The sequence below is a fragment of the Rhinoraja longicauda genome, chromosome 10 (assembly GCF_053455715.1).
Source record: "Rhinoraja longicauda isolate Sanriku21f chromosome 10, sRhiLon1.1, whole genome shotgun sequence".
Taxonomy (NCBI): Eukaryota; Metazoa; Chordata; class Chondrichthyes; order Rajiformes; family Arhynchobatidae; genus Rhinoraja; species Rhinoraja longicauda.
Window position 1 is genome coordinate 11,647,744 of NC_135962.1, and position 60,948 is coordinate 11,708,691.

General features: G+C 45.1%; 1 protein-coding gene across 1 annotated transcript; it reads right to left on the reverse strand.

Annotated features, from left to right (window-relative positions):
- Nucleotides 1–27,190: 27,190 nt before the first annotated feature.
- Nucleotides 27,191–60,720, reverse strand: LOC144597602 (transmembrane protein 151B-like). The gene is made up of 2 exons (XM_078407102.1): nucleotides 60,294–60,720; nucleotides 27,191–32,850 (listed from the first exon to the last, which is right to left on the reverse strand). The coding sequence occupies exons 1-2, from the start codon at nucleotides 60,378–60,380 to the stop codon at nucleotides 31,372–31,374; spliced, it is 1,566 nt and encodes a 521-aa protein (XP_078263228.1). The 5' UTR covers nucleotides 60,381–60,720; the 3' UTR covers nucleotides 27,191–31,371.
- Between the last annotated feature and the right edge of the window lie 228 nt (nucleotides 60,721–60,948).

The following is a 60,948-nucleotide window of genomic DNA, read 5'->3' on the forward strand; positions in this document are numbered from 1 at the left end:
CTAACCTAGACCCCACCTTGCCTAGCAACTACAGACACATTTCCAAACTGTCATTCCTGTCAAAAGTCCTTGAAAAGGCAATTCTAAACCAATTAGTGCCCTACCTGCACCAATACACCATCCTGGAAAGTTTCCAGTCAGGTTTCAGAGCCCACCACAGCACAGAGTCTGCCTTGTTGAAGGTACACAACGACCTGCTTCTCGCCATCGACACCGGCGACTGTGCAATCCTGCTCCTTCTCGACCTCAGCGCAGCGTTCGATACAGTGGACCACACCATCCTTATTGATCGTCTCCGGTACGCGGTTGGCATTGATGGCACTGCCCTGAGCTGGTTCGCTTCCTACCTCAAAGATAGGAGTTTCGCCATCAACATAGGCAGTTATTCCTCTGCTCCAGCTAGCCTCTCCTGCGGAGTTCCACAAGGCTCCATCCTAGGCCCCATTCTCTTCTCTCTATACATGCTCCCCCTTGGCCAAATCACTCAAAGGCACGGCATTTCTTTCCACTGCTATGCCGATGACACTCAGCTTTACCTCCCCCTGAAACCCAACAACCAGTCAAATTTAAACAGCCTCTTACACTGCCTTGAGGACATAAAATGTTGGATGGCACAGAACTTCCTCCAATTAAATGAGAGCAAGTCTGAGGTCATCCTATTCAGCCCCCCCGACTCCATCAAATCGATAACAGGCAGTCTTAGAAGTCTATCCTGCCTAGTCAAACCGCATGTCAAAAACCTCGGCATGATATTTGACTCTGCATTAAAATTTGATAAGCAAGTCAACGCTGTGGTAAAAGCCAGCTTCTTCCAACTTCGAACCATAGCTAAAATCAAACCTTTCCTCCAATTCGACGACACAGAAAAAATCATTCACGCTTTCATTTCCTCCCGCCTAGACTACTGCAACTCCCTATACACTGGGATCAGCCAATCTTCCCTGTCCCGCCTGCAACTGGTCCAAAACGCCACAGCGAGACTCCTGACGGGTACCCGTAAAAGGGACCACATCACCCCGATTCTGGCCTCTCTCCACTGGCTCCCTGTACGGTACAGAATAAACTTCAAGCTCCTCCTATTCACGTATAAAGCCCTAAATGGACATCCCCCCCCCCTACATCAAAAATCTTCTAACCCCCCTCTCTAACTCCAGGTCCCTCAGGTCGGCCGACTTGGGGCTACTCACTATCCCGCGGTCTAGGCTTAAGCTCAGGGGTGACCGCGCTTTTGCGGTTGCAGCTCCTAGACTGTGGAACAGCATCCCTCTCCCCATCAGAACTGCCCCCTCCATCGACTCCTTTAAGTCCAGGCTCAAAACCTATTTCTACTCCCTAGCGTTTGAGGCTCATTGAGGAGGCGCTGTGAACTGTTTGCGTGCTACTGTATGTTTCTTTTTTTTTCCCTTAGTACCTAATCAGATGTACAGCACTTTGGTCAACGTGGGTTGTTTTTAAATGTGCTATACAAATAAAATTGACTTGACTTGACAGCACTTTTCGTCCCTTCCAATGTCAGTAACACTTTTCCAAACTGAGTGCCCAGCGGGACATTGCTCTTTGTTCATGTAATGGCCGACATTGAGTCTGTGTGTGTCCAGCCATCACTGAGTAGTCTGCTGCAGTAGCATCATTCATTATGAGAGGCTTGGATAGAGTCGATGTGGGGAGGATGTTTCCCCCAGTGGGAGAGTCGAGGACAAGAGGTCATAGCCTCAGAATTTAAAGGACGTTCTTTTCCGAACGAAATGAGGAGGAACTTAATTAGTCAGAGGGTGGTGAATTTGTGGAATTCTTTGCCACAGAAGACTGTAGAGGCCAAGTCAGTGAACATTTTTAAGGCAGAGATAGATAGATTCTTGATTAGGACAGGTGTCAGAGGTTATGGCAGGAGAACAGATCAGCCATGATTGAATGGCGGAGTAGACTTGATGGTCCAAATGGTGTAATTCTACTCTTATTACTTATGATCCTATGATTACATAGCTCCAGCCTTTTATCTTGAACGTCGTATTACAATGCAGTCTTCTCTTAAACCAGTATCTGAGTGACAGATACTATTTAATATACATCCTGTGGGTAATCTCTCGTTTGTTCGGTTTGTGAATTTCCCTGTCTCTGTGGAAGATATAAGCTACACCTTTCCTTGTTTGCTCTGCAAGCCTATGCTGGTTGTCCTATACGGTTGCAATTTTAGCAGCAGTCTGGTCTGTGTGGGTGAATGGAGGCTGTGTGTCTTTCATGACATTCACAGCAGGGCCTCTTGCCTTTTGCAGTCTTATGACATGCAGCTTTCCTGCCTCTCAAATTCCTGTGGTTAGCTGGTTTCCCAACAACACCCTCCTCGGGTCGTGATGAAGAAGCCACTGATGCTGCCATTACAGCCCCTCTCACGCACTCTAATTCTTGCCGTATTGCTGAGGGAGTCACTCTATTCCTTCATGACTCACAGACTCACCGATTCCACACGAGCAATTTTGATTCAAGAAGGGTATTTCTTCATGTTGCCACTCAGATGTCATGTAAATTCTTCCACACTGGTCAGGGTTTAATATACGCAGAGACACAACAAACTGTAGATGCAGGAATCTTCAGCAAAAAACAAAGTGTTGGAGTGACTCAAGGGGTCACTAGAGCATCTCCAGAGGGAACAGACAGATGACGTTTTGGGTTGAGACGCTTCTTCAGATGAAGAAGAGTCCCAACCCAAAATGTCATCTATTCACTCCATAGATGCTGCCTGATCCGCTGAGTTCCTTCAGCATATTGTTTTTAACGCATTTACAAATGGCCAACAAGGAAACACAGCTGCTAGACAGAGGCCGTCTAATCGTGCTGGCTCTGTAGCACAATGAGTCCTTCAATAGGTGACAAAGTGACATGTTTTCTCAATCTGTGCCAACCCACCAGCTTTATGGTAATAGATGTGTTTAGCATTTGGTAGACATACACCACAATGCCCTGAGACTAAGTCCATAACCAACCCTTCTATTGTTGGGTGTGATTCATACTAATTAAAAAAATTCTCGGGAATTTATTTCAATTCTACTCCTTCTGTGGCCTTTACGTATTTACTGTCCCAGTTAATCTGAGGACGGTTGAAATTCCCCGCCATTGTTGCTTGCTATTTTTGTACCTCTCAGATACTTGGCTGCACAATTACGCTTTGCCTCGCTCCGATACTCCAGGCCTTATACAACACTCACATCAATGAGATTGCCCATTCGTTGTTCCTCATTTCCACCCATGTGGCCTTACGTGTTGACCTTTGCAGAACATCAGTCTTCCCCATAACTATCATTGTTTCCTGAACCAGTATTGTTGCACCTCCTACTATCAGGTCGGCCGATTTGGGGCTACTCACTATCCCGCGGTCTAGGCTTAAGCGGTTGCAGCTCCTAGGCAGTGGAACAGCATCCCTCTCCCCATCAGAACTGCCCCCTCCATCGACTCCTTTAAGTCCAGGCTCAAAACCTATTTCTACTCCCTAGCGTTTGAGGCCCTCTGAGGGGGCGCTGTGAACTGTTTATGTATGTGCTGTTATGTTTGTGTGCCATTGTATGTTCGTTTCTTAGTACCTGAACTGATGTACAGCACTTTGGTCAACGTGGGTTGTTTTTAAATGTGCTATACAAATAAAATTGACTTGACCTGACTATCTCACCCCTCATCCATGATGTCTAAAAACCTTGTGAACAGTCATGATTCAGAGGCTGCTCCCACCTTTTCTGTCCTTGGCTGTTGTATCATACCCATGCCATTCTCTGGTCATTTTAACCAATCAATTCACCGCAATCTTCATTCATACCATCATTATGGCATAGATACTACTGCTCTTTTGCATCACTAATTTAAACTGATTTTCATGGTATTTTCATAGTACTTCCCTGCATTTTCATAGTACCTCCGCATGCCCGAAAAAGATGTGGGCTGCAATTTTCCATGTCTGATGCTTTTGATCTTTTCATGCAAAACCATGCAAGGCGTCCTATCCTATTTAAATTATATAGGCAGGTTATTATAAATATAGCATGTGCTTTCTCTGACAACAAATGTAAGTCCTTCCTGCTTTACCTTCCTGCCTCTCTGCTGGTGTGTCTCACCCATGTCCTCTCTGCTTGCAAGCTGTTCAGTCACTGGAACATGGTTCCTACATGGATGGCACGGTGGCGAAACCGTAGAGTTGCTGCCTTACAGCGCCAAAGACCCGGCCGGGTTCAATCCTGACTACGGGTGCTTGTCTGTACGGAGGCACAGCCTGTGGGAAGTCCAGGATTCTGCTCACAGCAGAGATAACCACATTTGCAAGAAGCAAAGAGATCTCTAAATCAGAACTTGTGGAACAGCAAGCATTTCCATGGTGCATCCAGGTGGCTGAGGGCTATGATTAGTTTTGTTTAGTTTAGTTTAGACATTCAGCATGGATACAGGCCCTTCGGCGCACTAAGTCCGTTCTGACCAGTGATCCCCGCACACTGACACAATCTCACACACACTAGCGACAATTTACAAATTCACCAAGCTAATTAACCTACAAACCTGTATGCCTTTGGAGTGTGGGAGGAAACCGGAGCACTCTGAGAAAACCCACGCAGGTCACGGGGAGAACGTACAAACTCATAGAAACATAGAAAATAGGTGCAGGAGTAGGCCATTCGCCCATTCGAGCTTGCACCGCCATTCAATATGATCATGGCTGATCATCCAAAATCAGTACCCCGTTCCTGCTTTTTCCCCATATCTCTTGATTCCGTTAGGCCTAAGAGCTAAATCTAACTCTCTTGAAAACATCCAGTGAATTGGCCTCCACTGCCTTCTGTGGCAGAGAATTCCAGATTCACAGCTCTCTGGGTGAAAAAAGTTTTTCCTCATCTCAGTCCTAAATGGCCTACCCCTTTTTCAGAAACTGTGATCCCTAGTTCTGGACTCCCCCAACAGACAACACCCACAGTCAGAATCGAATCCAGGTCTCTGGCGCTGTAACTGAGTAATAGGAGTCTAATGAATGAAACGCCACTTTTGTTACTGGGTTAGGTGCTTTCTCATGAGGTGTCCTAGCGGGAGGGACATCCCCTTTTTGCTGGGAAATCTATGGCACTTGGTATTCCCAATTATGAATGAAATATTCCAGGAAAATTTAGGAGAGATAGGCAAATTGGAAAAGGAGCATGGGTAGGCCTGTTGTTAAAGAAAGGAGTATAATAGTGGAGAGCGAAGAACTTGGATCAGAAAATCAGGAAGTAGAACTAATTTGGTTGGGGTTATAGGGATTTCTCGTGCGTCCAATAGTTCTCAGTGACTCCAAGGATCCAGTGTGGGAAAATATTGTTGACTGCACTCTTAATGCAAACTGAACCTGGGCTTGGTGCAGCTCATTGTAATAATGACGGAATTGAGCAGAAGAGTTTAGTGATGATGGAGTAAGAGGTAGGTGGTAAAACTTGGCACGAAAAGTTACAGAGTTGCAAATCAGTACTTTAATCATGTGAGTGCTGGGATCTTGAGTCCTTTTGATTGGAGGTGGAGCTGGGAATGAAAAAAAAGGGACAAAGAGACAAAGATCTGAACTTTTTTGAATTGCAAACCGATTGAGCAAAGATTTGCCTTTGTCCAGATATTCATTTTACAGCCCACCCATTCAAGTGATGCTGGACTATAACGTTAATTATTGGATCTGAGGCTGCAATTTGTGCAGAACAAGTTGTGTAACTGGGGTACAATGAAGTGGTGAAACTGAAAGCAAGGGGACTAAGTCACCAGACCCATTCCCTAGTTCCGGAATTAATTATTCATTGAAGCATGAGCCAGCCCCGATTAGGAATGCTTATTGATGAGACAGAAAGCAAATCCTGGACAAAACAAAGCAAAATAAATGGAATAGGCTTAAAAACAAATGGCAATATCTCCATAAGAATGACAGCCAGTGTCAGGAACATTCTGAAATGAATCGATGAGAACATGTGAACTGGGCATCAGTCTGTGCTGAGAACTGTGCCAAACTGGAATAAGATTTCTTAATAAAATTAAAAATAAAACAAGGGTTTGAGTGAAAGGATAGGTCAACTTAGAAATGAAATTGAAAATAAGAAGCAAGAAACATTGGAGGTAAGAAGCTGCTACATTATGGGCCCGTAGTCATGAAATTTCCATTCCTGGCTACACAGACTACATCTTAACCCACAGCATTAATACTCTGAATGGCAGTGTGGTCTAGTAGACTGATTATATGACGGGCGTGTAGAAAGGAACTGCAGATGCTGGTATATTCCTAAGATAGACACAAAGCGCTGGAGTAACTCAGAGGGTCAGGCAGCATCTCTGGAGAAAAAGGATGGGTGACGTTTTTGGTCGACACCCTTCTTCAGACCCTGACCAGACCCATTGACCTGCACTTTGTGATAATCTTAATTAGAGGATGAATTTGTTTCAACTACCTGCACGAATCATTGTGGAAACATTGTGCACGAGTCATATATAGTCGCATATTTAAAGAACGTCTACCATCATTAAACAACCAAGGAATAGAAATAACCAGGATTTTTCCAAATATTTTTGTCTCACTTATTCAACACCATATGCTGGATGTACAATAAGCTATCGTGACCTCTGGCAATATCTAATACTCAGCGTCTTGCTTAATAAATCAGGAATTAAATTGTCTGCATCTGGATCTCAATTAACCACTTCCAACCAGTGGATAATGCATCGGCTCAATGCATAGGAAATGATGTTCTGTATCCCGAGGGACCTTCCGCAAGACAAAACAATTATTTAAACCTCAAGTCAATTATCTTGGAAATGTTGCCTTTGGGAGCTATTTGGAGATGTGGAGAAGACTAGTGGCTGAGAACATCTTTTGTACATGAAAAGATAAAACGGCTTAGAACAGGGGCCGGTGCCTGTCATTGCGCATATCAAAATGGAGATCAGTTTCCAGACTACTTGTATAAAGGGGCACTCTTCTTTGTGTCCTGGTGCTGTTGGTGAGAATGTTCAAATACTCACTGCCTGCAAACAGTAACAGATATCATAGTCATAAAGTGATAGTGTGGAAACAGGCCCTTCGGCCCAACTTGCCCACACCGGCCAACATGTCCCAGCTACACGTCCCACCTGCCCGCGTGTGGTCCATATCCCTCCAAACCTGTCCTATCCATGTATCCATCCATTGAGCAGAGACATCCATCTCTGTCACCACTGCCTTTAGAAGGATGCATTTGTCTTCGAACAGACTGGGTGGAGTTCCTGAGAGACTTTTGGATGCAAGGTTCCTGTGCTCACAGTCCTTCTCTTCCTCCTCCCTAGGCTTCATTTTGCATGGAGGCTTTGCTGCTTGTTCCTCTCCACCATCTCCTGCTTGTGTTGGGTGCTAGTGGTCCTTAACCAAAGCATTCTCTTTGTTTTCTTATAGGCAGGCGGTCTATCTGTCAGCTCTTGTTATCCATTGATATGTTCTTTGGAAGGAGCATAGTTCTCACAGGGTTAGTCCAAGGCCTTGTCTTGAATTTGTTTCCAACAAATGTATTTATATACCTTTATTAATTGAGGAACCAATCATTGTGCATATCAAAATGGTGACCCGTTTCCAGACCACTTGTACAAAAAGTGATACCCAACTTTGTGTTGTTCTATTAGAGATCAATCTATTAGACAAGGTTACAGCCACACCTTGTCGTTTGAAAACCAGTTCCTGTTTGTAAGTTTCCATTGCCTTCATGGATCGTTAGCTAGTATCATTTCCTTTTAGATATTTAAATGTTTGAATGCGTTTATTGATATGATGGGACATATTTATGATTATTTGTAGGAGTTATCAGGTACAAAAGGTGAGGCTCTTAATGGTCTCTGTACTTTTTGTTATCTGCAAGAAGCTCCATCCATAACAGACAATGCAACTGATGATCTATTGAAGCAGCTTAGTGTGAGGGTTCTTCCTGCTGGTCCGAATGGATCTCCTGCCTATGGCCCATTCTGGGCATTAATTACATGCATGTGAATAAGATTAACAGCAGAGGCATCTATGGGTGCTGCAGGAAGATTCGCACCATGCTCTGCGTGCATTACGCATGTGCATTACATAAGTAAACTGTGCAACACAAACTTGCACTATTTGTACTGCTGGGTCAATATCTTATTAATTGCTTGGTAGAATTCCATGTCTCGGCTCTTTGAATGAAGTACTTGGCTCTGACGCGAGTTCTTTGCTGAGGCCTTCATCTGCAGGTCCAGGCTGGCAGCAAAGGAACAAGCAATTCTAGTTCTGATGTTGCTATACGGAAAGCATGTACGTGAAAGGTGAACGATGATGTCTGTCCACGGAGCCTGACTGCCCCACTGAGTGCAGTTAGCCTTTCCTGCTTTTGTCACATAAACACCAGACAATCCTTCACTTCTTTCTTTGGCCAGCGTGCAGCTCTAATCTTCACCAATGGTGACCCTGCAGTGGACAGTCCATACCATGAACCTCTGTTGAACAGTCCTTCAGGTGACCTTCTCTTGAACATTCAAGTGGATTGCGTTATGCAGAAAGGATGGACAGACGAGGCTTGAAAGTACTGGGATTTTGGAAGAAATGAGGAAGGATTTGGTTGAAACACAAACGATCCTGAGGGACTGGAGAGGAAAAGACCTTATTTTTGTGCTAACATCTAGAGGTCATTGCTAATGGGTCATCCACTTAAGGGTGGATGAAAAAAAAAACCACCAAGTGTCCTTGCCTTGACTTTTTGGAACGCCCATCTTTAAAGAATGGTGGAAGCAGTGTTAAATATTTTTCAGGCTGAGGTAGATGCGTGATAACTAAGTGAGTGAAAGGTTACTGAGGTTAAGTGGGAATGTATAATTAAGATTGCACATAGATCCACCTGAAGTCAGGATCGAAGCTGGGTTGCCTGAGCTTTGAAGCAGCAGCTCTAACTGCTGCACCAGGTCACTGACATTAAGGAGGTACACATTAAATTTAAAAATCTAAATATGATGCAGATAAATTCAAGGCTGAGAACAATAGATTTTTGCTGGACAAGGCTGTGTGGAGATTGGAACAATAATTGGCTGAGAGAGTTCAGATAAAGATGAGAATAGTTGAGGTATGAGGACCTGATATTCCTGACATCACACCCATGTAAAGCAGCAGTGTACTGATTCACTGCTGATCCTCATTTTGCTTTTTGGATATTTATAGTTTCTATATTAACCACATACAATGTACAGCTCAAAAAAATGTATTTCCTTATCGCGGTGAAAGAGTGTGCATGTTCAAACAGTCAAGAGAAACATCAGTCTTGGGAAGGTTTCAGAAGAGGATTCTAATGCATTCGTGGAAGACGGAGGTTCACAAGACATTCAGATTGAACATTCAAATAGGTTCCCTCAATCATCCACTGTGGGTGAAACTGCCTACACATTACAATGCGCACAGATGTTTTCCTGTCACCGGACAATATAAATGGGAGAATTCCGGTGAAAATTCACATGGAATGAGACCATGAAGTCCAATTTTTGAAGTCCAATAATTGCAAATTTCAAGCAAATGGAATTAAACTTGTTTTTATTGGAAAAACGACTGAGAAGGATTCAAAATTCAATTATTTTGCAATGCTTTGGGCGAGGGTGAATGTAAGAAAGCAGAATGTTTAACTTCATAAGTGCAGAACTACAGCAGAAGCCTAGAGTAAGACTAAAATTTAGAACTCTTTTCCCTCCCCCCAAGAGTAGAGAACACATTTAGAAATACTGCACCAGAGAAGCAGTTATTTTTTTGTAAATTAATCTCTCAAAAATGTTAGGAAAATAGCTACACATGCGAGGAGGAAAGAAACTGGGCTTATGGAATGTGGGAACTGGTACTTATCCTCAAGTTCTCTAAAAAGAACACAGCTCAATTCAACTGATATAGAACTGTGATAATTTATTTCTTGAAAATTAGTGCTGAGAAATGGAATGAACCATGATACCTATCAACATAGGCAGAGGTGATGAAGCTCTTACTACAAGGAAATGATTTGATACTTTGAAACATTAAATTTTACATTGATGTCCTGGAATTTATATTGATATTGTTAGAATACTACACTGACGTTTATACAGATACGCCGATTTATATTGATGTGTCTGAATTGTCTGCCTTACTTTGCTGAAGTTTATATTTAGCCATGTTGTTATATTGATTTATTACACTTTATTTTACCACACCGCAGTTTGTATTGATTCAATGAAATTTATAGTGAGTCACATGTTGATATTGATACGAGGGAGCTTATATCACTGTACAGTTTATTTTGAAATGCTAGATGTATTTAGCATTGTTTTGATACCTTGGGGTTTATATTCAACACTAAAGTTCTTACTGCCATTTTTAGATTAAAGCCATAGAGATACTACACAGGATCAGGCCCTTCAGTCCACCAAGCCCACACTGCCAGTTGCTCATTTATACTAATCCGACAATAACCATTCTCATCTACACCCTCTAGGTTACACAGTGGGGAGAACTAACCTAACAACCCGCAAGTCTTTATAATGTGGGACGATAGAGGAGCACCTGGAGGATACCCAGTCATAGGGAGAGTGTACAGACTACACTAAGAAAGTGGTTCGCATTAAACCTGGGTCTCTGGCAGTGCGAGGCAGTCCTTATGTTGTTTCATTAGTGTATGTATAGATATACTAAACGTGATATGGATAAATGCACCTTATTGAATGCATCAAACAGCACTGAGTCCAATTCTCTCATTCTTTCCACAGAACCCTCAAATGACTTCCTGTGCGCTCAACTCCAAATTATTATATTTCAAAGTGTGCAGTGGTCCCATCACTAACTCCTGCAAGTGATCACTACTGCACATGTTCCTTCAGTCTGAAAAGAAATGTTCCCCACTACCCTCTGCTCCCTATCCCGAGGCCAAAATTGCATTGTTACGGACACTGCCTCTAACCCATCAACTGCAATTGTGCTAATACGTCTATTGTGTGACCTTTCAATAGATATTTTCCAGTGGCCATCCTAGTAATGTTTAAGTCCAGTGAAAAACATTTTCCTCTTTCCCCCTTCAATGTCTCCAGAGACACATTGAACCCTTTGTGAAGCAGTGCCTAGAAGTGGTCATCCTACTCCTATCTGGACTAGACTTATTTGGAATTCCTAACCAGTCGTGGGCATCCATGGTTAAGGAGGTGGGGTGGTTCCATCATTTTCCCAAAGAGAAACTGTTATTGTTCCTTGCGCAAGGATGGAACTGGCTCCAAATAAAATGGCACATTATCTTTGTTGTCAGCTTTTGCCAAGCATAAGCACCCTTTATGGGCGACTCCTTGCATACCTTGGGTATGCAAGCAAAGAATTTAATTGTGCTTGTCACACGTGACAATAATGTATTCAATAACCCTGGAGTGTTGTCATGTAACCTCCTACCTTTGGCAACCAATATATTTCACCAATATATTTCATTGGATTTTTACAGCTAATCCCAAAACAAATAGGCCTTCATCGCTATGCAACACAATCTGATACTATCCCCCATGCAAACATTTTTATAATCAATAAGTGAAGAAAATGCCAAACAGAACCCAATTTGTTTGATTGATTCCTGGGATGGCAGGACTTTCATCTGAAGAAAGACTGGATAGACTCGGCTTGTACTCGCTGGAATTTAGAAACTTATAGAAACTTACAAAATTCTTAAGGGGTTGGACAGGTTAGATGCAGGAAGATTGTTCCCGATGTTGGGGAAGTCCAGAACAAGGGGTCACAGTTTAAGGATAAGGGGGAAGTCTTTTAGGACCGAGATGAGAACGTTTTTTTCACACAGAGAGTGGTGAATCTGTGGAATTCTCTGCCACAGAAGGTAGTTGAGGCCAGTTCATTAGCTATATTTAAGAGGGATTTAGATGTGGCCCTTGTGGCTAAAGGGATCAGAGGGTATGGAGAGAAGGCAGGTACGGGATGATCAGCCATGATCATATTGAATGGCGGTGCTGGCTCAAAGGGCTGAATGGCCTACTCCTGCACCTATTTTCTATGTTTCTATTTTCCTGGGTTTGGTCCCCTGCAGCTTCCCACTAATTAACCACCGAAGACTGCAGAAGGATCCCGACTCAAAATCGCACCTATCCATTTTCTCCATAGATGCTGCCTGCCCCGCGGAGTTACTCCAGCACTTTGTGTCATTTGATGTAAACCAACATCCGTAGTTCCTTCTTAGTATGAAGAAGGGTCCCAACCCGAAACGTCACCTATTTATTTTCTCCAGAGATGCTGCCCAATCCGCGGAGTTACTCCAGCATTTTGCGTCTATTTTCGATATAAACCAGCATCTGCAGTTCCTTCCTATACATTTTGCCTGCAGTTCTTATGTCACCAAAGACAGGACCCCTTAGGGCTAGATATATCTCTCCAGAAATACTCACTCACATACGCAATCAAACCCCCAGGAACACATACACCCACTGAGACACAACCCACCCACCCTCACACACACATTCAGACAGACCCATGCACACATAAGTAGGCCCACTCCTGTCAGACCCACGCGTTCTCTTGCACCCAAATGCACTCTCTCAGCCATCCAGCCCACTCACTCACTCATTCACAGAATTACATACACATGCTCAGAGCCACTCACACGTTGAAACTCACTCATCTACATACCCACTCTCATGCGCAAACTAATCTACACATAATCCCATTCACGCACACACGTCCATTCACATGCACAATTGAACACACTCGTACGCACACATCCATTCCATGCACAATTGTTCACTCATACGCACACACGTCCATTCCATGCACAATTGTTCACTCATATGCACACACGTCCATTCCATGTACAATTGAACACTCGCACGCACACGCCCATTCCATGCACAATTGAACACACTCGTACGCACACATCCATTCCATGCACAATTGTTCACTCATACGCACACACGCCCATTCCATGCACAATTGTTCACTCATACGCACACACGTCCATTCCATGTACAATTGAACACACTCATACGCACACACGTCCATTCACATGCACAATTGAACACACTCATACGCACACACGTCCATTCACATGCACAATTGAACACACTCATATGCACACACGTCCATTCACATGCATAATTGAACACACTCATACGCGCACACGTCCATTCACATGCACAATTGAACACACAGATACGGGCTCCACGTGGGCTGGCGTGATGAAAGGGTTAATCTCTCTCTGCCTCTTTCCCTCCCACCCTCCAGCCACACCACTCGGCCCAGCCCTTGGTGAGATGAGGCCGGGCCAGTCACTGGCCGTGTGCTGACTTGCACGTTGTGAGCCGCGCCCCAGGTCGGGTCGGGTCGGGTATGGTCGGCTCCAGGCAGTCCCGCAGCACACCTGCTGGGCGGGCAATGACACAGTTAAAAACAACAAAGGCACCAAACCCCTGTTTGTCCATTTGCCCCTCTGGAAATAACTCAACACCCACTCGGTCCGGGGGGACGGGGAATGCATGGCTCCTTGTTTGTTCAATTGAACTGCGAGCAAATAAAAGAAACCCCTTGAGACGAGGGGCGTTGACGCGCAGGCAAATCCTGCAGAGTAAACAAAGTTGGAGCGGGGAGGAGGAGGAGGAGGAGGTAAAAGCTGAACCAAGGTGCAAGCACCAGTTTACTCCGCCTCTGGGCTTGGCCGACTCCTCACAGTGCGGGTCGTGGAAATCGTGTCCTACGTGTCTTAGAATGACACAGCACATAAACAGGCCCTTCGGCCCACCCAGTTCATGCCGATCATCAACCACGAATTTGTAGCAATCCCTTTTTATACTCCCCATATTCCAATATTCACTCCAATCTGCACTATTATTGTTTGTTTTGTGTATGTATGTTTGTACACATGGATAAATGTATATATATATATATATATAAATATGAATATATGTTTATTATATTATGTACACAATACTCTGTTTACATATTCTGTTGTGCTGGTGCGATTAAGAATTGTATTGTTCTGTCTGGGGCATATGAGAAAACGCCCTCCCCTTCCTGCAATCTACTACAACACTACCTTCACACTAGAGGCATTGTACAGTGGCCAGTTAACCAGCACGTCTTCCTGCCTCTGATCACTAAACAAGCCAAACAGTGCTCTCCCACCATTTCCCGCATTTTTACATTTAATCAATAAACGTCTTTAAACAAATGAAACGGAATGTGCTTGTAATTCATTCCAACAGTGCTCTCCCTCCACACTCACTCGTGTTGTGTCTTGGAGATTAATCTTCAACTTCTGGACACGTTGGGTCAGTTCCGGGCAGGTTCTGTAAGGGCCCATGCAACTTCCAACCCAGCAAGTAGGTTGATACCAAGTAGGTTGGTATCAAGCCAGCAGAGACATAGTGGACTGAAGAGCCTGCTTCTGTGCACTATGACTGTACGATATCAATAGGTACAGAGAGACACTCTATGGGGTGGGGGGAGAGAAGAGGATGAACAGCCCAAAGTTTGGTCCATGTTGGCATAAACAACATGGGTTGTAGAAAGTCTGAGGTCCAACAGGCAGATTTTAAGGAGTTAGAAAAGCGATTAAGAAGTGGACTTAAGGAGGATTAAGAAGTAAAAAGAATGAAACTGCTTAGTAGGTCAGGCAGAATCAGTGGAAAGAGAACTAGAGTTAATATTTCTTGTCGAAGACCCTTCAGTTGATGTACCTCGATTCTCAAACACAGTAATCACAAATTACTTCCAATGGCCTGCACTAAAGAGAATAGAAATAGAAGGCCTGGTGGACTGAAGGGCCCGATTCTGTGTTGTATCTCTTTGAAGCTATGGCTTTAATATAAAAATGTCAGTAAGAACTTTAGTGTTGAATATAAACTCCAAGGTATCAAAACAATAATAAGCCCGAGTATGGATCCAAAGGGCCAGAAACAGAACCAGGGTGACCAGGAATCAGTGCTGGGACCGTTGTTGTTTATGATATATATCAATGACTTGGAAGATGTATAAATGGGTTGGTTCGTAAGTTTGCAGATGACACAAAAATGAACGGACAATGAAGAAGGCTGTCAAAGGATAAAGTGGTTAATTAAGTAAATTACAGATTTGTGCAGTTGGTGTTTTAATCTGGGGAAGTGTGAGGTGGTGCACTCTGGGAGGCCAAATGCAAGGAGAAAGTGCAGAGTTAATTACAGTATCCTTAATGACAATGATGTGCAGAGGGATCTTGAGGTCCAAGTCCATAGCTCTCTGAAAGCAGCAACACAAGTAGATAGACTGGTAAAGATGGCATATGGTCTGACTGCCTTCAACGGTCGGGACATTGAGTACACGAGTCAAGAAATAATGTTTATAAAACTTTGGTTAGACCATATTTGGAATATTGTGTGCCGTTCTAGTTGCCGCCTTATAGAAAGGATGTAGAGGCTTTGGTGAGGGTGCAGAAGAGGTTTTTCCAGGATTCTGCTCGGATTAGAGGGATTAACTATTAGGAAAGGTTAGACCAGAGGTGTTGGGGGAGATGATAAAGGATGGACTCAATGAGTCAAAGGAATTGTTTCTCTGCTGTATCTCACTACAACTCTATGACTGTATGCTAAGCTGAGAAGTGGCTGGAAAGAATCACCAGTGTAGCTAGAAGTCGTTAGAATCAAAATATCAAGGATGATAAATCCCCTGGGCCTGATGGTCTGCATCCCAGGGTCCTCAGGGAGGTGGCTCTAGAAATAGTGGACGCATTGGTGATCATTTTCCAATGTTCAATAGATTCAGGATCAGTTCCTGTGGATTGGAGGATAGCTAATGTTATCCCACTTTTCAAGAAAGGAGCGAGAGAGAAAACGGGGAATTACAGACCAGTTAGCCTGACTTCGGTGGTGGGAAAGATGCTGGAGTCAATTATTAAAGAGGTAATAACGGTGCATTTGGATAGCAGTAAAAGGATAAGTTCAAGTCAGCATGGATTTATGAAAGGGAAATCATGTTTGACTAATCTTCTGGAATTTTTTGAGGATGTGACAAGTAAAATGGATGAAGGGGAGTCAGTGGATGTAGTGTATCTAGACTTTCAGAAAGCCTTTGATAAGGTCCTGCACGGGAGATTGGTGACTAAAATTAGAGCACATGGTATTGGGGGTAGGGTGTTGATTTGGATAGAACATTGGTTGGCAGACAGGAAGCAAAGAGTAGGAGTAAACGGGTCCTTTTCAGAATGGCAGGCAGTGGCGAGTGGAGTGCCGCAAGGCTCGGTGTTGGGGCCGCAACTGTTTACCATATATATTGATGATTTGGAAGAGGGAATTAAAAGCAACACTAGCAAGTTTGCGGATGACACAAAATGTGTAAACTGTGAAGAGGATGTTAGGAGGTTGCAGGGTGACCTGGACAGGTTGAGTGAGTGGGCAGATGCGTGGCAGATGCAGTATAATATAGATAAAGGCGAGGTTATCCACTTTGGCGGCAAAAACAAGGAGGCAGATTATTATCTCAATGGAATTAGATTAGCTAAGGGGGAGGTGCAGCGAGACCTGGGTGTCCTTGTACACCAGTCACTGAAAGTTGGCGTGCAGGTACAGCAGGCAGTGAAGAAAGCTAATGGAATGTTGGCCTTCATAACAAGAGGATTTCAGTATAGGAGTAAAGAGGTTCTTCTGCAGTTGTATAGGGCCCTGGTAAGACCACATCTGGAATATTGTGTAGTTTTGGTCTCCTAATTTGAGGAAGGACATCCTAGTAATTGAGGCAGTGCAGCGTAGGTTCACGAGATTGATCCCTGGGATGGCGGGACTGTCATATGAGGAAAGATTGAAAAGACTGGGCGTGTATTCACTGGGGTTTAGAAGGATGAGAGGGGATCTTATAGAAACATATAAAATTATAAAAGGACTGGACAAGCTAGATGCAGGAAAAATGTTCCCAATGTTGGGCGAGTCTAGAACCAGGGGCCAGTCTTAGAATAAAGGGGAGGCCATTTAAAACTGAGGTGAGAAAAATCTTTTTCACCCAGAGAGTTGTGACTTTGTGGAATTCTCTGCCAGAGGGCACTGGAGGCCAAATCACTGGATGTATTTAAGAGAGAGTTAGATAGAGCTCTAGGGGCTAGTGGAATCAAGGGATATGGAGAGAAGGAAGGCACGGGTTATTGATTGGGGACGATCAGCCATGATCACAATGAATGGCGGCGCTGGCTCGAAGGGCCGAATGGCCTCCTCCTGCATCTATTTTCTATGTTTCTATGCATCCAGACCACTGAATGAAAGTGGAGAGTTTAAAAGGAACACAGGACACACAAATTAATCAGGAATTGTAAGCTTGGATTTGTTCAGAAAAGGTTATATAAACCATTCACATAAACCATTTAAACCCCTTGTGTCTCTCTCTCCACAAAGTGTGTAGATGGTAAAGCATTGTGTTACATTTCTTAAATAGACTTGGTAAAATATGGGTTCAGTCTTAAATGTTGCTTTCCACTTTGCGACTTTACCTGCCATTTCATGACCAATCCTAAAATCTTTCAGCTATGAACATACCTTGCTTGTGAGCCATTGGTGAGCTGTAAACTTCCTTTCTGTGATCGCTGTCTTGTTCTTAGTGTTAATAATATTAATATCATTGCTAATTTGCTCTCCCAGCCTTGCATTTCAATGAGTGTGTGTCAGGTTTTGATTTTCCCAAGTGTAGATAACACAGCTCCTGTCAATTTAATTCTACCTCCTGTGAAATTGTGAATGTGGAAGATGGGCACAATCCATTCATTTTGATGAGGTTTTCTAATTATTTTAACACATATCATCCTACGGTAGGTGGGTGGTCTCCTATCAGTCAGAACTGCTTCAGACCATGTAAAGAGAGACTGTAAAGAAGCCCAGTTTGCACACCTTTCCCTCAACATTAATTAATCGTTGCTGCAACTTGCAAACCAGCGTGCACCTAATCCTGCAGCAATGACAGACCCCACACGTGATGCGATGATGGTTGGGGTTTTGCTGCAGAAAGTAGAGTAAAACCAGTGGTGAGTAAATCAGAAGACATTTTCCAGTGGCTGTATGCCCACAGTTGTTGCACCAGTCGTGATGTTGCTCTGAGCTGCCCCGCTCCTGTGGGAGCCCTGTCACCGTGGTACCTTGCCATGGATTCAGCACCAACACCGGGGAAAGCTGGTGAAATCGCCATATTTTTCTGTTAATTACCCAGCAGGAAAACCATGTAAATGTTGCCCTGCCCATTGAAATGGAAGTGAGTTTTTTTAAGGCTTAACAACTACAATTATTGCCAAACAACCTCTCCCACCAGGAAATCGGCTTTCACAAACATGGAATCTTAATCCTTCAGATTTCAGTTACTTGTGGATGTTTTTTCACTGATCTTTTTCTGTCTATGGTGTCTGGATCCTTGACTTAAGCCAGTTTTCATTTCCCTCTCTTTGTTCCACTTTCTGTGCTTTCCTGCTTCAGTTCCACACACCTCCCAGCCTTTGGATTGGCGGTACACAGTCGCATGCCCATGTCCACACTTCTCAAAGCAAGAGGCCGGGACTGAGATTGCACAGCAAGATAGTCTGATGAACGGCAGCAACATGCTTCAGTGATACTGTTTGAGGGGAATGTATTGACAACCGTTTGAACAGAACCTTGAATCCTCTCACCTCAAAGCACAAGGGCAGACAGCACCTTGATTTAACAGTCCTACCCAGTGTAGCTGGACCTCCTTAGCTGCTGCAGTGTTGACGCCCTGGGATTTTGTGTTCAGTATTCTGAAGTGATTAGATTACTTCAGATCGGTTTAGTTGATTGTCACACTGTACCGAGTTACAATGAAATTTCTTTTTGTTTGCGTACTATCTAGTCAGCGTAAAGGCTATACGTGATTACAATCAAGCCATCCACAGTGTATAGAGTAGAATTGTGAAAGAGTGGAGCATTTGTAACGAACGATTGCATGTCCACTTCTGGGATGAGCATGTCTTCGCCACCGTCTTGGGTGATGTGCCATGTGAAGCTCCCTAATTTTGTACGTCAGAGGCACGGGCAATGGCAGTTTTCCACAGCAATTATCCATTGCTGCCTGTCTCAATTTCCCATGGCCATTGCACCTCATACCCAAGATAGACACAAAGTGCTGGAGTAACTCGATGGGTCAGGCAGCATCTTCGGAGAGAAGGGATAGGTGACCTTTTGGGTCGAGATCCTTCATCAAATCAGCCTGTCCCACTGAGTTACTCCAGCACTTTGTGTCTATCTTCTGTGCAAGCCAGCATCTGCAGTTCCTTCCTTCACCTCGTATCCAACTGGTTTACGGTCTGCTAGGGTCCAAAGCAAGAGAACCTATTCCACCTGCCCCAGTAGGTGATGTGCCATCTGTGACAGACCCTCGCACTTTTTTATCTGCACTTTCTCTGTTGCGATAACATTATATTCTGCAAACTGTTTACTTTCTCTTTTTACACCTCCTATGTTATAGACAATAGACAATAGGTGCAGGAGGAGGCCATTCGGCCCTTCGAGCCAGCACCGACATTCAATGTGATCATGGCTGATCATCCACAATCAGTACCCCATTCCTGCCCTCTCCCCATACCCCCTGACTGCTATCATTATGAGCTCTATCTAGCTCTCTCTTGAAAGCATCCAGAGAACTGGCCTCCACTGCCTTCTGAGGCTGAGAATTCCAGATTCACAACTCTCTGAGTGAAAACGTTTTTCCTCATCTCCGTTCTAAATGGCCTACCCCTTATTCTTAAACTGTGGCCCCTTGTCCTGGACTCCCCCAACATTGGGAACATGTTTCCTGCCTCTAGCGTGTCCAGCCCCTTAATAATCTTATGTGTTTCAATAAGATCCCCTCTCATCCTTCTAAATTCCAGTCTATCCAAGCCCAGTCGCTCCCAGTCTTTCAACATACGACAGTTCCGCTATTCCGGGAATTAACCTAGTGAACCTACGCTGCACTCCCTCAATAGCAAGAAGTTCTCCGGTAGGGTTTGATTACACTCCTTCATTTACCTGGATATGGCGTAAAACATCCAGGTAATTTTCCACTGTATCTCGGTGCAGGTGACAATAACAAACCAATATGAAACCAATTAAACCTATTGAAGTCCTGATTCCCTGAAAGGTTGGGAATGGGAGCATGAGGAGTATTCCACTCTTGCACTCACAGGGACCCCCCCCCCCCATCTCCCTTTCTTCTGGTTGAGATCAGCGAACTCAGCACAGATGTGAGTGCAAACTCAGGGCCGTTTGATCTCTAGTAAAAGGTGTTGAGTCCATTTTCTGAGTGACTGTTGTGCTGTAGCAGAGCAGCATCTTTCAGATGAGGTGCTAAACTGAGGCCCATCAAGATCTCTGATGGATGCCAAAAAGGCTGTGACCACTCCTGGCTAATATTTACCCTTAGCCATCAGCACTAAAAACAGATGAATTGGTCATCAATTATTTGCGGGTACTATTGCAACCTTTAAGAAACATTTAGACAGGTGCAACGATAGGGTAGGTTTAGAGGGATATTGGCCAAACGTGGGCATGTGGGACGAGTAGACGGGGCATGTTGGTCAGTGTGGGCTGTATGACCCTATAACAGAGAACACTGCAAACACTCAGTGTGTCAGGCAGCATCTCAGGAGAGAAAAACACATTAAACATTTCAAGTCAATAACCATTTATCAGCTTAAAACACATGGTTTATAACTATTCCCAAATCCGAAGTTATTGACCTGAACCATTAACTCTGTTTCTCTTTCCCCAGAAATGCCGCCGGTCCTGCTGAATGTTTCCAGTGTTTGTTTTTGTTTCAGATTTCCAGTGTTTGTTTTTGTTTCAGATTTCCAGTATCTGCCATACTGTTTCTGCTTTGGGATCTGCTCATTAATTCACTACCGTTTGTCGGAGCTGCCTGTGCAGTGATCGACCACATTACAGCTGTGACTACACTTTAAAGGCACTTAATTGCCTGTTATGCATTAGGGAGAAGCTGAGGTTTACTACGGGCCATGTATAAATTGAAATCTGTCAGTGGTTTACTGTCTGCTAATCCACCCCGCAGTGCTGGGGGGAACCGGAGGTCACATTTCCATTGCTCCTTAGGATCCAGGAGATTGTCAGTGGACATGGGGACTTGATGATCTGGAGGCTGGAAATCTGTCACCTCAGTCTCAGCAATTGCTGCCATTTGTGACCTCTTCTGCCACCTGGTGGCACCTAGACTCAAACATATATGTTAATCTGGTGATACAATTCAGTAAAGAGAACACCCTGCATATTTATAACCACGTGAAACCGGAACCTGCCAAAAATTGGGGCTAGGTCTCAGAACGAAGTAATGAAAAGGAACAGCGAAGTCAAATAAAATTGAAAAGGAAAAGAATTTAAAAGGGGGGAGAAGAAGCAGTCTGAAGAAGGGTCTTGACCCGAAACGTCACCTATTCCTTTTCTCCTTTCCTGACCCGCTGAGTTACTCCAGTTTTATGTGTCTACCTGAAGAGGCAGTGGGTTCTAGGAAAGAGGCCGCAAGGTGTAAGAACAAGGGAATGTACAAGAATCAGACTGTGAGTTATCAGAGGATTTTTGGGCTGAGATTTGAGGGCAACATAAAAATACACATCCTATTACCTTTCACATTCTCAGTGCACCCAAACGAACTTTAAAAGTCACCTCATTTTGAGGCACAGTTAGTGTGGTATTGTAGGAAACGTGACCAATCTCATTGCACTCAAGATCCCAGCAACACAGATGAGCAAATCTTTCGCTGAACTCCACCGCTCAGTCCGTCTTAACCTACCTGATCTCCTGGTGCCTCAGCACTTCAACTCCCCCTCCCATTCCCAATCTGACCTTTCTATCCTGGGCCTCCTCCATTGTCAGAGTGAGGCCCAGCACAAATTGGAGGAACAGCACCTCATATTTCGCTTGGGTAGTTTACACCCCAGCGGTATGAACATTGACTTCTCTAACTTCAGATAGCCTTTGCTTTCCCTCTCTATCCCTTCCCCTTCCCAGTTCTCCCACCAGTCTTACTGACTACATTCTATCTTTGTCCCGCCCCTTCCCCTGACATCAGTCTGAAGGGTCTCGACCCGAAACGTCACCCATTCCTTCTCTCCCGAGATGCTGCCTGACCCCTTGAGTTACTCCAGTATTTTGTGTCTACCTTTGAGCAAATCTTTCTTTCAGTTCCCAGTGAGCCATGCATGGCAGAAGGTCCCGCTGAGCTGTGGCCATCCCCGACACTAGATCTGGCTCCCTCGCCCGCCGCGGAGGAGGGGGGTGAATCGGACGGTGGTGTGCATTGCCACAGAAGATTGTGGAGGCCAAGTCAATGGATATTTTTAAGGCAGAGATAGATAGATTCTTGATTGGTACGGGTGTCAGGGGTTATGGGGAGAAGCCAGGAGAATGGGGTTAGGAGGGAGAGGTAGATCAGCCATGATTGAATGGCGGAGTAGACTTGATGGGCCGAATGGCCTAATTCTGCTCCTATCAGTTATGAACTGTGGAACCGGGAGAGGGAAGCCACCGAACCTGGTCTCTGCTCACCCCCTGACGACCGGTTACCAGAGAGGAGGGAGTCGGGAGTCGGTGATGGCGGCAAACGCTGGACAATGGGCCGGTGAGAATAACTGGGGATCTTACCTTTTTCGTCCCCAAGGTGGGCTGCGGGAGGCGGCCCTGGGACACAAAGGTTGAAGATGGCCGGGCGAGGAGAGGGTCGTCAGTTCCCCGGGTGACTGGATGGAGGCGACGGCTGCAGTGGGGACTGGTAAATGATGACAGAACATGGCAACTCTTGCATATAGACTCAGTGGATGGTTTCTATGTATTATGTACTTATCCGGGGAATGTACTTAGGTATGGCAAAAATCTTACTGATCCATCCGTATGCAAAAAAGAAATTGCTCTACCACGGCGCACGCGATAATAAATGAATCATTGAACCAGTTGAGGGATAATAGCAGTATGTTGGAGAGAACATTTGTGCAGGGCCCTAATTATGATTCCAATTTACAGTGCAGGTGTCCTTCTGACTCAGCACCTTCAGCCCTCTATGGATTCCAGGAATTCATTGCTGAAGCAGTGATACCGTGCTCTAAATGGCTCGATCCTGTTAGTTATCAAAGCACCACACGAGGAACAATGAGTTGCCTCTGCACCTCTGGGTGCATCGTTTTATCCTTAACATTTGTGCCTGCTGATCTTTCTGTTGGGCTTCATGGAAACGGGACGCGAGGCCAAGGAAGTGAAAGTCTGAATGGGATTGGGATGGAGAATTTAAGTGACTGGATCTCCGGGGCCGTGATAACAGAAAGAAAGGAGGTGTGTGGAAAGAGGGGTTCTATCTCCTCACCATGAAGTCTGCATCCTAATCACAGCGCTGATGGAAAATTGCTATGTTATCTGAAAATAGTGAGTGAACCCCTGGCAAAGGAAGGTTCTGTGGAAGGAGGTAGTGATTAAGTGGTAATATACCAAGGGGAGAATGAGGCCACTGCGGGTGACAAATGAAGTCAAAGGTAGCATAAAGACAAAATAGAAAGCGTATAACATGGCAAAGATTATTGGGAAGCTGGAGGATTGGGAAGCTTTTAAAAACTAACAAGGCAACTAAAAAAAAGCAATAAGGGGAGAAAAGATGAAGTATGAAGGTAAGCTAACCAAGACGACACCAAAAGTGTTTACAGATATATAAGGAGTAAAAAGAGGCAAGAGTGGATTTCGGACTGCTGAAAAATGACACTAGAGAAGTGGTAATAGGGAACAAAGAATTGGCAGATGAACTAAATGCTTTTATTGTGTCAGTCTTCACAGTGTTAGATACCAGCAATGTGCTAGAAATTCAAATGAGTCAGGGGGCAGAAGTGAGTGCAGCCACTGTTATAGAGGAGAAGGTGCTTGGGAAGCTGAAAGGTCTCAAGGCAGATAGGTCTCCTGGACCTGATAAACTACACCCCAGGGTTCTGAAAGAGGTAGCTGTAGGAATTGTGGAGGCATTAGTAATGACCTTTCAAGACTCACTAGAATCAGGGCTGGTTCCAGAGGACTGGAAAATTGCAAATGTGACTCCACAAAGGTTGGGTGGCATGGCGTCACAGTGGTAGAGTTGCTGCTTTACAGCGCCAGAGACCCGGGTTCAATTCTGACTACGGGTGCCGGTCTGTATGGAGTTTATACATTCTCCCCATGACCTGTGTGGGTTTTCCCCAGTTCTGGTTTCCTCCCACTACAAAGATGTACAGGTTCGTAGGTTAATTGGCTTGGTAAAATTGTAGATTGCCCCTAGTGTGTATAGGATAGTGTTAGTGTGTGGGGATCGCTGGTTGGCATGGACTTGGTGGGCCGCAGGACCTGTTTCCTCGTTGTATCTCTAAACTAATAAAAGATGCTTGAGAAGGGAGTGAGGCAAAAGAAAGGAAATGATAGGTCAGTTAGTCTGACTTTTGTGGTGGGTAACATTTTAGAGTCCATTATTAAAATTGAGGTTTCAGGATGGAAACACATCAAATAGGCCAAAGTTCAGCGTGGTTTTGTTAAGGGGAAATCTTGCCTAAAAAATCTGTTTCGAGTTTTTTGAGGAAGTAACAAGCAGGATAGACTAAGGAGAGTTGATGGATGTTGTTGATTTGGATTTTCAGAAGGCCTTTAATATGGTACCACACATGAGGTTGCTAAACAAGATAGGAACCCATGGTATTGGAGGTAAGGTACTGGCATAGATGGATGATTGGCTGACTGGCACAAAGCAAAACATGGGAATAAAGGGAGTCTTTTTTGGTTGGCTGCCGGTGACTAGTGGTATTCCGCAGGGGTCAGTTTTGGGTCTTGTACTTTTCATTTTATATGTTAATGATCTGCATGAGAAAATTGAAGGCTTTGTGGCAGAGTTTGCAGATGATATTTAGAGATTTAGAGATACAGCGCGGAAACAGGCCCTTCGGCCCACCGAGTCCGCGCCGCCCGGCGATCTCCACACATTAACACTATCCTAGCGACACTAGGGACAATTTTTACATTTGCCCAGTCAATTAACCTACGTACCTGTATGTCTTTGGAGTGTGGGAGGAAACCGAAGATCTCGGAGAAAACCCATGCAGGTCATGGGGAGAACGTACAAACTCCGTACAGACGGCGCCCGTAGTCAGGATCGAACCCGAGTCTCTGGCGCTGCATTCGCTGTAAGGCAGCAACTCTACCGCTGCGCCACCGTGCCGCCCTATATAAAGATAGGTGGAGGGGCAGGTTGTGTTGAGGAAGCGGGGAGGCTGCAAAAGGACATGGAGAGGTTGGGAGAGTGGACAAAGAAGTGGTATATGGAATACAGCATATGGTCTTGCACTTTGGCAGAAGGAATAAAGGTGTTGACTACTTTCTGAATAGGGAGATGATTCAGAGATTGGAGGTGCAAAGGCACTTGGGAGTGCTCGCGGAGGATTCCCGGGAGGTTAATTTACAATATAAAAGCGAGGATGTAATGCAGAGGCTTTAACAGGTGCTGGTGAGCCCACATTTGGAATATTGTGAGCAGTTTTGGGCTCAATATCTAAGGACGGATATGCTGGCGCTCGAGAGGGTGTGGAGGGGGAAGAAAGCTGAGTGAGGCCGTGGGATTTTGCAGTGGAGCAGTTGAAATGTAGAAACAAGGAACTGCAGATACTGGTTAGTGTCCTTTTTAGGAAAAAATAGTTTTGTAATGTCTTGGCACTAATGTTAACCTAATGGCCCAACTTCTCTTGATTTCCTCAGCAGGGGAAACAGTGCCACTGATCCCTCTCCCCTCAATCAATTCCTTCCAACATTTTAAAAGCGTGACTGGAACTTGCAACGTTTGCTAGTCCTTCTCCATTCCCCTGCTGCCTGTGTAGCATTAACCTGGTTTTCTGCTCACAATTGCAATGCCACCTGTCTGTGCATCATTGTTCCACTCCCAGCTATGATCTGCCCTCTGGTCCAGCATTCTGCAGTTCCTCTTGAGGGCGTAACTCTGCATGAATCTTAGTGCAAAACACTCCACCCCCACATTGCCAACCATCCACCCACACTGATTTCACCCCTGTCTAAAACCCACCTTCTTCCCTGGGTAATCAATTCTTGCCATCTCTAGTCCCCAGACTATTGGAACCCTTCCTCCCATGTTGAACCATTGATTTCTCATTTACCATCTATCCTCTCCCAATACCCCACCACTCTAATCCCCACCCTCTCTCCAGCCGCACACCAAACCTCTCCCCCTGTCTAAACTCTCTCGTCTCACTTATGCCAATTCCACCGGCTCCCTCTCCCAATCCTCAGCACTGCCCTGCTGTCTCCCCGATGCCAGCTTCTCCTTGGCTTCAACCACTGAACTGTGCCCAGTCACTCCTTTACCACTCTCTCTCTCAATGCTCTCTTTTCTTTCTGACAAAACCCAGCCTCTGCCACAAGTCAACTCCACACTCTCCTCAGTACTACCCTCCAAAAGACTAATTCCCTACCCTTGGCCCTCCTAACAGGGCACTCCACACAAGGTTTCTAATGGCATCCCTTCCCGCTGATTACTCTGTCCACTCTTTCCTCATTGACTCTCCGTATTCCCTGATAGCCCCCCCATTTCCAACCCTATTCTCACTGGTAAGCTACACCTTCACCCCACTGGTCATAATCCCGCTGCTCAACGCCCATACTCTCCTCTTGTTTACACATACTTTCTCCCCAATGGTCATACCCCACACTCTTCTCTTCATAACACCCACCTTCTCCCATTGACAATCTCAATCTCTGCCTTGCTGCTCCCGTTACCCTCTACGTGTGGTCACCTACTGTTTCCCTTTCAGTAGTCCCACCGGTTCTCACCATCCAGCCCTCACCCTACTGGGATCCCCACAGGACCCTCTCACTTTTTTTCCTCCCCGGCTCCTACTTTTTCCACCTGGCCTCATCGCCATATGCCCAAGGGCTACCCTGCCCCTCTACATTAGTCTCCCCACCTTCTCCACTGGCCATCCTATCCCATCCCTCACTCTGGCTACCTAATCACTTCCTTCCACACTTCCATTCATATTGAGTACTAGTTGGGAAGTAGAGGCTGGTATTCCTTTATGGCTACTCTTTAACTCCTTGCATGCAGGATAGTTCTGCCTAGCAGACAACCCCTTACATCTGTGGTAACACCCCAACTCCACGTGATGGCAACCCACTGAAAGGCGACTCAAGAGTTTGATTTCAATTTTTTTTTATTCCAACAGTATCAGTAAGAAAGTGACAGTCATACGCCAAGGGTTAGTGGGGGGTGGGTGGTGCGGGAGGGGTTGAGCAGGAAGACAATGGACCCACCAGCCAGGAGCAGTTACTGAAGGACTGCTAGTCCACGCTGCAGACAAACACGAGACACAAAGCATTCAGATGCTCCGGCATCACTCTGCCACCTTGGGCCCACTGCTTGACATTCTTGGCAAGGTTTTTGTTTGCATAGTTAATCCCAGTTCAATATTCCAGTGTTAACAGTCAAAGGTATAAGGGCTTTGCAAACATTAGATTGGGCAAAGTGGCCAAGGTCAGCCTACAGCAGAGGGGGAAGGTGAGGGTGGCAAGATGTTGAACTCACTCCTTGCACCTTCAAAGCTTTAGCATGTCACAGAAAAATCTCCAAAGTCTTGTTTCTATCCACAAACCGCATAGACTCCAGACACACCAGATTAAGATTTCTCAATTTGCTTTCTAATCGCTTCCTGAAGATCAAACTCCTCACTGGAAGGTGCTTCCCCCTGGACCACGTGGCTTCTAACAGGGCTAGTGACTAGAGGCTGGCAGCAGGCTGTTTAATTGCAGGCACTGTTACAGCTAAGTTGCATTCTGCCCTTGTTTGACCTCCACACATGAAGCAGTTATGGGGTTGATTAGCACACTAAATTCCAGCAGTTGAGAGAAGCCACTCTCGGCATTCAGAGTGAAATTTCCCTGTGGCTTGGAGGATTTGGATTTGGAACCATGTCTGGGACATGAGCAATAAACCCAGTCTGGCACAAAGGGAGTGCTGCACAGTCCGAGGTACCGTTTCTCATAGGAGATATTAAACAGACAGGCTGTCAGTGAAGCATTACAGATGCCTTGGCATTATTCAGTTAAGGGCTGGTGAGTTCACCTTGGTATATATAGGTGGCGATTATGCAACCTTCAATCACGAGTGAAGTAGTGCAGTGATTAAGTTATGGAACTAACACCAGATGTCTGGACTGAAATCAGACACCAGAACCAATAATCTGGAAAAACATGTTCAAATCACATCCCAGCAACTTTAAACACAAGTCATAAATAAATAAATCGATCTGGGATTGAAACAAAAATTGCAACAGTAATGGTAACCGTGGAACAACCAGACTTATTAAAAACATACCTGTCACACTAATGTCCTTCAAGGAAGGAATCAATATTTATGTACTTTCAGATCCACCAACTGCTCTCCGAAGTGGCTGAATATGCCACTTATTTTAGGGGTTGATTATTGATGGGTATCAACTGCTGCCACTTCCAGTGTTATGTCCACGTGTGGCAAAGAAAATGGATTTGTCATGACTATTTGGCTGCCCACTCCTTGCTGCGTGCAAAACCTTGCTAGAAAACATTCACATTCGCTCTCTTTTGAGTCCACATGGTCAGGTGCAGAACAAAGGATCCATTTATTCTGTCCACACCTCAGCGTCTTAATTCATTTAAGGGCCAATTGCTCAAACAACTTCCAGGGACATTCCACTGAATCAACCAAGTAAGGACGTGATGGGCAGTGTTATACTCTGCTGCTTAATCAATTGCATTGTAGGGGGCAATGGCTGATCTCATGTTAAAACCAAGGCGCAGGAAGGTTTTATACTGACCTTTTCACAGAGGCTGTCAATGAAATCACTGTTGTAATGTCAGAAACTCCCCAGCTAGCTGGTGTACAGCAAGATTCCACTTGAAGTAATGAATGGATGACCAGTCTTGGAGTGATGATGGTTGAGGGTTGATTATTAACTGGGGTAACATAGAGAGCTTCAATTTTTTTCTCCAAAATAGTACCTTGTGAACATTTACATATAAATCAGGGTTATATTGCACGCAAAAAAACAGCAGATTCTGGCAAGGCAGCACAGTTTTCACCAGAAGTCTTTGGTTCTGGGTTTGAGTTCAATGCTTCTTGCCCAAGGCTGCTTTCCACTGAACTGGCACACAGAGTCACAAACATTGCCACCCAGAGTTTGTTCACAAGAGATTAATGGATAATTCCAGGAGGCTTTAGGTTGACCTGCTCATGACTCCTGAGTAAGACAGTGGGAAACCCAGTTAGTCTTTCACTCAACCCACCGCTCCCCCTCCCCCTCCATTTCCAAACCTCCTGCTGGTACCCATTGTGCCACCACCACTGCCAAAACTTCACCACCACTCTGCCCGGAAGAATAAACTGGTTACTAAGGACACCTTTAGCTTGTTTAAATGTGCAACAGCTCAGCATCAAAACGAATATTCCACTAACTTGTTCATACTTAAGGCCATGAACTGTCTGCATTGCTGGTAACCATTCTGTCACCTCTTGTTCTAACTCTGAAACAGGCTGTTAGGAGTTCCTCAAATTAGATCTTCATCTGCACACCAAGTGCTCATTGGTTCCCTAAATATTCTTACTTAACAAAAATCCAAACAATCTCAATCCCCGGTCTTGAGAGTGGGAATTCTAAATGTTCACCTTTCCTACGTAAAGCAGATTTTGGGGAGATGAAAGAAACTTAGAACCAAGAGAAAGGCTATCATGTCAACTCTCTAACAAGCTATCAAATGAGTTCACTATCTCTGGGCCGAACCAAAGCTCTGAAAATTATTTCCTTTTCAAATATATGCACAATTGACCAGCAGATATCAATCTTACTTAACAATAAATTTACAAATTGAACCTAACTAATGTGTTGGGTTTTGCTACACGCTCTAGAATCAGGAGTCAAGAGGATTCAGGAGAAGAAGAGTGATGAGCCTAGACAGCAAAGATTTTAGACAGAAGGACATAATGTGACAAGATCCAATGGGTGATAGGAATAGGAACTGGAGCTTCTGATGTTTGAGGTGGATCTTAAAATCCTTACCAGATCTGTTCTTAACAAAGCTGAGCTGCTCATTGGATCTGTTATGTGCAGGTTATTGTTATGATATCCTGATCTTGTGGTATTGTGACTGAGCTGTGACCCCATTTAGATAGGGGAATATCATACCATAATGAACCAGTGCTTCAATAGATGCATTACAATGGTGGATAGAGGAATATTATAACAGTGTGACCCACCCCCACCCTCCAAAGCCCCATAAACAGATGAAGAAACAATGTGCAAAGTGACTGTATCCTGACTATTTCCAATCATCTGTCTACCGCATGTGTTAAAGAGCAAAAGGTTTGCAAGAGCAGCTTCTCCCTGTGCAAAGTTACACCACTGTCACTCTGGGTTAAGTGTCCAGGGCCATCAGTCTGTTTGGTAGAACATACACCCAAGTCAGTACACCAACAAGCTGCTTGTTTGAATGTATGTTGTCAGAAACATAGAAAATAGGTGCAGGAGGAGGCCATTTGGCCCTTCGAGCCAGCACCACCATTCATTGTGATCATGGCTGATCATCCACAATCAGCAACCCGTGCCTGCCTTCTCTCCATATCCTTTGATTCCGCTAGCCCCTAGAGCTCTATCTAACATCAGGTCATGCAATTCACTCATCGGCTTGGACCAAAAAAACTCTTAGCTCCTCTGACTGCAGTAAGATACAAACTGCAAGTCTGCAAATTAACTTACCTTACCTTCTCTTCACCCGCCTATCGTTGAAAAGATTTTAACCGGAAAACTCCTGTCGGAATCTTTTGGGAGTTTAGCATTTGGCAGCTTCTGAAAGAAATCCAGAAAGATCTCCCAGTCTTGTAACTCTTGGTGGGGTTCACCTCTGTTGAAGCTAAGCCATATAAACCAGCACTGACCAATCTCACAGCAGCATCCCAGAGAGATCATCACATCATGGATGCAAACTGCACCTTTGGCGTGAGGAATCTTTCTGGGACTGAAATACATATTGACAGGTTTTTGATAGGAGGGGATTTGTGGACAATAGGGGAGGTAAACATGAGTTTCTCACAAGCATGGTGAATGGAGGCAGGGGAGTTTGGAAAGGATTGGAGAGAAGATCCCAGAACCTGGGAGCTTCTAGACGAAGACGTGGCCGGGTGCAGTAGATGCAAGAGGGGACAGGAGAAGTGCTGAGGACTGCGAGGTTTGAAGGACATTACAGAGAGGAGGATTTATTCACAAAATGCTGGAGTAACTCAGCCGGTCAGGCAGCATCTTGGGAGAGAAGGAATGGGTGACGTTTCGGGTCGAGACCCTTTCTTCAGACAGAGGAGGAGTGGGTGGCGGCTCAGAGGATGAAGGGTCACAATGATGTTTCCAGGCAGGAGTTCCGTCGGATGTAATACCTGCGCCCGTCCCCCTCTCGGCCCTGGCAAGGCCGGTGGACGATGAGCACCGGGAAGAAGCGGGCGTCCTGGTAGTTGGGCGGGCTGTCGCTAATGGCCAGCTGGCTGGAGTAGGAGCGGCAGTGGTCGTCGCGGTCGTGGCCTCGCTCGTTGACGCTGACGTTGATGTTGCTGCTGCGGCTCCGCCACAGGCCGGTGCCGGTGCCGGTGCCGGTGCGGCCTGAGCCGTGCAGGTGGCACAGCGAGAAGCGGCTGGTGTCGAGCGAGATGCGGGAGTGGCTGCGGCCCACGTTGCGGGAGAAGATGGAGGAGGAGCTGGAGCGGCCGTCGCAGTCGCTGGCGCGCACGATGCCGCAGGTGGAGTAGCCGTTGCAGATGGAGAGCGAGGCCAGGTCCATCAGCACGGCCTCCGAGTAGCTGGGGATGAGCTGGCGGTTGCTGCGGATGTGCCACTCCAGCTCGGTGCTGTCCACCGTGCCCACCCGGGCGGCCGGCGAGCACAGGCCCAGGCCTAGGCCCAGCCCCGCCTCCTCGGTGGGCGTGGCCGCCGCCGCCGCCGCGTACTCCAGGCCGAACAGCTTCTCCACGTGGTAGTGAACGTACGCCGTGCGGTACTCGACCAGCACCCGCAGCGGCCATGACAGCAGCAGTAGGCCTGCCGCCCAGAAGGCGTAGTGGGAGATGTACCAGGGCAGGCAGTCGGGGTGAGCGTACACCAGCAGGTAGTCCTTGAACTCCACGTTCTTCAGCTGCATGCCCTCACGGGCCTCCATGTAGTCGTCCAGCCCCTCCACCTCGCTGAAGAAGTGCGCCCGCTGGTTGAGGTAACAGTTCTCCGACTCGGTGTTGGCGAAGCTGAAGCACTTGGTGAAGCGCAGGCGGGTGGCCGGGTGGCGCTCCAGGCCCAGCAGCCGCTTGGAGACGTCGCGGACGCCGCAGCGGCCGTACTCGAACTCGGCCTCGGCCACATGCGTGTTGACCCGCTCATGGTACACCTGCGTGGTGGTGTAGGCGTCGCCGTTGCGGTAGCGGGTCACCTGGCGGGTCCGCCGCACGAAGTGGTAGCTGATGGCCTTCCACCAGATGCAAGGGGTGGCCAGCTGCATGCGGCCGATGCGCTCGTACACGCTGTCGATGTCCGCCTTGTACTGCAGCTCGCTGCGGGCGTGGCAGTGCCAGCACTCCACCAGGTAGACCATGTAGAGCATGGCCAGGAAAGCCAGGGGGATGTACACGTACCCGTTGGAGCAGGGGCTGTCATGGTAGATCATGGACTTGCCCTTCAGGGAGCTGTCGAAGCTGAGTTTGGTGACCCGCGTTAACTGGCACCAGGCCACGGCCCCCAGGCAGCCGTACATCAGCAGCGAGAGGATCAGGCACTTCCAGTGTGACTCCCTGCACACAGAGGTACTCAGTGACTGCTTCGCTGGTCTCTGCTGCTCGTGGTCCATCCCAAGGCAAGGAGGCAAAGGGAACAAGAAATGGAGAAATGTTAACGTGGGAGGTAACCTTTTTATAATATAAGAGATAGACAATAGGTGCAGGAGGAGGCCATTCGGCCCTTCGAGCCAGCACCGCCATTCAATGTGATCATGGCTGATCATTCTCAATCAGTACCCCGTTCCTGCCTTCTCCCCATACCCCCTGACTCCACTATCCTTAAGAGCTCTATCTAGCTCTCTCTTGAATACATTCAGAGAATTGGCCTCCACTGCCTTCTGAGGCAGAGAATTCCACAGATTCCCATTCTCTGACTGAAAAAGTTTTTCCTCATCTCAGTTCTAAATGGCCTACCCCTTATTCTTAAACTGTGGCCCCTTGTTCTGGACTCCCCCAACATTGGGAACATGTTTCCTGCCTCTAACATGTCCAACCCCCTTAATAATCTTATACGTTTCGATAAGATCCCCTCTCATCCTTCTAAATTCCAGTGTATACAAGCCTCGTCGCTCCAGTCTTTCAACATATGACAGTCCCGCCATTCCGGGAATTAATCTCAAGCCCACATCTAATCTTGCGTTACAGTTTATGCTATCTATCATTCTACCCCACAGATTTTGAAGAGTGCATTCTATCCTCCTTATCCTCTTTTGATCTCCTGTCTCTCTGCGTAATCTCTCATTTCATACTGTGTCCCCACGTAATCCATTGTGCTTTAGACTCACAAACCTTATCCAATTTACTACATTATGAACTTTGTCCATTTAAATGGTCTCCCACATTCTGGGAGGTCCTGATTTCTTTCTGTCCTTACACTAATTTCATTGACGGTCCATTTCCTGGAGCCATCTGAAGAAACAATCCACAAGATTAGTCCCAAAGATAAATGGCCCCAAACACTGACCCTAAATTAGCCGACCCAAACCCATTTCTTCTGACAGTTACACGGCCGTGTGAACTTTGTGGAATCAAACATCATGTTTGATTACAAATACTGCTGATGATGGTCATCTGCAAGGAAAACAGACATTTCTGGAAACACTCAGAAAGTTAGTCGGCATCTGCAGAGAGACAAAACTGAGACATTGTAAACTGTTCATCCCAGAGGCACGCAACCTCTGATTAACTCTCCATAAATTCATTCAACTTATTAAAAAAACATTCATTTTTTTAGGATCTGAGCATCATTACCAAGGCTAGGATTTATTACCCAACCCTGACTGTACCTGAGCAGATAATGGTGAGTTGCAGTCTTGAACTGCAGTAGTTATACTGGTGAAGGAACTCCTGCAATGCAGTTAGACAGCAAATTCCAGGAGTTAGACCCAGTGACGATGAAGGACTGGTAATATTTATGGGTCAGGAATGTGCAGAACATGGAGGGGGACCTGCCTGGTACCCCATGCACCTGTGACTGTTGATCCCTTTGTGTGGTAAAGGTCACTAGTTTTGGGAGGTGCGATCAGATTAACCTGGGGGAGTAATTGCAGATCATTTTGTGGATGGTTCATACTGCACCATTAGTGGTGGAAATGAATGCTTAGAATGATGGGCGTGGTACAAGTTCTGCAGGCTTTTTTGCCATGAGTGCTGTTTTTTGTGCTCATCCAAGAAACTGGAGAAAATTCCATCATGCTCCTGATTTGTGCCTTGCAGATGGTAGAATAGCTTTGGTGTGTCATAGATTGAGTCACTGACTACAGAGTAGCATCTGACCTGTGTTTGTAGCCATGGGATTAATGTGGCTGATCCAGTTTAATTTCTGGTCACTGGAATTGAAGGTGGGGCACTTGATGTTGACAATGACCTGATGATGGACCTGGCCATTGTATTACAAAGATCTGTGATTAGATTCTCTCTCTGGTTGGAGATGTTCATTATATAGTGTTACTTCACAGCCCATGCCTGAATGTTCACTAGGTCTTGCTGCATATAGGTAGCGAAAAGGCAATCAGACCCACAGGCATCATGCCTTTCAGACCTGTCTGATCCACTCACTAATACTAACTGCACACTTCCTGAGAGGGGAGGAGTCCAAAGGTGAAAATCTCTAGCTAATTTGGGTTCCCTCTGAAAGAACAGTCAACTCATGCTGTCTGCTCTAGAATGAAGCATCCGGCGAGAACAAATATCCCGTGACACACTCCGTGAACCCGAGGAAACTCACGTGGTCAATCGGGAAAACCTGCCAACTCCACACAGACAGCACCCAAGATCAGGATTGAACCCAAGGCTCTGGCATTATGAGGCATAACTTTACCAGCTGCGCCACCCTGTGCCAGTCGAGGCTTCTCTTTGGAATCGTGCACTCCCATACAAATATGTTCAAAGACAGCATCAATTATGTCATACTTAGTCACATATATAGACTAATTTATAATATATTGAATGAAGGAGGTGGCAGAAAGTATTGGGCATTGCCCAGTCCATCACGGGTATTGACCTCGCCACTATCAAAGGAATCTACTGGAAATGCTGCTGCAAGAAGACAGCTAATATTATTAAAAACTCACACCACCTGGCCAGGCTCTCATCTCGCTGTTACCATCAAGAAGAAGGTACATGAGCTTGAAAACCTTTACTTCCAAGTTCAAGAGTGGCTTCTTCCCATCAACTGAAGATAGACACAAAAAGCTGGAGTAACTCAGCGAGACAGGCAGCATCTCTGGAAAAAAGGAATGGGTGACGTATCGGGTCGAGACCCCTCTTGCCATCAACTATCAGGCTCTTGAACTACACTGCACAATCCTACTTCAGCAACAAACCTTCTTTGGACCTTGTATAGGGGGCTGCACTATGTACTTTGGCTTGCATGATTACAGTCTGGTTACTTAGTATTAACTGATAAATATAATAAACAATAATAAATTATTTGTTGTGTTGTGATAATGTGCAAGTAAGTATTTCATTATTCCATTCCTAGTGCCTGTGACAATTAAACACACTTGATCCTTACAGTGCATCCATTTTTAAAGAAGGTTGAAACTCATTTATCAACATTTACAAATTTACAAGTTAAACTGATCCCCTAATCTTTAAATTCTCTGACCTTTCTAACTGGACTAGTGTTGCAATTATGAATCCTGGAGATTGGACACATTTTTAGTGCAGCATCCATCTGTGGACTCACTAAAGGCCATTGCCTTTAGTCGTGTTTTGAGTAATCAACAATTGTTAGAGTCACATCAAGAGTTTATTTAAACTATAATTATCCTCACTATTCTTGCGGGCATTATGCACTGAGAACAAGTGTTCTAAATGGATGTCTATGACTGTCTCACCAACTCTTACAAGATGATTCTTCAAGCTATATTTCGCTACTATCTCTCTGATAGACTACTTGTTCATTTCCGAATTGCCTTGTGGTCTTGTCTCATGAGCTTATACTGGAATCTGAATGCCCATTGTTCGTAAGATGTGTGGTGATACTTAATTTGTTTTAAATGCCCCTCCTTCCACCTTGAGTTCCATATTTAGCAGAACCAGACTCAAACATGTCATTACTCATGCATTAGGATTATGCAGGAAGGTACCCTACCAACCCATGTGCACTGGAGCAATCTACAATGGGCTACATAATAACCTACTTCTTTGGGATATGGTAGGGAAATGGAGCATCTATGGGAAACCCAATGGGTCACAGGGAAATCTCACAATCTCCACATCTGTGGGTGGCATAGGAGGCACTGTAGAGAGTGCCGCTGAACCATAATTCCAGTGTCATGGATTCATCTTGAGGTTTTAAATCTTTGAGCTAATCTTTCCTGAACAGAGTGTGTTGGAAGGAACTGCAGATGCTGGTTTGCACCGAAGATAGACAAAATGCTCAGCGGGATAGGCACCATCTCTAGAGAGAAGGAATAGTTGATGTTTCAGGTCGTAACCCATCTTCAAAACTTCTTCTGAACAGAGTTAGTCTCGTTGCATAATTGACCATTGTAACTGGTAACTTCACTTTCTGACCCTGAAGAGACTCTACACATTGCATCTAATTTGGAGTTTTCCCTGTCTTGCCAGAATGTCTTCAGATGGAGCCTGCTTTACACTAATGGTACTTTTCTAAACCTCTTAATGTACTTAATGTACCCATAATTGAGCAGTCAGCAGTTTAATGTTCATACCGACATTCTGGTCATTAACTCACTTTCACTTTTAAATCACAATGATTTCGATTATTATTGAAAATAGTATGCATACTATGTAAGGTTTGTTCTTCAGGCAGACACATCAGCTTCCATGTGATACAAGCTTCTCCTTTGTCCCTGTTATCAATGTTTCCTTCCACTAAGAGCCTATTGTACTGACATTATTCTGTCTTGCCATCCATGTCTGCCTTTGTGCACTGAAGCATTGTGCCCTCTCTTTTAACAGTTACTCTACAGTTAGATTGGTGCCACGATTGAATTTCTCGGCAAATAATCCGGAGCCTGGGCAAACAATTCATAGAATGGAGTTCAAATCCCACCCCCACAACTGTGGAGCTTTAATTTTGTTTACAATTTGGTTTGGGGGCAGCACAGTGACACAGCTACTGGCTTCAATCCTGACCAGCAGTGCTGTATGTGTGAAATTTGCACATTCTCACCATGACCGCGTGCGTGGGTTTGCCCCAGCTGTTCTGGTATCCACTGACATCAAAGGGCCGAATGGCCTACTCCTGCACCTATTTTCTATGTTTCTATGACATCCCAGGAACATGTGGGTTGGTGGCTTAATGGGTTGCTGTAAATTTTTTCCCCAATCTAGGTAAATGGTAGAATCCGAGGGGGGGGGGGGGGTTCGGTGCGAATGTAGGAAAACTAAAAAAGGATTCATGTAGGATTAATGCAAATTGGTGCTTGATACTTGATGTTGATTCCATTATGTAGATCTCCATGACTGGACAGACTGCATTACATTAGCAGTAAGTTTCTCCACCGCTCGTATTTTTTGTGCCAAAGACTTAGATTTACTCTTGCAAATTCTGCCATCTAACCATGCACCACATTCACACTGATAGTGAGCACAAGCTGAAAAACGTTGCAATTTTCTGAAGTCATCTCTGTTGATTTTTCACATATGCTCACATATTAAGTTTTGCATTGTGAATAATTTAAACTAAATCTGTTCATCATGCCCTGCGGCACTTAGATTAGAAATATGTCAAAATTATACAAATTCTTTAACAATATTTTATCAATACTAATGGTCTCTCTGAGCTTTAGTTTCCAATTACAAATTTATAACTTTCTTTGTTCTCTGAGGGAGTTGGTTCAAAAGGATTTTGCAATCATACCATCGTCTTATCAAATTAAATATCTATGGTCTTGCGTGCACCAGAAAGTTGTGTATCCTAGCCTTGTTTCATCAGCATGATTCTGGTGTTATTTTCTCAATTGGTTTCATTTTGAGTAGGCACCATTTTTTCCTTGTCCTCAATTGATAGTTGATAGTTTTTGCTGCAAAATCAGTTCCACATAACTGAAGGGTCTGACATTTTATCATTTACATAAGTTTCTGGATGAAGTCTGTCCAGGTCTGATCTGCCATCTTGCACCATTCCCATTTTAACTGCTGCAAGGTCTAACTCGACAATCACAAGTACTTTTAAATCTCCTATGCTGGAGTCTAACTTGAGTCCCGTCACTTGCAGTCTGCCTGATGAATTGTTGTGGCCACTCTCCCACCCTGGGTATACAATGCTTGATGCCGTCAACAATATCTATTTTGAGTTGCTTCAAACATTTTTCAATCCTTGTCGACTGCAGTGTTTTAGAAACATAGAAAATAGGTGTAGGAGTAGGCCATTTAGCCCTTCGAGCCAGCACTGCTATTCAATATGATCATGGCTGATCATCCAAAATCAGTACCTCGTTCCGGCTTTTTCCCCATATCCCTTGGTTCATTTAGCCCTAAGAGCTAAATCTAACTCTCTTGAAATTTTGCCTGAAGTAAATGCAGCGTGTAATACACAGAGGCCTCCAAGAGGTGTGTTTAGGTTAAACGGAGTTCTTAGAGTGTGTGTAACTAAATATGTCACGGTTGACATCACACTTTTTAATATACTAAAAGATGGCACTTGATGTTAACAATATCTCAGAGTCTCTCCAGGGATGCCTGACCCGCTGAGTTACTCCAGCACTTTGTGTTCCCCCCCCCCCCCCCCCCCCCCAGACTCTCCCACCAGTAAACAGGATTCAGCAACCCCTTCTCACCTGGATCCATTTATCATGCCAGCTCTTGCCCCACTCACTCCCCTCATCTCTTTCTGCCAGCTACCTCCATTCTACTCCATCACTCTGAAGGATGGTCCTGACCCAAAAAGTCATCCGTCCACTTCCCTCCACAGATGCAGCTTGGCCTGCTGAGATCCTTCGGCCCTTTATTTTTTTGGCTCAAGGCTCAGCACTGTTGGGATAATTAGACGCCAACTTGATTACGATATTGAATCACTCGTGTGCCTTCCTTTCTGAGTTTCAGTCGTTTTACCGTAACAATGGGCAGCACCAATTGAATTTCTGTTTTACCTTCTATATAGCTTTCTGTCCCTGGAGTACCTCACTGGAGGGTTATCAAATAAGATTTGGCACTGGTGTAAAAATTAGACTGAAAATAATTAATAGATCAAGATGAATACCTTTTAAAATTCTCCCGAAAGGAGACTTAAATAGGGAAGAGAGGATTAGAAAGGGAATTCAGGAGCTCCGGGGCTTGTCAACAAAAAGTGGGACTGCCAGTGTTGGTAGAATGAAAATCTGGAAAGCTCACAAGAGGTGACCAGGCTGACTTGAGAGACTGCAGGTATTTAAAGAGATGGAGAAGAGCAAGGCCTTGGAAGGATCTATAATAAAATCAAGATTTTAAAATTTCCAGGAATAATTGCTGAGCCAAGGGCATGAGTACTCCAGCTGGCATATGGATGGACTGGCAAGGAAGTGATTTAAGATGCAGACAGCAGTTTCCAATGAGCAGAAGTTAATGTAAATGGAAGATAGTTAGCTAGTCTGGAAACACAGGGTTAGTCCCCAAGAGGTAACAAAGCATGAGGGTTTCAACAGCGGAATAGCCGAGAGTGTGGAATCAAATGATGTTATGGAGGTAGAAGCAGATGGGCTTGGATTTAAGTTGGGATTTCACCTAGGGGTGAAGAGCTTATTTCAGATGAATGTCGAAGAGAGGACTGGGCTCCAGTTATCCTTCAGTTTATCTCAGAGTATCCAACTTCCCCATTGTAATCATTGAAGCCATTTTGTAGCAATGAAGATAGCAGACCTTACTCTCGAAAATGGAATTCAGTTCATCCTTTGAATAACTAAATCAAAATTGCTGACCTCCAAGGCATGGGTCTGAGTTGTGAGGCCTAGCCCTCACTCACTAATCCTAATATTAAGTTTTATTTGCAACTCCAGATAACAACTTTAATGTTGTCATGTATTCCAAGACTCTTCTCAGCATCTTATTCTGATATGGCATACTTCCAAGAGATATCTGGCAAGGTAAGACTAGGGAACTTTGCCAATGCTGGTGGCCTTTAGGCGATTGTGCGATGAGAGGGAGCAAGTGGGTGTGGAGTGAGTGGTGATGATCGCGATGAGTGGGAGGAGAGAATGATGGGGTTTGGCAACATCTTGCATGCTTTGAAGCATGTTTGGGACTGAGCTTTTCTGCACCTACTAGCTCCTCATTCGAAAAAGTATATTTAAAAATCTCCCCTTGCTAATCGTAGCAAAGGGACAACCTAACAAGACCACCTTTAAGGACTGCCAAGTTTTTCTGAGTGCTTCAGATCAATGCTACGTTTCTCGCAGGCATTAGTTCCTCTTATACACAAAGCAGCTAATATCTCTCCCTGGCTTGGGTGCTGCACGGTGATTCATCGGTGTCACAAATCAATAATTGACGTTCTCACTGAACGCCTGCCTCCCGTCCCAAATGTTGGAGGCTCCGATGAGGGCAACGAGAGCTGGCAGCTGGGCTATGTGCAGCTGGATCTTTCAGGCATCATCTCTGTAGGCAGCGCAGTTGTTGAAACCTCCACAAGATGCTGGCTCTCCAGGTTTACTGATCCCTTGCTGAGAAATTCTGAGCATGCAAGATAAATGGTGCAGCTGAGATGTGATTATTTCCGTGGATGGCCCCAAAGGCGGGGGACATCTGTTCTTATTCTCCCTTCATGTTGTACCAACTCTGAACATATTCCAGTGATCAATGGGTTGTGAGCCTGCCATGGGTAAAATTCTGCGTCCTAGCAGCTGAATTATTTAGGCAAGACGCCCCAGATTTTCTTTAATGGTTATTGACACCTTGCTAAGAATCAGGCCACTAAATTGCAGAGCAATAATTACCGTAGATTGGTTTGTCATGTCTCAGTGGCACAGTGGTTAAATTACTGGAGTACCATCCTTATGGCTGATCATTTATGTTGAGATGCTTTCAATTCCATCACGTCAGCTGAAAATTTTAAGTTCAATTGATAAAGTAAATATGAATATAAAATTAATGACAAGTGAAAATACTGGATTGTTATTAAAAATCCATCTAGCGCACAAATGTCCTCCAGAGAAGGAAATCCAGTTCTTATCCACATCTGGCCTGTATGTGAATCTGAATCCATAAATGTGATTGAATCCTAATTGCCCGCTCAGTTCATGGGCAATTAAGATGGACAATAAAAGGGGATACAGCAGCTAATTCGCACCTCCTGTGAATGAAGAACATAAAGAAACTTTCGGTTTCTACTTTGCCTGTAATTGGTTTTCCGAAGCCCTTATGCTTCATCACACTGAGTTGTTTCAAGATTAAATATGCATGTGCATCTCTCAAGAACTTTACTCTCATTGAACTCTGAATGCCAATTCTACTAATTATTGCACACTACAGAATATGGATACATCGGAGCGGGCAGGAGCCATTCAGTTCTTCCAGCCCACTCTGTGATTCAATTAGATCACAGCTATATTATCTTCATACTAACTCTACATATATTAACTCCGAAACCCATCTCAGTGGCCTCAGTCACCAAAAATCTATCACTGAATTTAACTCCAAACATCCACAATCCTTTGGAGTTGAGAATTTCAAATACCTCCTTTGAGAGGAATAATGCATCTGACTGGCATTAATTGTGTGACCACGCAGAAAGATCTGAATTATTTTAGTTTAGTTTAATTTAGAGATACAGCACGGAAACAGGCCATTCCGCCCACCGAGACCACATCGACCAGTGATCCCCGCACATTAACACTACCCCACACACACTAGGGACAATTATTACATTTACACCAAGCCAATTAACTTACAAACTTGTACGTCTTTGGAGTGTGGGAGGAAACTGAAGATCTCGGACAAAACCCACACAGGTCACAGGGTGTGGCAAGAGTGTACAAACTCCATACAGACAAGCACCCATCATAGTCAGGATCGAACCCGGGTCTTTGGTGCAGTAAAGCAGTAGCTCTACTGCTACGCCACCGTGCCGTGTGATAGATGAAATACCTTTTCTGCAGCTACTCTGTTGTGACCAAAATATTTGAGGCCATCCCTATTGCAACAAGCCTAAGTTCTATCTTTGATGAAGGGAAGATGCCTCTACGCATTTTACATGTATTTTTGGACTGAGGCAATAATGGTTCTCTCTCATCAATTTGGTTCAGCTTTGCACATTTACAGGGAACACTATTGAAACAGGCAACAAATGACAAGATCCAGGAGAAGAAAAATGCCAGTTCCAGCCTGTTGTACTGGCAGGTGGTTTAAGGCTCACAATATCAATTTTACTGTGCCATTGGCAGTTATGTTGACTCTGCAATATCATGGAAATTGGTCTGACCTCCTTGGGTTGAGACCAACATAAATCTTTGACTGATGCAAAGCTTAATATGCTGACAATGCTGAATTGAATTTTATCCTAAGAATTAATTTAGTTCTGTGCAAATGATGACTTGCATTTATGTAGCATAAGTGACTACTTTTTCACAGAGTGCAATATCGATTACCTTTTAACCTGCCCATGTCATACACCTGCACCCTTCACTTATATTGGAATGAAGTGGATTGGTACAGATCACATTAGGAGCTTCTCCACCTTCTGCTGCCACAGCCTTGAAATCTGGAACATCCTCCATAAATCTCGTCTTCTTTCTGCCTTCTAACTGCTTGGTGTGTTGCCAAACTTTGTCCAAACTTTGCTCACCTGTCAGTTTGCCACGATATTGGACTGTGTGTTTTAGATCCCAATTTTGTTGGCATTTTGGCTGCAAAGCGACACAGTACCTTGTTTGGAGCACACTGCATGGAACATTGGCCCAGAACCTCTTTTCCCACCGTTTTCCCACCGTTTTCAAGCTTTCCACTCAGCAGGCTGAAAATCCATTTTCTTGAGTAAAGAGGACCAGGTAGAGAGCCCAAGTGGGTTGTGATAGTAATTTACTGGATGGAGGGAAGAGATGAAAGGGTAGACATTGCATTTCCTCAAATTGGATGGGAAGGTGTGGTGAAAAGATGAGTGAAAGTTGCTGAAGAGGAAATAATGAATAAAGGAGCTATGGCCATGAGCTTTGAGATACCCGGATAATAGGCTTCCCTATAGTATGCGATAGGTTGCCTAAGTGTGTTCCACCATGGAATGCTGACCTGGGAGCCTAGTACTCTGGTCAGTTTTGCAGCCATGAGCAGAGGTCATGAGAGTGATTGGTATGCACCCTGGATGCTCACAGGACTCGGTCATTCTCAGCATCCCGGCAAGTTGCGGCAGACCCACCAGCAGGCTCGGACAGAAGACCGAGGACCCACCTGGAGGATCCAGCTCACCCACCGCGGACTGAGGAAGGAGGACCCACCCGGCTCGCCTGCCGGAGACCGGGGATTTGTCCGCTGCGGACATAGGACCCAGGGTGCAGACAGGAACCTGCCCAGAAGGCCCAACTCGCCCGCCTAGAGTGGAAGAAATAGGACGGAGGGCTGGTAAGCAGACTGGCTGCGGGAGGTAGTGCACTGCATCAATGGTGGAGTGGACCGCTGGAGGCCCTGCAACAGCTGGACCGGGCACTGCTCCCAGAGGCAGAACACGTGGACCGGACACGACCTGCAGTGGAGGAGCAGCACAGAGGACACTGTGGTGATGCTTAGTCAGGCTGGCCCTGCAACGTCACCAGGACAATGGGCCTTCGTGGTCAGGTTAAGAACCCTGTATTTACAACTAGGACTTGAAAATAGTGGCAAATTGGCGACTCTATACTGTCTCAGTGTACTACTGCTATACATTTATACTGGGGCTCATGTTGTCGACCTCCCCGTGGTGAGCCCTGTCAACTGATCTCAGTCAGGCAAACGACAACAAACAGAGACAGCAGAAGCAGTAGCAGCTTGATAACTTCTGCTGCCTCAAACGCAAGAAGAAGAAGATACACTTATACTGTATCTGAGATGCTTATCTCAGGTGTATCTAATTGCTTATGTATAGTGATACTTGCACTGAACTGTATACAAAAATGAATTTCACTGTACCTCGGTACATGTAACAAATAAAGTATCATACCATACCGGGATGCTTTCTCCAATTGCCAGTTTGCAGCCATTATGTTAGTCCAATCGATAGCCCTTAGAGACAAGACTATGCTCTGAATCTGGCTCCAGACTCCAGAACCTTCAAGCACTGCCAAAACCACAAAGATTGATCGAGCTGCGAGGACATTTGTGGAGATCAGCCATTGGTGTCTATAATCAGCAGCTGGGCTGGTTGGAGCTAGTCTTCCATACTCTCCAAGCAAGATTGTTTGCTATGCCTCCTTGATCTGGCCACTAGGCAAATGTTGGAGGAGAGGGCAGATGGGGCGTGTACATGCAGGAGGATGAACAAAGCAGACAACAACAATGAGAAGACCTCTCTGAATGTGCAGTCAAGCCAGAGTTGATAGGTCTTCAACTCAGCTGTGGACCCCACACCACTAGATGAAATTGCGATGTGGCACTCCATGCCTGCGTGCAGCAAGATCCATACCGCAATATAATTTGAGTTGATGAGTGGCAAGTTACATTCAAGCTCCACAAGCATGATGCAATTAATCCCCATCAGGAGAAAGTCTAACCATTTCTCCTTGCTGTTCAACATGAGCATGACCCAGCTCCTCAGCATCATCATCACCATATGGAACTTCTACCGCTGCACTATCGAGAGCATCCTTACTAACTGTATCACAGTATGGTATGGCAACTGCTCTGTCTCTGACCGGAAAGCACTGCAGAGGGTGGTGAAAACTGCCCAACTGCACCGGTTCCTCACTCCCCTCCATTGAGTCTATCCAGAGTAGGCGATGTCTGCGAAGGGCGCGCTGCATCGTCAAGGACAGCTCTCACCCCAACCACAGATTGTTTACCCTCCTCCCATCCGGGAGGCGCTACAGGTCTCTCCGTTCCCGGACCTGTAGGTTCAGGAACAGCTTCTTTCCTGCGGTCATTCCCTTACTTAACTCTGCGCTTCGGTGATTGCTGCCATCCCCCCCAACCCCCCCTCGGGCACTCCTCCCATCAGTGACTGATCTCGCTCACCGGAATTTCCACTACCGCTACTGAATTACTGTATATATTATATGTTTTACTATTCCATCGCATGCACTCTGGTTAAGATGCTAACTGCATTTCGTTGTCTCTGTACTTGTACACTGCACAATGACAATAAAGTTTGTATTGTATTGTATCATTGACCAGAAACTGACCAGTACCAGAAAGTTATTCACTGTCACTGCAAGGGTTCATCAGAAGCTGTGACTTCTGCAGCAAGGGACTTGTTTCTTGTCATGGCAAGACCTTTCAACATTGAGGAAGAATAGCAAAATGTGACCTGTATTTGTTTACATCACTACAAATCCAATCCTGAAAAAGTTTCAGCTTATTGAGAACAAAGGAACCTACCTCATGACCACTCTCTTCAATTGTGGATAGCACGCAAACAAAGAATTTCACTGCACCTCGGTACACGTGACAATAATAAACTCATCTAAATCTGAACATTCACAACAGATAACCGTTGACGCCTTCTATGAAATAGGTAATGCCAACTTGCCAAGGCTTTGTCAACAGCACCTGAAAACTCATGGCCTCTACCACATAGGGCAAGGGTTGAAATGCATGGGAGCCTCACTGACTGCACGGTGGTATTCAAGTCATCTGCTATCTTGCATTGTTGTTGCATCACAACAATAGACGATAGGTGCAGGAGGAGGCCATTCGGCCCTAATAATGTAGCTCATTAGTTGAACAACTCAACTAATGGCACAGTGGGAATGCCCTCATTGCAAAGTGACGGCTCCACACCACCTTCAACTTTGCAGCAACTACAAAGTTATATTCAGTGGAAGGTCACGTCTAGCAGGAGATCCTAATCACCTCCTCAAGGGCAACATGGAATGATTACTCAATGTGGAGTCACTCGAGATGCCAACATCCACAGTCGAATGAAAATAAAGAACGATTGTCCATGGCAATGCAATGGCCATATTACCTACTACATTACCAATAGTCTCAATATTGCTTAACTACAAGATCCAACCAAATCAACATAGCAAAAATGTTCTTTTTTGGGGCGTTTTTTCAATTCATTTTTTTGGGATCTGAGCATTGCCAGCAGGGCCATCCTTTGATGGCCCATTCCTAATAACGCAAGTCAGGATGGTATGAGAAGTGGATGGAAATTGCATGTGGTGGTGATTGGAATTATTGGAGGTTTGGGAGAAGGTGTCTAAGTAGCCTGGGCAAATAACTGCAGTGCATTTTGTGGATGTTATCATATCATATCATATATATACAGCCGGAAACAGGCCTTTTTGGCCCACCAAGTCCGTGCCGCCCAGCGATCCCCGTACATTAACACTATCCTACACCCACTAGGGACAATTTTTTTTTTTAAACATTTACCCAGCCAATTAACCTACATACCTGTACGTCTTTGGAATGTGGGAGGAAATCGAAGATCTCGGAGAAAACCCACGCAGGTCACGGGGAGAACGTACAAACTCCTTACAGTGCAGCACCCGTAGTCAGGATCGAACCTGAGTCTCCGGCGCTGCATTCGCTGTAAAGCAGCAACTCTACCGCTGCGCCACCGTGTCGCACTGGTCCGCACTGTGCAGTGGTGGTGGAGAGAGTGAATGCTTTGGGTGTTGTATGGTGTATACCAGTCAAGTAGATTGTTTTGGCCTGATTAGTTTTGAGCTTCTTGACAGTTTTGGCACTGCACTCTAGACAAATATAACATTCCTGCATACTCCTGATTTGTACCTTGGGATGTCAGAAGGTGAGTCACTGTGGATACCTGGTCTATGACCTGGTCTTGCAGCACCTAAGCTACTCTTGCAGCAACGGTATTCATGTCTCAACTGTTCCAGTTGGTTTCCAGAATCTGCAGTCTCTTGAGTCATCATTCCAGTTGAGTTTCTGGTCAATGGTGATCCCAGGATACTGACGAAGGGCATTCAGAGGGATGATGGGTGTAAGGGCTTGTGTGAGTTAAGGCATGGGTAGCATGGGTTGGAGTTACCTCATGTTGAAGTGTGGTGAGGCATTGTGGGTGGCCAGCAATAGGCACATTCTGAGGCAGAAAAGACACAAAAGCTGAGCCACTTCTCCAGCCGAGGCAGCAGCAGGTTCAGGTGATGGGAACATATATCTGATTAATGGTGCATCAGTGTCAGTTATAAAGAGAACATTAAACAACCTGCCAAATTGTACTAGAATGACAGATTTCACGATACTTCTCAGTCCTCCAAGTTAAAAGCAATTTCATATGTGGAAGTGCCACATTCCTCACCTGACACGCGCTGAGCTGTCAAGCAACTATTAAGTGCTTTCAGGTGAACTAATCTCATTGTGCCATTTTTCTTGAGTTCTGAATACAGGTGAGTTTGAACATTCAGTGAATCATAGAATCGTAAGCTCGAGGATGCCATTCAGTGGCAACTCTGCGAGGGCAATGTTTCTTGTCCTTCTACCACTTTCCTCACAGCCTTGCTGGCCTTTTCTTTCTAGTCCTGATCCAATCCACTTTTGAAAATCTGCCTCCATCACCTGTTTAGGCAATTTCTTCCACCCACTACACAAAGCAAAGCATTTCTTGATTCTTCCGCCAATTTGCATCCTCAGATTTTACAATGTTCTACCAGTGCAATCAATTTCCCTGCAACTTGTTTTTCCAAACTCATGCACCTGAACTCATTATTCTATCACAACTCCCCACAACCTCCTATGCTTCAAAGAGAACAATTACAGCCTCAATCACCTTCGGCCATAAAGTTAACTCCCTTATTCCTGAAACCAACCCAGGATTTTTTTCCCGCACCCTTTCCAAGCCCTTCATATCCTGCAAGGGTATTGACCAAAGTTGGGCATCTTTTGTCTGGTTAGGGGCAGACGAATATTTTATGATAGATCTGAAGAAGGGTCTCGACCAGAAACGTTACCTATTCCTTCTCTCCAGAGATGCTGCCTGTCCCGCTGAGTTACTCCAGCATTTTGTCTATCAAAAATTTCATGATAGCTCTATCATAACTTCCTTTTGTTTGTGCTGGATGATATATGAAGATCAGGGTGCTGTATGAAGTTTAATTAATTTCACAACCTGCCCTGTCACTCTCAGACAACTATACACATGTGTACCCAAATCTCTGTTGTCCTCATTTTGAGATGTATCATATAAAGAGAATAGTGAATTCAGGATATTGTCATAGTGCCCCTCCATCTTCCGAGAGTTGGTTCATTCTTCACCAAGAGTCTAGAATGTTTTATCGTCATATGCACTGGATATGAACAGGAACAATTAAATTCTTACTTGCTGCAGCTTTATTGGCACTTAAATGCAATAATAAATACGTAATAAATTACCCGTTAGTCTAAGTAAACTAGATTAAGTGATTACGCTTTACATGTTTCCGTATTAAATTTTATCTAATTTGATCTAACTTGTTCACTGTAGGTCCAAGATTTGCATTTTAAAATCACCCCTGGTAGATCTAAATCCAATATATATCAGGAAAAGTAGCGGGTCTGGGAACAACATCTCATGGAGAATAATACTGTCCACCTTATTCTTGTCTGAAAAGAAAAATCAGTCATATGAATTCCTGTGTTATGTCACTCATTAAAAAACATATCCATGCTTTTAATCCAAGTGCTTGAATTTTGCTGATGTGTGGCACTTAATGAAACCTCGTTTTGCAAGTCTGTTCAAAGCACATTACCCTCATCACCATTCTGCTCATCCCAAAGAACAAAATCAGGCTAATTAAATATGATTTGTCCTACACAAATGTGTGCTGGCTTCCAGTGATCAACCTACTCACACCCAAATGATTGTTAACTTTATAACAGATTATTGTTACATGAGCTTTTCCTCCAGGGTAGGTTTGGCCTCTGCCAGCTGGGCGTCTCCTTAGTTCCTTTTTTTGGCCAAAGATGTGAGAAACAGCTTCTCATGCTGCTGCCTCACATCTCCAGTGACCCTGGTGCGATCTTCAACTCAGCTCCTGTGTGTTCTCCCTGTGCCCACGTGTGTTTCTGCTGACATCCCAAAAACATGCGGGTTGGTAGGCCACTAAGTCTCAGCTGAGAATGTAGGAAACTTAGGCCACTAAGTTTCACTTGGTGGCTAGATGGGTGGTAGAATATGGGAGAGTTGATGGGAATGTGGGACAATAAAATGGGATTGGTGTAGGATTAGTGTAAATGGATCTTCCGTGGTCTGAATGGACTCAGTGGGCTGAAGAGCCAGTCTCTGTGTCGTTTGACACATTACCGGTACAATACCAGCTAAAGAGTATAATCCAAAATATTGATAAATCACAGAAAGTGGCTACAATTCAAGACATGGGTTCAATACTAGATGGTAAGAATAATCCTAATAAGAAGGGAGAGTAAAAGGGCCTGTCCCACTTAGGCGATTTTTTAGGCGACTGCCGGCGACTGTCACAGTCGTAGCAGATCGCCAAAGTTTTCTTTAAACCCTACGACAATGACCACGACAATGCCGAGTCAGGTCGAGATTACACCGTCTTGGGAAACATCGCAAAATTCCCACGCTGTCAGTGCTTCTCCGGCATCCTAATTTTCGCTGAAATCACTGACAAGTCGGTAATTACTTGAGAGTTTTGAACTATAACATCTTGCCCAGGTTACTTGAAAGCCAAGCTTCACGGTAACAAGGCATAAACTGGATTGACTTCCAGTTTACTAATAGCAGTATTAAGAAATTTAATTTTAAAAGTGGTTGAGTGGATTTTTGTGCGGAGTGTGGGCATTCTTTGAAAATGTACGGGAGATGCATATCTGGTTTCTGGGTTGCATATCTGGGTTGGGAGCCTACTTTAAATGCAATCCCTGATGGCCATAAACATCCCAAAAATTTCCATGCTTACCTGACCGTCAAACTGTTGCCTCCAATCTACCTGTCAAATGTTCTGACGGTAAATAAATTGGTTAAACACAAGTATTTTATGGTATCTTCAAATGACTTTACTTAATTTAATATTACTTGCTTCTAAATGCATCTGAGAGAACCTAGCAAACCTGGGGACAGCATGCGACAGCGCCCGCAATAAGCAACGATACCTGGCGACAAGCCAGCTGTCACCGAGAAATTTCATACCGGTTGATTTCTCAGCGACGCGCCGAGATCCACTATGATTCTTTGAAGACTCCTCACAATCATGCCCGCGACACCCCGGCGAACTGTCGGCGACAGCCTAGTCGCCAGCAGTCGCCTTAAAATCGCCTAAGTTGGACAGGCCCTTAAGGAGAAATCCAAAATAGTACTAATTACTTGGAGGCTGACTTCAATGGGATGAGAAAGGATCTGGCCAGGACAGTGCAATCAAATACTGATAATTCAGGGAACTCATCGAATGGGTTGGAGAGTTCAAAGAGATGGTTCAGAAGTAGGCTGAGAGAAAAATATAAAAGAACGAAATACACAGCTCCCTGGCTGAAACGGGATAGAGGAGATGATAAAGGAAGAAGCGTATGAATGACAATAACTGAATGACTTAAGTGAGAACCAGCTGAATGTAAGAAGCGGAGAGGGGAAGAGAAACAGAAAATAAGACTCAGAAGAGAATGGCAGTGAAAATATAAAATGGAATTCAGAATTCTCTAAAGCCTAGTAACCAGTAACCTGAGCAACAAAATGATTGATGTACAGCAGCAAAGGCATTACAGAAATAGAAAGTGAATGCTTTGTATCACTCTTCATCAAGGAGGACGAGTCTATCAAAATCTCAACAGAAGAGGGGGGAAGTAGAGAAAATAATGGATTTTTGTTTTACCAAAGGAGAAAATAGAAGAACTGTAAAAATGAGAAGTACAAAAATGAATTACTTGGCATTGATATCTTGCTTGACTAACCTTATGCGTTTTTGTGCATTAGTAATAATGAAGATAATGGTAATAGAGTACATGTATTTTATCTCGATTTTTGAAAAGAGACCTCTTAATAAGGTACTTCACAATGAATATGGTCAGAGGATGTGGAGTTAAGGGTCAAAGAACAGATTCAATTGCTGCTCCAAGGCAGAATGCAGAGATTGGAAGTAGGGTGGGAATGGTGAGTGGTCAGCCCAATGCAACGAGACCACTGTTCACAACATACAATGACTGCGTAGACTTTGGAATCTAAGCCTCCATAGCCCTCTTGGGTAGAGAAGCAGAGAGCCAGGTGTGCCATTGTTAGAAGGGCAGAGCAGAGGCAGGCAACCTCTCTTCAGAGAGTGGTCCATACCCGACCTTCCCAAGCTTTTCACCGATATACAAAATCAGGAATATGATGGTATATTCTCCGCTTTCTTTGATAAATACATCTCTGACTCTCTCAAAGAGTTCAACATCATCTAGGACAAAGACCTCTCATCTTCATCTACCAATTTAAGTGTTCACTGCCTCCACCACTGGTGAACAGTGGCTGTAGGGTAAATCATCAACAAATGCGCAGCTGTCACTCTTCCAGGTTACCTGACAGCATCTCCCAAGCCTGTGACTCTACTGTAAAGTAGGACAGGGACCACCACCTGCAGGTTACCCCCCCCCCCCCCCCCCCCCCTTACATCGTTCACCATTTCTGCTCTGTATATCCCCCACCGGTCCTTCGGCAAAGCTGGGTATAAATACTGAACCTCTCTCCAAAACAGCTCTGTGGGAATACCTTCTTCAGAAGGATTGCAGTGGTTCAAGAAGGCAACTCACCACCACCTTTTCATTCCGATGGGCAACAAATGCTGACAATAGACAATATAGACAATAGACAATAGGTGCAGGAGGAGGCCATTCGGCCCTTCGAGCCAGCACCGCCATTCAATGTGATCATGGCTGATCATTCTCAATCAGTACCCCGTTCCTGCCTTCTCCCCATACCCCCTGACTCCGCTATCCTTAAGAGCTCTATCTAGCTCTCTCTTGAATGCATTCAGAGAATTGGCCTCCACTGCGGCAGAGAATTCCACAGATTTACAACTCTCTGACTGAAAAAGTTTTTCTTCATCTCAGTACTAAATGGCCTACTCCTTATTCTTAAACTGTGGCCCCTTGTTCTGGACTCCCCCAACATTGGGAACATGTTTCCTGCCTCTAACGTGTCCAACCCCTTAATAATCTTATACGTTTTGATAAGATCTCCTCTCATCCATCTAAATTGCAGTGTATACAAGCCTAGTCGATCCAGTCTTTCAACATACGACAGCCCCGCCATTCCGGGAATTAACCTAGTAAACCTATGCTACACGCCCTCAATAGATACTAGGCACAATCTTACATGAGCATAAATGCATTTTCTGGATATGTTTCCATATAGTGTGAACATTGCAAGATGGGGGGGTATATTCCCAAACATCTGGCGCAATCTCAGATGGATGATATGATCCCATATCCTGGATGCAGTCCTGACCACTGAATGGTGAGCAGAATTGAAAATGCTGGATGAATCCTTAATGGCGAGATAATTAGTATAATCCCCAATCCTGAAAACAATCCAAACCACTGGGTACCTTCCCAGACAGTGTGGATTATTGCAAAATCCATAGTGAGTACAATCTGGACCAGCAAGGATAATAAGTGCCAGGCAAACATGTAATCAGAATCAAGGGATAACTTTCCAACTACACTGCAATATCAGATCATAGAACAAATCCCATGCACAGTGGGCAAACCCACTAAAGAGATACAACCCCAGGAAGTGGAAGCAATTCCAGGGAAAATAATACCATCCCAATCAGAGTACTAGCCCAGGTACGGGATCAAGTACAGGTTGTGAATGCAATAATTGATGTGGGATTATATCCCAAGAAGTAATTGCATCCGCAGTAAAGGAATAAAGGTCCATGTTGAGAATGCAATCTCAGGTATGCATTAAATGCATTGAAAGTAGGTGCAGGAGTAGGCCATTCAGCCCTTCGAGCCAGCACCACCATTCAATATGATCATGACTGATCATCCAGAATCAGTACCCCGTCCCTGCTTTTTCCCCATATCCCTTGATTCCCATAGCCCTAAGAGCTAAATCTAACACCCCCTTGAATACATCCAGTGAATTGGCCTCAGCTGCCTTCTGTGGCAGCGAATTCCACGGATTCACAACTCTGGATTAAAAAGTTTTTCCTCATTTCAGTCCTAAATGGCCTACCCCTTATTCTTAAACTGTGACCCCCTGATTCTGGACTCCCCCAACATAGGGAACATTTTTCCTGACCAATCCCTTAAGAATTTTATATGATTCTATAAGATCCCCTCTCATCCTTCTAAAGTCCAGTGAATATATAATCCCAGTCGACCCATTCTTTCATCATATGTCAGTCCCGCCATCCCGAGAATTAACCTGGTGAACCTGTGCTGCACTCCCTCAATAGCAAGAATGTCCTTCCTCAAATTAGGAGACCAAAACTGCACACAATACTCCAGGTGCGGTCTCACCAGGGCCTGTAACTGCAATAGGACCTCCTTGCCCCAATACTCAAATCCTCGCTATGAAGGCCAACATGCCATTTGTTTTCTTCACTGCCTGCTGTACCTGCATGCTTACTTTCAGTGACTGATGTACAAGGACACCCAGGTCTCGTTGCACCTCTTCTTTTCCTAATCTGACACCATTCAGATAATAATCTGCCTTCTTGTTCTTGCCACCAAAGTGGATAACCTCACATTTATCCACATTATACTTCATCTGCCACGCATCTGCCCATTCACCCAACCTATCCAAGTCACCCTGCAGCCTCACAGCATCCTCCTCGCAGCACACACTGCCACCCAGCTTTGTGTCATCCACAAACTTGCAGATGTTACATTTAATTCCTTTGTCTAAATCGTTAATATATTGTAAATAACTGGGGTCCCAGCACTGATTCTTGTGGCACCCCACTAGTCACCGCTTGCCATTCTAAAAAGGACCCTTTAATTCCTACTCTTTGCTTCCTGACTGCCGACCAGTTCTCTATCCATGTCAATACCCTACCCCCAAAGGCAGCCAGCCATTGCAATGCCAGAGCAGGGAATATAATCTTAGAAAGTTTAGTTTAGTTTATTGTCACGTGTATCGAGGCACAGTGAAATGCTTTTTTGTTGCGTGCTATCAGCCAACAAAACAACTAAATTGACAGGCAAATATTTTAACATTAAAAAATGGGTAAACTAAAAGGAAGTGAGTGAAGCTCCGGGTGATGTATAAATTCCCAGGACCAGATTGCAATTACCTAAGCAAAATAAAAAAAGAATGTAACAGTGAATTGGAATGAGCACCAGGAAATAAGTGTAGTCCCAGGTAAGGGATAAACACTAGATTTTAGAAACATAGAAAATAGGTGCAGGAGTAGGCCATTCGGCCCTTCGAGCCTGCACCGCCATTCAATATGATCATGGCTGATCATCCAGCTCAGTAACCTGTACCTGCCTTCTCTCCATACCCCCTGATCCCTTTAGCCATAAGGGCCACATCTAACTCCCTCTTAAATATAGCCAATGAACTGGCCTCAACTACCTTCTGCGGCAGAGAATTCCACAGACTCACCACTCTCTGTGTGAAGAAATGTTTTCTCATCTCGGTCCTAAAAGACTTCCCCCTTATCCTTAAGCTGTGACCCCTGGTTCTGGACTTCCCCAACATCGGGAACAATCTTCCCGCATCTAGCCTCTCCAACCCCTTAAGAATTTTATATGTTTCAATAAAATCTTTTGAGTGCAGTTCTGGGAATGGGATAAAGACAAGGAATTGAGTGCAATCCCGGAGAAGGAATAAACACCAGGAAATGAGTGCAGATCAGAGGAAAGGATAAACATCCGGGAATGAGTGCAGTTCCAGGTGAGGGATAAACAACAGGCAAGGGGTCTGGTCCTGGAGAAGAAATACACATGGGAGTAAGTGCAGGTCCGAGTAAGGGATAAGCATTAGGAAACTAGTGCAGCCCCTGGTAAAGAATACACCTGAGTGAATGAGTGCAGTTTTGGAACAGGGATAAATACCAGGAATGAGTGTAGTCCTCGGTAAGCAATGAGAGAATACATTTCTACACATCTCAGTTTTAAATGATAGTTCTTGTTTCATAGCTCTTTCGTAACTCTCCCAGTGATGATTACATCTCAATACTGTATCTTCCTGCCAAGCCCCCTTGGGAACATATGTTTGAATAAGGTATCCCCATATTCTTCTAAACTCCACGGAATACAGACTTATGCTACCTAGCCTTTGATATGACAAACCTACGATCCTGGGAATTAGCTGGCAAATCACCTTTGGATTATTTTCAATACTACCACATTCTCTTTTAGGTAAGGGAACTAAAACTATACACAATATTCCAGAAGTAGCCTCGTCAACACTATGTATAACTAACAAATCCTCCCTGATCTTAAACTTCAACCTCTTTACAGGAAGACCAACATGCCATTTGCCTTCTTACTACATGTCAGAGCTGCCTGCTAACATTTTATAATTCTTGCATGAGGACACCTAGATCCCAGTGAGCTCCATTTGCAGTTTCTCCCCATTTAGATAGTAATCTGCCTTTTTATTCCTCTTACCAAACTACATCACCTCACACTTATCCATATTAAGCTCTATTTTTTGCCCAATCACTAATCTATCCTATCATTCACCCAATCTACGTCCATTTGGGGTTTCATAATGTCGACATCACAACACACTCTTCCACCTTTATCCAAGATTCAATGGATATTTTTAAGGCAGATATAGATTGATTTTTGATTATTACAAGTGTCAGAGGTTATGGGAGAAGGCAGGAGAATGGGGATAAGAGGGAGAGATAGATCAGCCATGATTGAATTGTGGCATAGACTTGATGGGCCGAATGGCCTAATTTCACTCCTATCACTTATGACCTTATTTTCATATCATCAGCAAATCTGCAAATCTTACATTTCATTCCCTCCTCCAGATCATTAATGTAAATAGTACACAAGTGAGTCCTGAGGGAACTAGTTAAATATCTACAATCTGAAAGGACCCCGCCTATTACAATTCTGTTTCCATGTGACAATCTATTTTAAATCCATGGTAACACATTTCCTCCCATACCTTGGGCTCTTAATTTATTTACCAGCCTCTTATGTGCGAAAGTGAATGCTTTTGGAAATCTAATTACACTACATTTACATCAACTCTCCCTGTCATATCCTCAAAGCATCTGTGCTAGTGCCAAACACAAGTTACCTTTCACAAAACCATATTGGCTAGGTTTAATTCTATTCAGCTTTCCTACATGATTAGCTATTTCCTCTTTGATTGTTGACTTTTAGCATCTTGCCGAAATAAACGCAAACTGACAAGGGAGTCACTTTGGCTGTTTTTCCAAACTTCAGGTGCTCTTCTGGAATTTAACAAGTTATGAGAAATTTCAACCTATGGGTTCACCGTTTCTGCAGCCATTTCTTTTGAAAACGATGGGGCAGGCCCTTGTGTCCCAGCAGTGTGCCCATCTTTGGATCTTATCGAAACATATAAGATTATTAAGGGGTTGGACACGTTAGAGGGAGGAAACATGTTCCCAATGTTGGGGGAGTCCAGAACCAGGGGCCACAGTTTAAGAATAAAGCGTAGGCCATTTAGAACGGAGATGAGGAAAAACTTTTTCAGTCAGAGAGTTGTAAATCTGTGGAATTCTCTGCCTCAGAAGGCAGTGGAGGCCAATTCTCTGAATGCATTCAAGAGAGAGCTAGATAGAGCACTTGAGGATAGCGGAGTCAGGGGGAGAAGTCAGGAACGGGGTACTGATTGAGAATGATCAGCCATGATCACATTGAATGGTGGTGCTGGCTCGAAGGGCCGAATGGCCTTCTCCTGCACCTATTGTCTATTGTCTTTAGCTCTGAGCTTCTCTAATACTTTGTGATTTGTGATTGGGATGTTTACAAATGCCTCCATATTCTATGAAATGAGCTCATCTGTTATCTGAGGGATATTTGCAGTGTCCTCCACAGTAAAGATGGAAAGAGAAAAAAAATCTAATTCAACGTACCTCTTGTTGGCCAAGTTAACATTTGACCATGTTGACCAAGTCAACATTTCTCTCTCTATGCTATTAATGCACCAGTACCTTACACTATTTTTTCTAACTTTATATCCTTGGAAACCCTTACTGTTTGTTTTGATATTACACGCAGGTTTTCTCTCAAAAATCAATTTTCTCCCTTCTTACGAGGTTTTCAGTCTTTTGTTGCTGGATCCTAAAAACTACCCAGTGTCGTGTTCTGCCGCCACTTTGGCTGGTCTACTTTAAAAAGTTTAACCAGATACATGATCTCCTTTGTTAACCACAGATTGTGCCTCTTTCTCATGGAATCTCCTTTTCTAATTGAGTTACTCCAGCACCGAGCGTCTATTTTCAGTATTAACCAGCGTCTGCGGTTCTTTGTTTCTACTCTTAATTCACTTTCCTGGTCAACCTTTAGACATCCCTACCTTCTCACTATTATCATCGCTCTTATTCAAATTAAAGGCGGTGGTGTCAATTCTGTGAAGATCACCATCAAACTGGTAGTGGGATTCACACTCTTCTCACTGCCTCCCAGGGGCATCGCTGCCTATCACCGCAAAACCTCTTATTAATCGTTCCTGTTTGCTCCTGACCAAATCTAAAACCGCACGTTCCTGGGTAGTTCCTTTAACACGTTGTGCTTAGAAGCAAACAGAGGAACGTATAAGATTATTAAGGGGTTGGACACGTTAGAGGCAGGAAACATGTTCCCAATGTTGGGAGAGTCCAGAACAAGGGGCCACAGTTTAAGAATAAGGGGTAGGCCATTTAGAACTGAGATGAGGAATAACTTTTTCGGTCAGAGAGTTGTGAATCTGTGGAATTCTCTGCCTCAGAAGGCAGTGGAGGCCAATTCTCTGAATGCATTCAAGAGAGAGCTGGATAGAGCTCTTAAGGATAGCGGAGTCAGCGGGTATGGGGAGAAGGCAGGAACGGGGTACTGATTGAGAATGATCAGCCATGATCACATTGAATGGTGGTGCTGGCTCGAAGGGCCGAATGGCCTCCTCCTGCACCTATTGTCAAACCCTGATACATTCCACGATTTCCTCTTCTACAATATTCTTGCTAGTTTTAGCTAGTTTAGGATAAGCATCAGAGAACGAGCGCCGTCTGGGTAGGGGTTGCAATAGAACGAAGGATCAATGTGGTTGAAAGATAGTGCTTTGTAATAATCTAGTTACAGTGGAAATAATACCCGGGTTCGCTGCAATCCAATATATATATATATATATGTTTTATAAAAGCCCCATGCAGCCAAATGCAGTCCTGGGTAAAATGTCAACATAACTGTGGAGCAGTAACTGTGTGATCTGCTTTCAGGATGACTTCATTGGTGCCGTTGCCGGCATCTTCCTGCACACACACACACACACACACATCTCTGGGCGGCTCCAGCTCCAGCTCCAGCCGCAGCAGCAGCAGCGGGCGGTGCCGGTGGGGCTGTGGTTGCAGCAGCTGGTGGCGGCAGTTAGCACATCCCGGTACATTAACCGCTCCATTAGTTCGCATGCGAGACCCCTGCATCAAACCGCAGTGAGGAACACACACACACTGCGGTGTTCATTCACGCACTGTGTATCCGTGCCAGCATTGCACTGGTGAGATCCCCCCTCTAACCCCTCCCCCTTCTCTCGCACACCCACACAGAGAGAGAGCAACTCTGAATCTCTTGATGTATTCACAAAATGCTGGAGTAACTCACTGCTCCATCTCAATCTCTTGCCCCGGACCACTCTGAATGTCCGACCCATGTTTCCCCAATTCCGTCCCAACGCCGCCAGCTCTCTCTCTCTCTCTCCCCGCTCCCATCCCATCCCCTGCCCTGCCTGTTTCACCGAGAGCTGGGGCCGGTGAGTGCGGTGTGGCCGGCAGCTCCACACCAGTCACACCCGAGGGGAGGAGGGAGGAGGGAGGGAGGGAGGGAGGGAGGGAGGACAGGGCTGCGACTCCCGGAGACAGCGCACGGCTTCCTCCCTCCCCCTTCGCCCGCGTTTGTCTCTTTGCTTCTCTCTGTTCGTCTGGGTCTCAGTCCCGGACCCAGCCCCTTCCCCTCACACATCCTCGACTCTCCTCCATCTCTACCTGAGCCTCCATTTGCCCGGGAGCCCAGCTTCCCCCTCGTCCTGTCTACCTACTTCTGGTGTGTGTTTCAGTGTCCTTTATCCATTTGCTAAGTGGGCTCCACTCCTCCGTCTCCCCACCCTACTCCCTGTGTCACCCTCTCTGTCACACACTATGTCTCGGTGACTATGTCTCGGTGACTGTGCCTCTCTCTCTCTCTCTCTCTCTCTCTCTCTCGCATGCAGTCTCTCTCTCTCTCTCTCTCTCTCTCCTCGCACTCTTTAGCATGCAGCCTCTCTCTCTACTACCTCTCTCTCACACACATCCCTCTCTCTCACACACCCCTCTCACTCTTTAGCATACAGCCTCTCTCTCTCTCTCTCTCTCTCTCTCTCTCTCTCTCTCTCTCTCTCTCTCTCTCTCTCTCTCTCTCTCTCTCTCTCTCTCTCTCTCTCTCATCCCTCTCTCTCTCTCTCTCATCCCTCTCTCTCTTTAGCATGCAGCCTGTCTCTCTCTCTCTCTCTCTCTCTCTCTCTAGGAATCTCTGCCGCTCCCTTCCCGCAGCCTCCTCCCCTCTCTGCAGAATGAAATCTCATTACCCCTTTCTTTTCTCCATACACGTACAAACGCCGAGATCTGCCCTCAGCCCAAAACCTCGGCAAAATATTTAAATTTAAAAACAGACACCTCTCCCCACCAATAAAACAAACCCCCACAATATCGAGCCCCAATGAAATCGGACAAAGATGGGAGTTCCCTCGGATGCACCTGTACTCCCGAGGCTAATCTCTCCACTCTCAGATTTTGCAGTCTTGGGGATTGTTTCCTTTCGGTGATTTCCAATTTCTGCCCACCCCACTGTCCCGTCTCCACTGCCTGCTCACCTCCTCCCGGACCTCTGCCGGTGCCTCTTCCGGGCCCGGGACACCGTTGGCTATGGTCGGCGCCGTCGATGTCCTCTGCGGCTGCATTGGTGCTAGATTCAAGGCCAGTCCTGGCGGGCTAAACCTCCGCTGACACCTCGCTCCCCGGATCCGCCGTTCAGCTGCATGTTGCAGATTTTTGTTTTGTCTAGTGTGGGGCTGGCTGTCAGGTGTGGGATCTCCTTTACACGAAGGTCGCAGACGGTCCCAAGGTTCCTGGGCTTTTTCCTCATTCAAGCTTCACCTCCCCGGATCCTGGGTTGCGCCCAGCTCTCCAAATGCAGACAGATTCTTGCTCCCCTCCCCCGCCGTACAAACATATACACCTGAAAGTGGCTCAGCCTCTGAAGTGCGCCAGGGAAGGAGTGAGATACGGAAAATAACACCCGGAGGGGAGGGGAGGGGAGGGGAGGGGGGAGCGAATACATAGAAGGAAATAAAATGGAACAAGAAATAAAACGGAACAAGGGGAAAATGAGATGGAGAGAGTGCAATAGGAAAAACGGAAGAGGAAAACAATGCAGAGAAGAAAATGAGAGCTAGAGAGTGCAGACGAAGGAGCGGAGAGAGGGAAGAGAGTGCAAAGGAAGGGGTGGAGAGGAAGAGAGTGCTAAAG

Excerpts from the sequence above, each read along its gene's own strand:
- LOC144597602 (XM_078407102.1), bottom strand. The coding sequence starts at position 60,380 with ATGCAGCCGCAGAGGACATCGACGGCGCCGACCATAGCCAACGGTGTC. Across the intron at positions 32,851-60,293 it reads CGGCAGAGGTCCGGGAGGAG|CAGAGACCAGCGAAGCAGTC; the intron begins GTGAGCAGGCAG and ends GACCACGAGCAG.